This window comes from Carassius carassius, chromosome 42 (assembly GCF_963082965.1).
Source record: "Carassius carassius chromosome 42, fCarCar2.1, whole genome shotgun sequence".
Taxonomy (NCBI): domain Eukaryota; kingdom Metazoa; phylum Chordata; class Actinopteri; order Cypriniformes; family Cyprinidae; genus Carassius; species Carassius carassius.
This window is the reverse complement of record NC_081796.1, coordinates 1,160,306-1,232,394: the sequence shown is the minus strand read 5'-3', so window position 1 is coordinate 1,232,394 and position 72,089 is coordinate 1,160,306. Positions and strand designations below refer to the sequence as shown.

Here is a 72,089-nt window from a genome sequence, read left to right as displayed (position 1 = left end):
TATATATATATATATATTATAGCTATAGTGTATTTCAAGTTTTGTCTTCCGCCACATCCGCTCAGCTTTTCTGCATTGTCTTTTCATAGTCTGAACTGCTGTTGATCTTCTCCAAACTGATTTCTGTCTGTTTTCTTACTGACTATTATTGGAGCAAAATCATCTATAACAGTCTTTACTTTTTAGTTGAAGGAATCAAGGAGAATATCAACAGAGTCTACAGAAATGTTTGGTGTTAAAGATATAGCCTCCATAAATAGTACACTTGTGTTCTCGTTAATGCATCTTCTTCTGACAAAGACAGATCTAGATTCAGTGGTAGCAGAGATCAATATATCAAAGAAAATACAGAAGTGATCAGATAGTGCTACGTCCTTAATAACAATGGATGAAATGTTTAGACCCCTACTGATGATTCGATCTAGAGTGTGTCCACCTTTGTGTGTGGGTCCATGCACATGCTGAATCAGGTAAAACGTGTTTAGAATCATTATCATTTATTTTGTAGTTTTGTTTTCTGCATTATCTATGTGAATATTAAAATCCCCTGCAATAACAAAAGTCAACTCTGAGGAAATCATTGATAACATTTCTGTGACCTCTTCAACATAGGCTGGAGAGTGTTTTGGAGGCCTGTAAATAATAATAAACAGAATGCGTGGAGCACCTTTCAGCACAATCCTTAGATGTTCAAAAGACAAGTACTGACCAAATGACACTTTCTTGCATTGATAGACATCTTTAAATAGAGCAGCTACACCTCCACCTCTCCTAACAGTCCTGCAGACACTCATGTAAGTGAAGTTAGGAGGGGCTGCTTCATTTAGGATTGTTGCACTGCAGCTGTCTTCTAGCCATGTTTTGTTTAGAAACATAAAATCCAGATTGTTTGTGGTTATAATGTCATTGATTAGAAATGATTTATTTTTAAGTGAGCAAATGTTTAACTTGATGGCAGTACTTTGTGTCTTTACATCAATCTTAGTTTGATGCATAATAGGCCGCAGATTAGATGAGTTTTCCCTTCGGCTTGAGAAGGCCTTAGACTTTCTAGCACATGATAAAACTGAAATAAAGAAAGCTACAGGCACACTGGGTTCCCGCTTGTTCTGTAAACATTTGTGAATGTTGCTGCTATTATAGCGGGGACCCAACACATATCACTGAGAGCTGCTATCAGTTGTTTTTGGTTCACCAGCAGATGGAGGGTTTGGGCCCTGGCGTTGTGGCAGCGGTCGGAGGGATCTCACTGGAGCAGGGCCCACGGGCTTTGGTGGTTGGGGGGCCCTCCGTTTCTTTTTTTTTATATATCTGAGGGCTTGCAGCAAATGAGTGAGAGAGTTTAGTCCCAGCATACACCAATTCCTCCATTTTCTGTGAGAAGCACAGGAATGGAGATGCTGGAGAGAGAGGGATAATGTGTTCAGTGAGCGGGGCTGTGTTTCTAGCGTTTCCGGTGACTGTGATATGTGGTCCAGGCTTCCCTGGCTGTTTTCCAGTAAGTCGTCCTTGGGTGCTGAATCTTGTAGCTGTTTTGATACATCACAGTCTGTATGTGAGGATCTCTTTGGGCACGGCTCAGCTGGGATAGTGTCCGTCCGCAGTGCTTGTTTTGGCTGCATGGAGTAATCATTGTCCTTGTGGGATATGTCAACCACATGATGAGTCGGACCAGGTGTGTGTGTGCTGAATGGATTTACACACTCTGCTGAAGGATGACGGAGGGAAAAGTAGATATTGTCCTTAAGCACTCTAGCACCAAGTTTGGGTGGAGGCCATCCAGTCTAAAAAGTTGTCTATGGCCCCAGAAAAGATTGAAGTTGTCAATGAAATTCACACCTTTTATACTGCAAGACCTTTGTAGCCATGTGTTCAGCCCAAGCAACCGTGAAAACATATTTGTTCCCCTTGCTGGGAGTGGTCCTCCGATGAACGACTGAACTTTAAAACTTTGAAGTGTTTCAAATATTTCACTGAAGTCCTTTTTAAGGAGTTCTGACTGCTCTTTCCGAATATCATTCTTCCCCACATGGATGATGATTCGATTTGCAGTCTTGTGCTTCTTCAGAATGTTCTGAAGTTCCTTGTTCACATCAGAGACTGTTTGCTTGAGGAAGGCAGCATGTTGTTGTAGTTGCTGCTACAGATGTTTCGCATAATAGAGTCACCCACTATCAGTCATAGAGTCCTGGGCTCGCCTGCGCTCTGAGCTGAATGCTGCTGTCTGCTCGTCCTTGAGCGCCTGTTAGTAGCAATGTGAGCTGCTGGCTGATCCAATAGATGTTTAATCACATTTGGGGATTCTTCACCCACATTCATTAATGCTTCAAATCTGTTATCAAGATCTATAGGGGGTGGTAGAAAACCAGTTTTCACAAGCCTTGTCATATCCGAATATAGGGTAGAGGAAGCTATGGCAGCAATACGAGAAACTCGTGACAATCTGATATCTCGTGTTTCTTTGGGTCTCGCTCCCTGTTTGTGCCATCGATTAGTGTGGCGATTAGTTTCGGCTTGTTCCTCTACACTTGTTATAAACTGTTGAGATTCAGAAGATTCATGGGACTCACCGGCTATATGCTGAAGTGGGTCCATGACTACGGTCTGCTGAGTTTTCCATTTGTTTTGGAAGTCCAGCAAGTAACTTTGTTTCAAGAATCACAATCCTTTGTAGAAGTTTGCAGTAATTCATGCAACAAGTAGATCCAACAGGAGGCATTTTCTTTGTCTTCTGTTTGAATGTAGGCAGTTGTTATCCCGTCTCCGGAATGTAAGCTGCTGGCAGTGGGAGGCAAAGTCTTCTTTTTGTAGTATTATTCCAGTCCCAAAGTTTTTAGTTTTAGCGTTTGTGCCAAAAATCTGTTGTTTGAGGACTGTGCTGATCTGCTGAAGTAAAAAAGTACAGAAATAAGAAGCAAAACGTAAGCTAGAATGTCCAAACGGTAGCAAAGCCAGAAGCTATATCAAGTAGAGTAAGTAGAGTAGTGTCAAGTAGAGTAGACTGATGTATCTATTGAAGGTTTTTTTATGTTTTAAAATGGATATATATATATATATATATATATATATCATTTACTATGGCACTCGAAGTCCTTTTTATCAATAAGAAGAAGAACATATATTACATCACGTGTCAATTTGATTTGATTTTAAGTTAACCAATTTTTTTTTTTCATGTTCTTCATTAAAATGCCTCTGGAGACAATCATAATACCTGAGTTGGCAGGTGTAGAGAAAAAAAAAAGATGCAAAAAAACCCCACATTATTTTGTACGCTATAGTTGTTTGAATCTGTGAAATGCTGTTAGCAATGATTTTACAGCTCATAACTGGCACTTTAAGGAGTAAAGCTCATAAAATGTTATTTTGGTCTGATTTTTATTGTGCTGGCAGAGATGGTTCTCCCTAAATCCTCATGATGTTTTCATGATCTCTCTCTATACTCTTCACAAGCACAAATATCCCCCATTATATCAAAACCATTGTATATCTCTGCTCTCAGAATCACACCCTTTTATGACTCACAGTGCTTTACTTTCCCAGTGTTTCCAGGTTTGTGTCAGGAATGCAGAACAACAGTCTGTGCGTCTGGCTTCAAGCCATGCAAAACCTACTGCAAGGCCGTTACTGTCTCATGTAAAGTGTTTTAAACATTACGTTGTTCTTTTGATGTGTTTAGCATTGGATGCTTAGCCAACGGGGAAGTTTGTTTTAGTTGATCCACACTGACAGAACTGTTCTTTCTGTGTTTTCTAGTGTCCGTGTCTGTGCACAGACGAGAACGCTCTCATTGTAGGGAGTAAAGCCACAGTTCAGTAAAATGAAGGATTTTTATAAGGTGCCATTAAAGCACCTTATATCAACGTCAGCTCAAAATGATTGGTTTTAACAAGAACAAATAAATACACACATTTGTAAGCGGGTTTAAAGAAGGGTGTTTACTGCCAAATGTTTATTTATTATACACAATTGTGCTCATGTTATTCATTTGGTGAGTATCAGTGCTGCTGATGCAGAGATCACTGGTTCAAATGACCCAAGGATCTGGACCGGTACTGAGATTACAACTCTGCCCTATCGGTATTAAGTCCTTGAAGAAGGTCATTAACTGGCAGACCATCCCTTCAGTGTTTTGTGCTGCAGTACCTGCTCTTGTGGGCATAATGTGATTATGCATGTGTTTCTGCCGAAGGTGAAATGACCACTAGACTAGCAGTGCTAAAAGTACTGTGACTTTAATTTCCAGTGACACCAGAGCAGGTTATCAAGTACCTGTAGCTTAAATTTCCTGTTTATTTTATTATTTTTTATTTTATTTTATTTTATTTTTTTACATTTACAATCATGCATTTAGCAGATGCTTTAATCCAAAGTGATTTACAGCAGTAAAGCTATTATTGTTCTTTTCTCTTGGTTACTTGGAACATAATGCACAAATTGTATGCTAAAGAGCAACCTGTAAATGAGTAGATGACATATTTTCATTTTGTGCATGAACTTTCACAAAACATGATATTTGCATTATACAGTACAAACATTGTTGTATATCTGAGTTTTTCTGTAGCTTTACTGATAAAGCATAAAAAATCCCAAGACTCCTAGAGAACAGCGTGCCTTCGCTGTACTGTAAGTGCTTCAGATTTTGTAAGTGGCTTAAACTAAACCAATTAAATAAATAAATATACAGCAAGTCAAAATATTTTACTCATAGAGCTACCAATCTCTGTGTGAAAATACTATAATGATGCTGCAATCTTTCTGAAGTCATTTTTACTCTCAGATTAAACTTGTCATTTTAAAACCCCCTACAAAATAGTGAATTTCTCAAATATACATCCGTGACATTTATGCATTTCCTTCACTAGGAGGAAACATGATCAAAACCAGATGTTTTAGCTGGGGACCTTGAGTTGACCTTGGAATGACCTTTTTAAACCTCAAAACAGGTCATTTCACCTGTTTTGCTTCCGTTTCGCTATCGTTTGGACGTTCTTGCTAACTGCTCTGTGCTTTGCTCCCTATTTCTGTACTTTTCTCAGATTTTTCTAAGATTTTTACTTTAGCAGATCAGCACAGTGCTCAAACAACATATTTTTGGCACAAACACTAAAACTAAAAACTCTTTGGGACTGGAAGAATACCCCGAAAAAGAAGACTCTTTGCCTCCCACTGCCAGCAGCCTACATGCCGGGAATGAGAAAACATAGTGGTCTACATTCAAACAGACTAGAAAGAAAATGCCTCTTGTGGAATCTGCTTGCTTGCTTTCTACAAAAGATTGTGGTTCTTGAAACAAAGTTACTTGCTGGACTTCCAAAACAGGCAGAACGCTCATCAGACATCATGGACCCTCTCAGCATACAGCCGGGGAGCCTTATGAATCTAGTGAATCTCAACAGTTTATACCAAGTGTACAGGAAAAAGCCTAAACTGATTGTCACACTAATCGATGGCACAAAGAGGGAGCGAGACCCAAAGGCACACGAGACATCAGATTGTCACAAGTTTCTCAAATTGATGCCATAGCATCAATACTGGTATTCTACCACCCCCTATACATTTTGAGAACAGCAGACAGCGGCATTCAGCTCAGAGCACAGCCGAGCCCAGGACTTTGATAGTGGGTGACTGTTATCAGAAACATCAGTAGCAGGACTACAACAACATGCTGCCTTCCTCAAGCAACGGTCTTTGATGTGAACAAGGAACTTCTACAAATTCTAATGAAGCACATGACTGCAAATCGAATCATCATTCATGTGGGGAAGAATGATATTTGGAAAGAGCAGTCAGAGCTCCTTAAGAAGAACTTAAGTGAACTCTTCGAAACACTTGGAAGACTCATCAGTGGACCACTCACAGCAAGAGGAACTAATATATTTGCATAGGCTGAAAAACATGGCTGCAAACAACCTGCAGTTTAACCAGTTAACCAGAACCCCCCTTAATGGGAGTCACAGCTGAAAATTACCTTCCTAACTTAACATTGTAATAGTTCCTGACTTCAGTTTGCTACACACACAATTTTGGTGTCTATGGGAAGAAGACCCTTTGGGCTTTACAGAGTTGATAATGCTCCAAAAAAAAAAAAAGTTATAGACACTGAAGTGTCTTGATTATTATTTTTTTACTACACTGATTTTTTTTTTTCATATAAAAATACATGAAATCAGTCCTGGAGCAATCCAAAAAAAATGGGTTGAAAGTCTCATGAGTTTCTATTTCAAATCTAAAGAGGAGATACCATGAAAAATTTGATTCCTGCAACCATTTTTCTGAGACTATGTCTAGTACACATGCTGATGGCCTTCCTAATAGATGGTAATCATACAGATGCACCATATATTCAAAAATCACACTCTATCCACATAGACCACATTCACACTGATAGCGGTCTAATACGATTATTATGAGTCATAGAGATGGTAATCATGCAGATAAAGTCACATTGCCCACCAAACACACACAAATATATGAGAAATGTTGAAGAAGAAAAAAAAAAGAAAGATTTGTGCAAAAAGCTGATCGCTAACTTATGCCCCCATCATATGACAGGTGTGTCCCAGCACATCATGAGCCGTCACAAGAGAGCACCAGAATTCAAATAAACAATATTCCACTTATCTTTGAGCTTTTTTTTTTTTTTTTTTTTTTTTTGGGATGGTCTCATCCTGTTAGTGACGCCATGCTGTAAAACCATGCTGTTTTTTACTACCGTGACACAGTTTTTCTTAGCATAGTTTATTCCATAACAGATACAAACAATATTGTCCCAGAATAAATGAGACGTAACAAAAATGAATTACCATCCATATTACAACGTTATTGCTTCTTTGGACTAAAAGTGATTGTGTAAAAATGTTGTTCAGTAGACCCTTATCTTTCTAACTAAACCATGATTTACAGCTGTGGATGTGTTTATGAGTCATTATTACGATGAATCTGGTACGTACTGCATTTGGATTATGCATGTTTTGATGTGTACTGCTTACACAAGTTTAGCAAATACATTCCTTATATGCTTTCCACTGAAAAAAACAGGTGATCTGTCATTGATGGTTAAGGCTTAGACCTTCATAATGATATATAGTTTGTATTGATTAATTTTGTCCTGTTTGATTTAATCTATTCATAAACATTGAAACATGCAAACAAAGAGCGTTCAGTGCGCCGGTGTCGAGGTGCGGGTTAACAGGTTAAAAGGAGTCAATTTCATCGACAACTTCAATCTTTTCTAGGGCCATAGATAACTGTTTAAACTGGATGGCCTCCACCCAAACAAACTTGGTACAAGAGTACTAAAGAACAATATTTACTTCTCACTCTGTCATCCTTCAGTAGTGTGTGCCAAACTACTCAACTTGAATGGCACACATACACCTGGACAGAGTATGAGTGACGACAGGACTTCATATGCCAGTTGACAAGCTAGGACAACATATTTCAGCCACTGGAAACACCAGAGTCACAGCCCCGCTCATCAGACATATTATCCCTCTCTCCAGCATCTCCAGTTCTAAGCTTCTCACAGAAAATGGAAGAACTAATTTATGCTGGGACCAACTCTCCCACTCTTTTGCTGCAAGCCCCCAGATATCAACTAAAATACAGGGTGCCCCACAACCACCCAAGCCTGTGGGCCCAGCTCCTGTGGGAACTCTCTGACCGCTGAGACAACGGCAGGGCCCAAACCTTCCATCTAATGTAGGTGAACCAAAAACAACTGATAGAAGCTCACAGTGATATGTGTTGGGTCCCCAATATGATCACAGCAACATTTACAAATGTTTACAGAACAAGTAGGAACCCAGTGTGCCTGTAGTTCTCTATTTCTGTTTTATTATGTGAAAAAAAGTCTAAGGCCTTCTCAAACTGTACAGCTGACCCATTTAATCAGCAGCATAGTATGCAACATACTAAGATTACTGTTTAGACATAATGCAATGCCATCAAATTAGCATTTTTACATATTTGATCACTAAAGAGTTCTTCATTTCTAATCAATGACTTAATAACCACAAACAACCTGGAATTTATGTTTCTAAATGAAACATGGCTAGAAGACAGCTTCAGTGCAATGGTCCTCAATGAAACAGCACCTTTAATTGTATAAGTGTCTGTAGGACTGTTAGGAGAGGTGTAAGTGTGGCTGCTGTATTTAACGATGTCTATCAATGCAAGAATATCTAGGGATTGTGTTGAAAGTTGCTCCACGCATTACGTTAATCATTATTTACAGGCCTCCAAAATAATCTCCAGCCTTTGTTTATGATTTCACATAAATACTGTTTTGCTATTTCAGGGGATTTTAATATTCACATAGATAATGCAGAAAACAAAACAAAAAAATAAATTATAATGGTTTTATATGTCAAACTACCGTGCCTAGGATAAGTAAATAGTCTTTATTAATCCAACACATGGGTAAAGAAGACATGTACTGACTTGTAGACCCAACAAAACTAAACTGAAAGGACAAGGCTTATAAAGACAGGATGATTGGGACAACACAGGTGCTAGGAATGAAACAATTAACATGGGACATGGAGCACATGGAGGGAAAACACAACCTAATAAAGCAACAGCAGACAGAGACAATGGAGGGAGGAGCTTGGAGCAGGAGGAGTCCAGTTGGACCCAGGCCACAACCATAACGACGGCCCATGGTGGAGCTGATGGTGGAAGGAGCCATGGAGGAGGAATGGCTGCCGACTCCATGAGGCCAACCAACATCGGCGGAGCAGGTGGAGGAGGAGCCCGAGGGGGAGACGGAGAGCCTATGAGCCAGGGGGATACCCAGGTTTCAGGGGGCCAGGGTGGAGCTGAGGGCTCTGGCGACTAAGGCGTAGATCCAGAGATCCATGGAGCTGATGGATCGATGGTTGATGGTGGAGGCGAGGGATTTAGGTGCTAAGTTGGAGCCATTGGAACCACGGGCTTATGCTCCGTACCATGGGGAGATGGTGAGCTGGCCTCTGGGTCGGGAGTGGCACTGGCCATCAGTCCCTGGGAACAGGTGGGGAACGGAGATCCATTTTTCGCCAGTGTCCACTCAAGAAAGGTGGCGAAATTCACTCAGAGACCATCCTACGATGACGGCGCTCTGTACGCGGAGTTAAAATTGGCATCATCGAATGCATAGAGCGCATCGTCCAGGTAGTTGATGAGACGTGCCATGATCCAAAACAGTCTGGTGTGTGCCACGAGTGAATTCTCCCCCTGCTCCAGCAGCAAGAGGAGGTATTTGGGGTGAAGGAGGGTATTCCTAAACACAAAAGAAAGAAAAAGGACTGAGGAAAAACTGAAAAACAAACGGAGGGGAAACACGCAATTTACACTGTTTTAGGTCGGGTCTTCTGCCACATTACTGTGCCAAAAGGAACACGGAGCAGAGAATAAGCAAAAAAGTCTTTATTGATTAAACACATGAATAAATAAAACAAAGGAAACAGGAGGAAGACACGCTGTGACGAGTGGGGCGGGGCCGAGGGACATGGGAGCGAGGCCGGGGGAGTGATTGGAGATGAACTACACCTGTTCGTCCCACCGGTCTCGAGGCCCATGGAGGAGATGGAAGGATATAAAACTGAAGCGACGACAGTGAAGGACGAGAGAGGACCAGGCCTGGGCTTTTAGTTGTGTTTTGGTTTTTATTTTATGCGCACCAGTCGTCCGTGAGGGGCTTGTGCGCTGTTTTGTGTTTATTTTGTTATTAAAATGTTTTTGATTGTCCGCCGGTTCCCGCCTCCTTCTTCCGGATGAATATGAAGGTTGATATCGTTACAGTGGTGCCGAAGCCCGGGAGAAGGAGGGACGCGCTGCTGAAGATCCCTCGCCGCTGTGGTGAATCCGCTGTGCCATCGAGCTGGCGAGGAGTGTGCCGCCATGGACGCTCGAGGCGGTGGACTGGAGCGAGTTGCCGGGGACGGGCGAGCTCGCTACCGGCCGCCCACGATGTGGAGAGACGGCTGCCGTCCGTGAGGGAGCGGAGGAGTCGGCGCCGTTCGCCAGGTGGCCGGAGCCTGCTGCCTCCGCCGGAACGGGGAGGAGCAGGGAACGGGGGACTCCTGCCGGCTGCCCAAAACCGGAGGAGCCGTCGCCGTCCACCGGGCGGCGGAGGAGTGTCGTGCCGTCCGCCGAGGGCCGTCCAGTGCCACCGCCAGGCACCGCGGAGGAGATCACCCAGCTGGTGGAGGGCCGAGCAGCGGTGCGTCTGGGAACCGGAATTTTTTTTTTTTTTTTTTTTCCTCTCTCCCCTCTCTCGTCTCTGTCGCTCCTCCTTCCATCTCCTTTTCTCTCGCCTCGCCTGTCCTACCCCCAGGTTCCCGCAGGTCCCCGGGAGCGGCCCCCCCGGAGGGAGGGGGGGGGGGAGTAGAGCGCAGTCTCGGGAGTACCCCCCGGCCTGCGAGGGGCGATGGGGGTATGTGACGAGTGGGGCGGGGCAGAGGGACATGGGAGCGAGGCCGGGGGAGTGATTGGAGATGAACTACACCTGTTCGTCCCACCGGTCTCGAGGCCCACGGAGGAGATGGAAGGATATAAAACTGGAGCGACGACAGTGAAGGACGAGAGAGGACCAGGCCTGGGCTTTTAGTTGTGTTTTGGTTTTTATTTTATGCGCACCAGTCGTCCGTGAGGGGCTGGTGCGCTGATTTGTGTTTATTTTGTTATTAAAATGTTTTTGATTGTCCGCCGGTTCCCGCCTCCTTCTTCCGGATGAATATGAAGGTTGATATCGTTACACACGCATACTAACTTGTAGACCCTGAAAGGACAAGGCTTAAAAAGGCAGGATGATTGGGACAACACAGGTGCTAGGAATGAAACAATTAACATGGGACATGGAACAGATGGAGGGAAAACACAACCTAATGAGTCCAGGGATGTCATATTAAACACTTTTGACAGGATTTAGCATGTGCATGGACCCACACACAATCGTGGACAAATTCAAGATTTAATCATCAGTAGAGGTCTAACCATTCTATCCATTGCTATTAAGGATGTAGCACTATCTGATCACTTCTGTATTTTCTGTATTCTGTATGTGAAAGTCAGCAAGAAGACTGGCAGACAAAAATTAGAGAAAATCAACAGCAGTTCAGGGTATGAAAAGTCAATGCAGAAAAGCTGAGCGATGTGGCAGAAGACAAAACTTAAAATTCACTATAGTATCTATAAAGACAGCCTTCATGCTTTTAATGTGAAACTAGTCACAGCTAGACAAACTTTCTTCTCAAACCTTATAAACAGTAACTTAAACAACATACACTCTTTTTGTTACTGTTGAGAGACTTACAACCCCCCAAGTCAGAATCCCAGTGAAATGCTCTCAGACAGCAAATGCAATGAGTTTGTTTCCTTTTTTCTTAGAAGATCAATTATATCAGGAAAGCGATTAGCACATCCCCAAGTTCTGCTGAGGTAAGACAGATTTGACCGCAATAACAAAAATAAGATACTATGTCTGCTTTTGAAGAAATTGATAGAAAAATTTTGTAAGAAGTAGCACAGCACCTTAAATTGTCAACCTACTATCTTGAAATATTTCCCACATATTTTTTTAAAGGGTGCATAACCATTTAGAAGCAGATCTCTAAGACGTGGTGAACACCTCACTTCTTTCTGAGACTTTTCCAAACTCTCTGAACTGAACTGCAGTTGTTAAACATCTTCTAAAAAAAGAGCAATCTTGATAACACCATATTGAGCAACTATAGACCAATATCAAATCTTCCTTTTATAGGTAACATTATTCAAAAGGTAGTCTTTAATCAGCTGAACAACTACTTAAACTCAAATGGATACCTTGACAACGCTCATTAATATAATAAATGATATTCACTTAAATTCTGATTCTGGCAAAATATCTGTGCTGATACTACTAGATCTCAGTGCTGCGTTTGACACGGTCGATCATAATATACTATTAGAGAGACTAGAAAACTTGGTCTGGCTTTCCAGGATGGTACTCAAATGGTTCAGGTCATACTTAGAAGGGAGAAGCTATTATGTGAGTCTAGGAGAGCATAAGTCTAAGTGGATGTCCATGACATACGGAGTCCCACAAGGGTCAATTCTTGCACCACTCTTGTTTAGCCTGTATATGCTCCCAATAAGTCAAATAATGATAAAGAACCAAATTGCTTATCATAGATATGCTGATATTACCCAGCTTTACCTACCCTTATCTTCAAATGACTACAGCCCCATTGACTCCCTCTGCCAATGCATTGATGAAATTAATAGTTGGATGTGCCAGAACTTTCTTCAGTTAAACAAGGAAAAAACTCATTGCATTTGGAAAAGTCATTGCATTTGGAAACAAAGATGAAGTTCTCAAGGTAAATGCATGCCTTCAAGTCAGGAATCTTGGTGTGATTCTGGAGACAGACCTTAGTCTCAGTAGTCATGTCAAAGCAGTAACTAAATCAGCATACTATCATTTAAAAAACATTGCAAGAATTAGTTGTTTTGTTTCCAGTTAAGACTTGGAGAAACTTGTTCATGCCTTTATCTCCAGCAGGGTAGACTATCGTAATGGTCTCATCACCTCATTTTAGAGTACTTTTACTCTTTTATAAATCACTCAGTGGCCTAGGACCTAAATACATTGAAGATATGCTTACTGAATATAAACCTAAAAGACCACTCATTAGGACTGAGTCAGAAATACCAAGAGTTGACACAAAACAAGCAGAATCCATTTTAAGTTATTATGCTGCCTGTAGTTGGAATCAGCTTCCAGAAGAGATCAGATGTGCTAAAACATTAGTCACATTTAAATGCAAACTCAAAACTCACCTGTTTAGCTGTGCATTTATTAAATGAGCACTGTGAAATATCCTAAACTGATTTCACTATAGTGTATGTATAATAACTTTCTATTCTTAACTTTAAATTCATTTTTAATGTTTTAAATCAATTTTTAATCATTTTCAAAGTTTTTAAGTTCCTTGTCTTATTATTATGATTATTCTTTATTATTATTTTCTTTTCTTTTATGAAAAGCACTTTGAATTACCATTGTGTATGAAATGTGCTATATAAATGATCTTGCCTTGCCTATTATTTATTTCTTTCTTTCTTTCTTTTGTTTTTATTTCTTTATTTCTTTTTAAATGATATGAATAAATAGCACAACATTTAAATGAAATAAAATATTGGAATTTTTTTTTTTTTTCATTATTCATCCTGCTTTCATAAACTCTCAGGATTTATAGAAGATATATTTCAGGCAGGGCCTTTATAGTGTACTTTCTTCAAGCAATTAATCATCGGATACCAGTGTAATATAAAATCTGAATTTTTAGACTGGCTTTATGGCGGCATCCAACCAAGCCACAAATATAAGTCTAATTTAAACTTTATTTAATTTAATATTTTCAAGCAGTGAGAGATATACTGACTTGCTTCCCCGGTTTATTTTTATTTTCTATATTTTGTATTTGTTTTTGAGGTAAATGAATAAAAATGAAGACAGCGCTTTAAAGAAATTGAATTCTTTCATATGTCATAGTGTGGAAATGTCTTTGAGTGCTTTATACATCAGCATGTCGTATCTTTTCTCTCATACTCAATCAATCATCTGTTATCTGATCAAACTCTTATTTAGCACGATGCTCTTCAAGCGTCAGATCGTTTTAAGGACATCTGGAGATGATACAAAAGCGGCTTCTTTCAGCAATAAAAATAAATCGGCTATGGAAAATTGATGCACCACATACTGTAAATCACGATTCACGTCTCATAAAAAATCTGTCTCTAGACAGCCCGTGAAGATATTTTATTAAAATTTGGCTCATTTTATATTACAAACTTTAGCTTCGCTTATGCCGTGACAGCTTTATATTTTTCTTGTGTCATGTATTTGAAAGAATCAGATAAACATTTAATTAAGACTCCAACAAGATGGCAAAGAGGTGATCCTTATATACACTGATTCCTTGTGTTGCCGGTGATGATGCATTTGAAGAAGATCTTACCCCGGATGACAACTTTTTGATATACAGATCCCAGGAGTGGAAGGATTGATCTCTGTATGCTTGTAAAATGGGTTTATCACATGCAGAAATCAACACGTCTAACCATAAGCATCCAAAACAATATCCAGAGATCCAAGAAGCGGCTCCATCTTTGCTCATTGTTTTGAGTCTCTATTTTGTCAAACGTAATCTCTGTTCTGTCAGATTCAGCTGCTGCTCTTCAGATTTCCAAAATCCAGCTAATATCTCCAGAGGTTTGGGCCAAAACGACATCCCAAAGGATGGAAAGTCTATCCCGTTGAGCTCTCCAAACAGATGGCGACACAAAAGCACACATATAACACTGCTGTCCTTTGAGTTAATCACAACTGTAAATCCGTATACATATACAGTTTGTCCTCTTGGAGTAAAAAAGGAAACAGAAATAGAAATAAATCATGCGGCTTGTTTTAGTTTACAGTGACTTTTACACAGACTGTACAAGGCATCAAATATATTCATCTAAATCCCATTCAAAATACTTGTCTACATAAACCTTTGAATGAAATGAGTTTGTTTTTGAAGTATGACAACCAGTTAAAATGCAGCTGATTGATTTAGTTTAGGTGTTTTGTCTATTTACAGCACACACAAATGCGGATCTTCATCAGTGTTGTGTGCCTAATTTAAAGTGCCGTCTTAAAAACAAAGTTTAATGTAGATCAACCTACTTAAATCAACAAGCCTACGCTGTACATCACCACTGAAGGACTCTCGGATAGCAGCTGCACTGAAAGTCGCATGCCCATTAATCTACAGAGAATTTAGAGCCTCCAGCTGGTTTTATGATTACTGTTCCAATTATGAAGAGTAAAATTTGGAAGAATCTTGCTGAACAACCTTCTATTGCATGACCCGTCTCATTATTCAAAGAACTATCATGGTGTATTTTTTTGTTGTTGTTTGTTTCATGACCTCGTTTAAGGATATTCTGGCAGAACACTCTAATTTGACTCTCATTTTACCATAAAGTTTTTAACTGTTCAATTTTAACATTTTTAACAGCAATTTTAAACAAAAGTTGCCTCAGGTGTCATCAATTTCTAATGCAATTGGCTATCATGTGTCTTGTGACTAATTGCAACATGGCAAGCATTTTAAAACATCTATATAAAAGTATAATATATTTATATATATTCATATTCATATTTATAATATATTTAATAGTTATAATAATATTGTATTGATAATATAAATACAGCATAATTAATCACATAACAGAAAAAAGTGCAGAAAAAAAATCACTCCATGAACATATCCCTTAGGTGAAAGTATTTTAACAGCATTTCATGTTGGTTTTGTGTTTGTTGTTGAGAGATTCTATATTTTATGTTTTAATCCAAAATAATCCCAATACAAATGCCTTGAAAACCAAAACTGAGAAGCAAACACAACACACAACTCCACCATAAAGTGTAGTGTAAAAATTAGTTTTCAGAAAGCGAGCCCAGATTTGGTGTAAAACATGGGGCTCTTATGTAGTTTGTAAACAGTACTGCAACGTGCCCATCTCAGCAGTCTTTGGTTAAATTATATAAAAACACCTCAGGACATCAATACTAGAGCAGAATGTCAAGCAGAATGAATCCCATCAACCGCAGCTTCAGATTCCTTTCAAAACCTTGACATTCCTTAAAGAATGGTCTGTTCTTGTTGATAACACAGTTTCAGTTAAATGTCATATTTTCAACCACTACCATTGCTTTTAAAATACAGTGATAAGGGCATCATGGGGGAATATGTAATTTTGATGTTTTTTTTAAACTATATCTTGGTATTAATCTCAACATGTACAATCTGACCCTGATTAACCACAATAAGATCCGTCAGTTACTTCTTCATCTAGTTTGCAGTAGAGGATATTTTAGTGTTCAAGGGTCCTATTTTAATGATCTTATAGCAAAGTGTAAAGTGCACAGCGCAGTTGCACTCAGGGTGTGTCCAAATCCACTTTCGCTATTTTAATAACAGAAAAACGATTGGCGCGCCCAGGCGCAGGGTCTAAACGGGTTGTCCCTATTCTCGAGTAATGGGTGTTTTTTGAGATGAAATGGAGCTGGTCGTGTGCGAGCAAATAGCCTAATTCTGATACATGCTATGACTATCCATTATGACATATATGTATATATATATATATATTTTTTTTTAGCCTACATAAAAAAAATCTTATGCATTGCATTCCTTTCATTTTTTTATATTTGGCATGTTTGTGTGCTGCTGTACGTCCGTGTGTTTAATCAGGAGCATGCACGCTTCTTAAATAACAAAGAAAAAACATTGCGGCAGACTTTGGACCACGTTTGAGTTGGTCTATGGCGCAGTCTATTTTCAGCTTATTAAAATAGCATTGCGCAAGCAATGTGCATGAATACCAGTGGCGGATACAGAATGTCATTAATAGGTGGGCCTGAATATACGGAGGGGCCTCGGGTTTTTTAATCTTATACACCCGATTCCCGGGCTCCGTATTATAGAGCTTTCACACTGCGCGCGGATGCGGTCCGGCGATCCGTTTCATGTGCGGTGCAGTGCAGATATCGTTTCCGCACCGAGTCTATTTCTGATGTACTGCACGCACTGAATTAAAGTGACAGGCTGACAGTGCATGGTTTGTGGTCAAAATGAACACAGGTTGACATGAAAATATAATAATCTCATCATAAATGCGTTTAATTAAATAAAATGTAGTAATCTCACCATAAATGCATTTAATTTAATTATACTCTTTTACACAGTCATCTTTTTTTTTTACTTTAGTTGAAAAAACTATTTCTTTGTGACATGCAATATTTATTGTATTAAAACTTAAATACAAAAGAAAAGGCATGATAGTCGGCTGTTTTTGTCCATTTTAAATTTTAATTTGAAATGTTTGCGATTTTAATATAAGTACTACATGGTTAAATATTTTAACACTTGTTTGAGCAACTCTATATAAGTGGCGCTGAATAATACGTTGTTTAAATTGTGTTAAAACGTCTATTAAAGAGTGTATATAAAGAGTTCAGATGCAAAAGCCTCTAAGTGCCAGCTGAAATTTTCATCTAAAATTGCGATTTTTATCAAGCTCCTATGCTTAGGTTGAGTCATTTTACTTTAATGGCAATGCACAGGTCCTTTTCCAGGCTATTAAAGTGAAATAACTGAACATAAATGTAGGAGGCTGATAAAAATCCTAATTTTAGATGAACATTTCAGATGGCACTTAGAGGCTTTTGCATCTGAACTCTTCATATGTACAAAGAGAATCGCAATGCTGACAAACCTTTTATTTTTTTTATTTTTTTTTTTACTTTTTTAATAAAAGTTTCTGATAACTTGTGTTTGTGGTAGCCTACAGTCGTGGATCAGTCAAGCACTGCACACGGAGTATGTGTGTTTCACAGTGTAACAGTGTAACAGTGGCCTTACGCCACTTTTAAGTCAGTGTGCGCGCGGAGAACGTGTGGCCGGCCAGTGCAGAAAAAAAATTCACAAGTGAACGAGCTGTGTTGCGTGATAGCATCACTGGACTGACACGTGATATGCCGACAAAATATTTTTATTTTGTAGCTATTTTTCGTAGCTACTGCACTTAAATGTCCTCAGGAAACTATTAAAATTAAATGATTTATTAATTCGTTATTATTAAAATTAAGAAAATAAATTGTTTTTATTAATCTGATTGGGTCTTAATCCGCGCCTGATGAATACATCTCTTTTTTTAGATCAGCACGCCCATGGGCGCAAAAATGAGCACAAATGCGTTTGCTAATTAAAAAAGATGTGGCGCTGGATGGAAAAATGCAAACGGCGCCGGACTGAAACTAGCAAACACACTTGCGCTACGCCTTGCGCCGCATTGCGCCGGCTGTGTGATAGGGCCCATAGTGTGTTTAGTCACTTGTGATGTAAATTAACCTTTTGGATTAAGTGCTTTTTGCATTAGAATAAGCTAAATTATTTTAAAACACTTCTTAAAGGTATCCTGCAATGCCAATTTGATATAGGGAAAATGTTATCCTCTTTCATAATTCAAACTGCTTGTAATCTGCACTCAAAATAAAAGGAAAAATTCAATATATATTGTATTTTAGTCAGAAAGACATTCCATTTTCAATTGACAAAAAAGAAAAATTAAATAATAATAATAATAATAATAATAAAGACAGAAAACCAATTCACAACAACTATAGATTTTTTTTTTCAGTTTTAGTGGAAATCCATGATGCAGCATGATCTTGAAGATGGTAAACACAGTGCGGAAATGACAGCCGCTTCAAGAGGTGAAAAGCAATCATCTTCAGCACTTAAACGTGGATGAATTGTACTTGAGATGTTTAGGAGGACACAATCACAGCATTCAGTGGTGCTGAAGGTCATGTAACTCGTGAAGGTTGAAAGCTCAAGACATTTCTTTCAATCGATTCATCTGACCCTCCAAACCCTCAACAAAAAAAAACAAAAAAAAGGAAATAAGAGCCAAACAAATAATATCTTTTCAACTACACTGAAACGATGCTCTGAGATGGCATGATTGTGTGAGAGATTTGATTTCTGCCATTGACGGCTATGCTCAAATGCTACATGCTAATGTGAGGACACAGAGTTACCAACAAGACGGAGGAGTAAAAGAACATACAGTACATGTAATATGCCAAAAACAATGCAAACCACTGCAGTTTACCACATAGTCAAGCTGAGCTCAGTTAGCGATCCAGACACAATATGTACTAAGTCGTGGTGCTGTTATTTTCACTTCAAGGCTGCTTTTGATTATGAATATACGACAAGTGAATGGCTGTACAGAGTGGAGGGAATTTGAAAGCAGATACTCTATAATTACTGTATATCTGTTCATATATTCATATGTTACACAAATATAGACTCTTCGGAACTTCAGAGCATGTATTAAATCCACAGCTGGAGATAAAAGGTCAACAAAAAACAACCAAAATATATGGGGTGCAAGACCCCGTCTGTGTATGTTTGTTCTGTCCGGAGTTTTATTTGTAACGTGAAGCACGTGTCCATTATGGCAGTTTCCTTCTCCTAGGCTTTAGAAACGAAGGTGCTTCTGGTGATGATTGTTAGACTACATTGGGTGGAGTATTGAGAGACAACAGTGCTTTCCGCTCCGTCCAAATAGCAGGCAATTTTCTCTTGGCTCTGAAATAAGAGTGATTCTGGGGAAAAAAAAGAGTCGTTGTCTTGAAACTATAGCCACGCTCCCCTCATGAGGCCGGACGTGAGAAGCAGAATAGCGAGTCCATTACTCATGGATATCCTCGTACCTGTGGAGAGAGATGACAGGATATTGAACAGAAAGGCAAAACAGAAGCACTTCACTTCAAATATAATGAAACGCACCGGTCTAGCCTTGATTATACAAGACTGAGCTAATAGCATAAGAATACTTCAAACCCACAGGCTTTTGCTGCTCATTTATTGTACGACCCTTTACATTGCAAAAGGAAGTACTTCAAAAAAGAACAATAAATGCAGATTTTACAGCAAATATATTGTAAAAACAGGCATGATTACAAGCTGTTCCACAACATAAGTAAAATATGGAAATTATCATAACTAATTGCTGACTTTACATCTAACTGTTGTTATGTACACTTTGTATTTGCATCTAGGAAATCCAGAGGTGTCAAGTAACGAAGTAAAAATACTTCGTTACCTTACTTAAGTAGAAATTTGTGGTATATATAAATTACTTTAGAAAATATTTTTTAGCCGACTTTTTACTTCTACTTCTTACATTTTCACGCAAGTATCTGTACTTTCTACTCCTTACATTTTAAATATAGCTTCGTTACTGCTATTTCATTTCGGCTTGTTTTCATTCCGGCTTGCCATCATTCAAAAAAAAAAAAAATCTATCCAGATAAATCGTGCCATCCAAATGCAGCGCAGCAGCGCAAGCGGACTCGAAAAAAAGGCATCTGAAATAAGCCAACTCCCATGAGTATATCATGCACACTAGTGATGCGTGGGTCGGGCTTTCCAACCCATGGGTCCCGCTTTTATGAAATTATTTGTCCCGCCCCAGACCCCCTGCAGATTAAGTAAAATTTCCTTACCAGCCCCAACCCGACCTGCAGGTTATGAGGCGGCTTATTATAATTCAGCTATCAAACTGCCCAGCTATTTCACTTCAGCACCGCATTTCACACACACACACACACACACAGCGCGCGCAAATGAGGATTAGTGCATGTAGCCAGTGAAGTCTCTATCCACAAACAGACGTACATCGTCTGCAGATATAGGGTATTTCACTGCACTTTAACAAGTAATCTGAACCGCCTATATGTGTGCAGTATTTTAAACCAGCCCTCACTAACTGAGTTTATGGCACATTTATGTTACAATGCATATCGATGCATCAGTCTCGTCATGAGGCGCGCGGTCTGGAGTGCTGTATGACTGTTGCATCAGTTCAATTCAACTTTACTCCAAATATATGAACTTAACTGTTTTGAATAGCCTACTTTATATTAATATTGTTTGTTTATGTCCAATATTAGTGTTAAACGAATATGAAATCTACTATTGATTTTCTATGTTGACTGATTTTGCAGAACATTTAGACTGATGACTTCATATGACAGCTGCGTCCGACTATATATGAACTAGCTGTTTTAAATACAGTATTTTATATTTACATTAGTGTATCAGTATGTTGGAAAAAAAAAAAAATTCGATTATTGGTGATTCCATAGGCTCTCTCTCGCGCACCTGCATGGTTTAAAACACCAAATAGTTATGCTATGACAAGAACAAAGAGTCTCTCTCTTGCTCCACTCATGCACGATAATATCGCGTATCGTCGATCTGATCTGATTTGAAAAATTACTATCACCCAACACTTTCTTTGTTTTGTTTTTAATGACCCGCCCCGTAATGAGACAACCAGCGCATCACTAATGCACACAGTGTTGCCTTGCACGCTAGTGACAGAAACGAAGAGACAGCTAGCTGCGCTGCTGGAGTTACGTCGTTGGACGCCGGTGGAGCTATGTGGCGACATTTAAAAGGTGTAACAAAACCCGGTGAGCAGACAACACACGAGAGAAAACCTGACGATGAAACCAAAAAAGAAGAAGAGACAAAGAAAAACAAAAGACTTTTCAACGAAAAGTGGAAGTCAGGTCAAGAATGGCTGGATTCACAACAACAAAAATGTGGCTAGAAAAAATGCTGTGTGGCTAGTAACTTTGAAAAAAAAAAAGTTAATGTCAAGCCCTGTATATATATATATATATATACAGTCATGGCCAAAAGTTTTGAGAATAACAAAAATATTGGAAATTGGAAAAGTTGCTGCTTAAGTTTCTATAATAGCAATTTGGTGAGAATGGTGAGAATGTTGATGAGCACAAGGCTGGAGATCATTATGTCAGGCTGATTGGGTTAGAATGGCAGACTTGACATGTTAAAAGGAGGGTGATGAAATCGGGTGGACAAACAAAAACCCACTAATTCTGACAAACTCCAAGAAGTGATTATGAAAGAATGGGTTGCTGTCAGTCAGGATTTGGCCCAGAAGTTGATTGAGAGCATGCCCAGTCGAATTGCAGAGGTCCTGAAAAAAAAGAAGGGCCAACACTGCAAATACTGACTCTTTGCATAAATGTCATGAAATGGTCGATAAAAGCCTTTGAAACGTATGAAGTGCTTGTAATTATATTTCAGTACATCACAGAAACAACTGAAACAAAGATCTAAAAGCAGGTAAGCAGCAAACTTTTTGAAAACTAATATTTATGTATTTCTCAAAACTTTTGGCCACGACTGTATATATATATATATATATATATATATATATATATATATATATATATATATATGTTTGTCTGTGTGTGTGTGTGTGTGTGTGTGTGTGTGTACAGTGGGTACGGAAAGTATTCAGACCCACTTAAATTTTTCACTCAGTAATATTATTAATTATTTATTTTCTTAAGTGAAAAAGAGCTTCAAATGCAGCCAAAAATCTAACACCGCAAACTAAAAAAGGTATTTTAGTTTTACAATATAGCTGTATAAAAAACTGCAACAAATAAGTCTATGAATATAAAAAATTATATATGAATCAGATAATCTCTTTACAACAAAACAAGTAAAAAACATCTCGGTTACGTACGTAACTCTCGTTCCCCGATGGAGGGAACAGAGACGTTATGTCAAACGACATATGGGGGTCTCACTTGGGAGGCCAATCATCTCTGAGTTTAAGAGAAAACGCCAATGAAAATTGGCTAGTGGATTTAACATACCTGAGCCACTCCCCGTGCCAACGGGTATAAATAGTGCGACAGGTGCATCCATAGGTTTTACGCTGAGGAGCTGAGAACATGTTCCGGCAACAGCGACCGGTTCAAGGTTGTGGCATGGGGACATAACGTCTCCGTTCCCTCCATCAGGGAACGAGGGTTACGTATGTAACCGAGACGTTCCCTATCTGTTGGTCACTACGAGTTATGTTGAACGACATATGGGGTCCTATGGAAAACGCCACAACCTGAACACTGTCACAACCCTGTGGCGCTGCAATTGTCGACAAGCCCTAGCGTGCCACAAAAGCTACGCTTAAGGTCGTAACCTTCCCAAAGCCCCAGCGCAAATTCACTGACCTTGGTACCGAAGGGGCCAAAGGGTGAGTACATCGCTGCTGGAGAAGGCCACGCTGCTGTTCCGCCCACACAAAGTTAGTGGAAGGGATTTCAACCTTTGGAGAAAGATTGCTTCAAATCTTCCCTATTTGTTCTTACAGCTTGGCAAGACGATGGGGAAGCGAGCCTTAGGAAAAGGTCACTACGGAGACCACATCCTACCCATAGGGAGGTGACATGTGGAGATACTGATATGGACTGGCCTTGGGGGCAGTACTACATATGGAATGGGTCTCTGAGGCAGGTCCTACCTTAGAGTAGGGATGGAACAGCTGCCAGAAGAGACTGACAGAGCGGGTCTGTCAAGGGAAGACACGGGTTTGCCAAGAGGGCAAATGAAACGGTAAATTCTCATGAAGTGACGGTTTATGTGTTCGTGTCCTCATATAGTGACACACGGCAGAGACGACAAAACAGCAAGCTCCCGCGCATCTGAGCCCGTCAGCCACAAAGATGTAGAATTTGCAGGAGTAATATTTAAATAGTATTTTGCAGTTTAATATTCACAGACATTAGTATATATTCGGCTACAGTCTGGAGCCCTGCGCTTAGACTAACACGGAAGTGACTGAATGCAGCTGCAGGTACCGAATATACTCGAGAGTCGGTAACTTACTACCGATACTAAAGAGACGCTGGTATCATCACATATTTACATTTTCAGCACCGACTTGGTAGTGAAGTGCCAGTACTTGTGGCATCCCTAGTCGCCATTTTACTGTCTGGTTGGTCCAGTATGAAATACTGCTAAACAGTGGACATACTGCTAACCACTGATCTATAATATAGAAGCGGCTTCACTGTCTGTTGGCAGTTTAGAACGCGATGAGCGATCCAGTCATATATAGATCAGTGCTGCTAACGCGTTTTCATTTCTTGTTCGCTGCTCTAAATAGGGGTTGCTTGTGGCAACACAGCACAAATTCCTGTGTTTGCAATGCATTTTGAGCAGCGAAGAAGAACCGTGCAGCAGTTAGCCAAAGCTAGCGGTCATAACTAGGTCTTGTTTAACAAAATGGTATCGGATCGGTATATGGGTTCATGTACTCGCCGATGCCGATGCCAGAATTTGTTGTGGTATATTAGTCATCTGGTTGCCAATGTAATGTTTCTCATTTTTGATTAGTGTAACTTTATGTTCCTAAATAATGTAGGTTGTTCCTGTGGTTTAAGTGATAGAGCATTGTGTTAGCAGCGCAAGGTTGTGGGTTCGATTCCCAGTTAACACGTTAGGTAAAAATTGTTAGCCTGAATGGACTTTAAGTTGCTTTGGATAAAAGCGTCTGCTAAATGCTTTAATAATTATTATTATTATTATTAAAATATCATAGTACTAAAGCAACAAGGACGTTCATGCCCATGCTATAGATATATGTGCAATATTACTAATACTATTACTTTTTTAACATAAAGTGCAATCAGAACAACTCTACATTACCCAGGTACAACAAAATAGTCCTGTTATTAGTCTGTGTAAATAAAGAAGATGCTATCTGCCTATTCACAGAGGCCTTGTGCTAAAACCTCCCCATATAAATCAAGCTGAAACTGCCATTACACCATGAAAAGGGGTTAATGTGGAGCCTCCTGCAGCCAAATCTGCCTTTCTAAAGGCTTTTCAGAGTATTTTTAAAACAACCTATATGTGCCGACAGCTGTGTTACAGAGAAACACAAGTACAGCTCTGTGCTGGATGCCAGTTTAGAAACAGATAAAACATCAATTTAATTAAAATATTATTTATTTATTTATTTTGTGGTGCAGGTATGTATAGGAACACTTTGATAAATGATGGATGTCTTACACTTTTTCCACAAAAAGTCAGTTTCTGGGTCCTATTGTTAGCAGGTTTGATCATGTTCCATTTTCTCACTCAGTACTCTAAATACGCCTGAATTTTTTAAACCGCATTTCAAGTTGTTTTTCCTCATATTTGTTTGTCCTTTGAACAATGAAACTAGGTGCGATACAAGGCCTGAAAACTTCAAAGCAAATGCGATCTAATTCCGCTCTGAACTTATTGCACACCAGCCTCGAATACAGAAGAGAACAGGAGAAGCTCAAGGATGTATACTGGTCATAAAACCCTAAAACAAGGCAACAAAGAGGAAATGGGAAATTAAATATTCAGTAAATCATGGTGACATTTACAGGATTTTTCCGTCAGCCAGAGCGTGGCGATGGGAGGGGGTTCGGTGTCCGGGGAGCTTCGCTGGAGCTTTAAATCAGAGAGGAGAGGAGGATCCTCCCATGACCCTCTGCTCCTCTCTGCCAGATCTCATTTGGCCCGAGGTGATCAAGCCGAACGGGAACCTTCCTGAAACAAGCAATCACATCGGCCCCAAGCTTTCCTCCCTTCTTTTGCTTGCAGTAATTAATCATTCTTGCAGGCCCTTTTAACTCTGGGCCGAAATGCACTGTTGATTATGCATCACATCTATAGGTTCATTACCAGTCGCATCTGATTAGCTGTAAGGAAGAGAATGAGTCATGCCAGAATGTCAGGAGCTGTAATTACATCTCGCTGATGCTGTAGTAGTGACGGACCTCTAAGGCTAAAAGAGCGTAGAGTATTCGTGGCTTCTAGCATCTCTTACTTTTTTTTTTTTTTTTGATTTGTATGATCTTTGGTGGTTTTGGATATTCCAGAATGTACGAATTGGTTCCTATTCAAATCAAAATTGGCCACGGTGTGCAGGATGTTGAATTAGAATGACAGGATTGGATATTCAGCAAGGTTACTCAATCTCATTAGTCTACCATGATTTAGAATACAACGATGCAGAGTGTGTTAAATATAACCTGATTTTAAATATGTAAACCTAATACCTGATTTTAGTGCAGACTAGTAATACTTGAAATGCAAATATTCAAGATCTGGTGCAGATATTTTCCAGAGGCAATGTTTCCTTTCAAAAGACAAATTAATTTTGAGGTCAGTAGAGTACCTACAGACTATTAAATTATAATGATTTCATGCTCCATGCAAATTAAACATTTTACATATGTACAAATATGCTTTTTATATTTACATTTGCAATATTATGTTGCAACTAATTAAAAGAGCAATAATAACTGGTTGGTCCCTCACGGTAAAACTCTCAAAGACATTTTTATATAGCAATGAAAATGTAGAAGCATTATTGCAATAAAAGTATGTGCAGTAATGTGAAACTTTACAAAGTGGCTGCAATTTTGAATTCCAATTACATAAACACTGAAGTAATTAAATGTAGCTTATTACACTTGCAGTGATTGGCCATAAATATCTTGCTCACATATGAATTATTATGTACATATTTTAAGTGCAAATTAAAATACTAATAAAAGTCGCTCATTAGAAGGATGATGTTTATTTTATTTATTTTCCAGTAGAGCATGATATTTAATACAGTGGAAAGTTTGAAAATTCCCTCAACACTGTAATGTCTTTAATTCTATGGCATCACAGACAATTAATAATGAAATCTTGCAGATACACATGAGCCCATTTCTAATGACAATCCGCAAACATGTTGAAACACAATGACAGAAACAGAAATCGATCCCTGAAGTGCGCGTAAAGCATCTCATACCTGACCCTGTGCTGTGCTCCACTGTTTTGGAGTGTGACGTCTGCAAAGTAGAAGTGGACTGGGACTTCTGGTCTGAACTCATGCTGTTGCTGTCCTGGCCGAGAGCTGAGTTGCTCTTGCGGGGTTTCTTATCAGTCAGGTGCAGTGGAGAGCTCTTCTTAATGGCCCTGTTGCGCGGGCGGATGGTGGCGTTGACTTTCAGGTAGGCTTGAGCTTTGTAATCTTTCAGTTCTCCATAGTTTGCATCGGTGACGCGACATTCGTATAGACCCTCATCATTCTTGCTCACCCGAGAGATCTGCAGATTGTGGGAGATGTCATTGCCTTGGACCTTGGCTGTCTGTGAAGAGAATGGAAGACAGATCCTTACATGTACTTGCTGCTCTAGACCAACCGATAACATCTTTTTTTTGCCAGCGTCTTTGCTTTAGAGGCCTTTCATAACAGCAGAGGTGCCATCAAGTTATTTTAACCCTATAAAGCCTAACTGTATCATATATAATGTGCAAAAGCCTCTAAAAGATCAATATTTGCTGTTGCTTGCAATCTCCCCTACATGGAGATCCTGTTGTCTGATTGATAGTTTAGAGATTTATATGCAGTCAATGCTCTTTTATTGTAATTTTACAATACTGTATCTTCACGTGTCTTTCTGCTTTCAGCTCTGATTTTATATCAAGTAAACTGCATTAACCACCTTTAATAAAGAGATTATTCTCCCAAAAATCAAATACACGTCATTATTTACTTTATCGTTGCAAATATGGTTTCTACAGTATGTAGTAGTGCATTCTGAATATATAGCCATAGGTCATGTACTCACACTTATTTTAGTCCCTTCTTCATCAGGATCAGGATCTGGAATCAGCTCCATCTGCTCATGAACGACAATAACAGGAGAGTTTAGGGGTTCTCATGTTTAAAATCAAATCTGCACTTTTTACACTGTGTATGATAATGCTGTGATGACTAATGTTTTCACAATGAACTGAAATATGTACATTTGATACCTTAGAAAATAGATATTCATTATCACAGGGAACAACTGGCACAACATTGAGTGCAAAAAACATGAACAATAATTAATTTACTTTTATTCATAAAGTATTTCCATATCAGCTGAAACTCTGTTATCTGATATTTCTGTTGGGGGTGGTAATAATAATAATAAGAAGAAGAATAAGTGTAAAAGTAAGTGTAAGAGTAAGAGTAAGAGTAAGAGTAAAAATATTAGTCTATTAGTATAATTATTAGTATAAAAAAAGAATCAATGTTATTTTAATACTACTTCTAAGAAATATATTACTATTGTAACTGCAAGTATATTATTTTACTTCACACTGCAATAGTAAAAGCCTTAATTTGTTTACTTGCAAGAGTTCAAGCTTTTGTTTTGGTAAAAAACTGCAGGGAAGCCTTTTAAGTTTCTGTGACAACAGTTTTCCAAACACATCTCATTGTGAATCTTGTTAAATGCTGTGATCGTCTGACCATTGTTGACAAATTGTTGAAGATTATACAACTGTGGAAATACATCATATCTGGTGCATGCTGTGTTCATAAATACATTAAACTCACAACACATTCAGAGATATTTGGTGCATTTACTGTAAACCGAGACATTTAAAGTGACAGACTTTGCTCTGAAACACAATGCAGAGACCACACACACACACACACACACACACACACATACACTTCATTCAAACACACACAGTGTTGCTCTCTCTATCTTTCTTTGGTCATCGGCAGTAAGTTAACGCAATGCTGGAAAACACAACACTGATTTTGCCCAGATTTGAGCAACAATGTACAGTCTGGACAAGTCAGAGGTAGTTGCAGATTTGAGAAATCACTGAAAAGATTTCACAGAAAATCGTGCACTGTATGATGGGAACAGACTTCCATTTGTTTTGCTTCAGACAATAAATCCAGTCAGTCAGAGGACCAAACATGATTGATATTTTGAGCCGATTTTAGAACCTGAAGAGGCATTTATGTGTTTAATGAAGCTCAGAAGTGGCATAAATGCATTTACACAGAAATCACAGCTTTATACAATACTTTGACTCTAAGGGTTGAGGTGGGTCTGAGCAGACATTATGTAGTCTGACTTTTAAGCAGCAATGCATCTTCATACTGAATTCTGAGCAGGCATAGAGCAGGTGTAGTGTATGATCCTCAGATTTTCCTTTGTTGGCAAGTGTGTGATGCCTTGTGTTTTTAAAATAGGTTGAAGTTTTGACAGTTAAGTTGTACTTCCCAGCCTTCACTGTTGAAAACAAGAAAGTGAGAAAGAGCAGATGGTTCTGGTGCATCAATGATACGGACAATCAGAATTATTACCGGTAATCAATATTAATAAGTATATATATATATATATATATATATATATATATATATATATATATATATATATATACAGTACAGACCAAAAGTTTGGACACACCTTCTCATTCAAAGAGTTTTCTTTATTTTCATGACTATGAAAATTGTAGAGTCACACTGAAGGCATCAAGGGCTATTTGAGCAAGAAGGAGAGTGATGGGGTGCTGCGCCAGATGACCTGGCCTCCACAGTCACCGGACCTGAACCCAATCCAGATGGTTTAGGGGTGAGCTGGACCGCAGACAGAAGGCAAAAGGGCCAACAAGTGCTAAGCATCTCTCGGGGAACTCCTTCAAGACTGTTGGAAGACCATTTCAGGTGACTACCTCTTGAAGCTCATCAAGAGAATGCCAAGAGTGTGCAAAGCAGTAATCAAAGCAAAAGGTGGCTACTTTGAAGAACCTACAATATGACATTTTTTCAGTTGTTTCACACTTTTTTGTTATGTATATAATTCCATAAATAATTCCACACGTGTTAATTAATTCAGTTTTGATGCCTTCAGTGTGAATCTACAATTTTCATAGTCATGAAAATAAAGAAAACTCTTTGAATGAGAAGGTGTGTCCAAACTTTTGGTCTATACTGTATATTGTGACGAGTGGGGCGGGGCCGAGAGCCGTGGGAACGGAGCGAGGTGGGTCGAGCAGGTGTCGCTCAGGTGTCGCTCAATTCCAATCACTCCACCGGCCTCGCTCCGTTCCCACGGCTCTCGGCCCCGCCCCACTCGTCACATATATATATATATCTCTGTGTGTGTGTGTGATGCCTATGTTAAATTTGCTTTATGGAACCAAATCATTTGACAATGAGTCAGACTAACTGAAATAAGCCTGGCTTATTTGGTAAACTTGTTTTATGAAACTGGCCTCGAGGAATTAGAAGTGATCATATTTCTTTTTGAAATTGCATTGTGCTGGATCTAACTAATGACCTAACTAATCTGTTTGCATGTGCACACACAGCAAATTACAGCCAGAAATTACATAATACAATGTGAATTATTCCAGTTTTGCATTCAGTCTGTGCATTTTATTTATTTATTTATTTATTTATTTATTATTATTATTACTATTTTTATTATTTTTTATTTATTTATTTTATTTTTATGTTAGTCCAGCATGCCAGACAGACATCTGTGGCTCTTTACCACGTCTCATTCTGCATTTATAAAATGTCATACTAAAAATTGTTTCATTAATGACTCTTATTTTTGCATCAAGTGGGTGGTTTTTAATTAATCAGCCAATTATCCTGCTGGTTAGAATGCAAAAGGGTCAAATAATTGAGCATCAAAATGGCGAGCTGATTATCGGTTATCATTATCTTCTCAGACATTCCATTTTTATGCATCTCTAATTACACGGAGAGAAAAATAAATCAATGTGTTGCCGTGAACTTGAATTGTTGTTCTGTTACAAATTATGGCATAAGAAACTCTGAATGTTTGAGAAGAGCATTTAATTGTTTGTTTAGAGACGACATGCAGACGGTGAGAGGTGATCCGTCGCCAGAGCTAACCGAACAATGATTCATTAGAAGCAGCGCAGGAACAGCAGGCACCGTTTTCTGCTCTTTAAAGAGTTTGAAATATTCAAAAAGCAGCACATCAAAAAACAATCAACACAAAATCCATCAGGCTAAAGAGGAATGACGCTTCCGCCTGACAACATGCAGCTGAATGATGAACTTCATCTGTTCAAGGTCTGAGGCAATTGGTTTTAAATTAAGCAATAAGGAACACATTAGATTCATGGTAAACGTGTTCATCCTTAATGCCAATAATGTCATGTTTGCATGCGGCTCTCTGGAAGTATTATATGTTCAGGATTCATCCCAGCTTACCTTTGGAGAGAAAATGAAGACCCCTGATGAGCTGATGCCACACGGTTTGAACCTAGATTTAAAGCCACCTATGCTCTGTGCATTGATTTTAAGTAGGTATCACTTATTTAGAAGAGAAAAAGTGCCAAATGGCATTTTAAAGAAGTAGAAGTTGCTGACAGGGTTGAGCATAAGTGCAGAGGCTCATCATGCTGCCACATGATATCAACGACACTGCGTTGAATGCTGCAACTTTCACTGCAGTTTTACTGAAGGGCAAACAAGGACAGAGAAACACTTTCTGGAAATGACTGACGGATTGAACAGCAAAAGATACAAACTGTAGAAGTTCATGATGAGATTCATAGTAACCCCTATGAAAAAGTATTAAATGTAAAACTTCCACTTAAAAAAAAAATCACTTGCAGATAATATGCAGATAATATTACTGAAGGCCACTTAAGTGCAACTAAAGCAAAATTAAATCTAAACTAAAGCAAAAGTAGAAAAAAAGTACTGTTTTCGAAAGTTTATTAAAATGTACCTGTTTTTACAACAGATCAGGGTTACATATAAAACCATTTAACATATCTGTTACATTAGAATAAAATATTATCTGAAATAAAATATTATTAATGTTTTATTTCAACTAGTTGCCAAGGCAAAAAAGTTTAAGTTTTCAGAATATAAATAATAAAGATATAAATTGATCAAATATTGATAATTTACATTAATGCATTTAGCAGACATTTTTATCAAAAGCGACTTACAGTGCATTTAGTTTTTTTTTTTTTACCAGTATGTGTGTTCCCTGGGAATCGAACTATAATAGTTTCATAATGATACTAAAATTGCAGTGAAACAGGTAGAGCAGATGTTATACGGCTTTTGAAAGGGACCTCAGAGAGAGAGAAGGACTGACTACAGGAATTTCTGTATTGTGTCCAACTTGGCAAAGAACTGATAAGATTTCAGAGCAGGACAAACAGAAAATAAAAGTGGTTTACTCTTATCAAGCACATCAAACCCTCCAGCCTTAGGGCCAATTACTGCTCAAGTAAGTTTTTCTCAGAAGAACCTGGTGTGGTTCAGGATCTGAGTTTACGGAGTATGACATCTATTCTCTGTATTATCCATGAGTTTCATATAGTTTCAACCACTACTAAAGAAAAAGGAGATACACAGAGGGAAAATTCCATATAAAATCCTCTTTAAAATACTTATGTTATTGTTGTAACAGCTCTCAAAGTTAAATAAAGAAAATATCAATCAATATTTCAATATCAATATTTAATCAAACTTTCCAGTAACAATATCAAGAAAAGGTACTGTTTTTAGATATGTATTTAATGTATTGCCCCAATGGCATTTTGTTTTAAGCGTAAATTAAACTAAATTTAAGTTTATGCTTAAACAAATACCATTTTGATTCAATAGTATTCTCTTTTATAATGCATTTTATATTCTCAGGATATAAATCTTGTTACAGTATATTATACAAACTTCCTTCTGAAATAAATGCATCTAGTTTTAACCCTCTGAAGTCAATTAACCCGTATACGCGTTATGAGTCATTTTCTTCTGATAACCCCGAAAAGAACTTAAATTACACTTTCAGTTTTAATCGTACAGATAAGAGCAATACATCAATCGAATCTGTAAAGGGTCTACTTTTTTTGTATACAGACATAATAACAACAAAACTTTGTGCACTTATAAAATAAAGCTAACAAACAAGGTGTGCTGTCTGCAGCCTTTGTCAGGGCATGACAAAACATCTCCAGGCCCCAAAACTACCCTTAGACTCCAGAGGGTTAAGACCATTTAGATAGTTTTACTGGAAAACAAAAAATTTAATTATGTTTTCCAGAAGGGTTTTAATTAATCAAACTAATTGCAGGCATCCTCAATAGTATCAAGTTAGTGAAAGCAAGCTTTTAGAGCAGTAGAAGGACTCATGCATCCGGATAACTCACTCAGAGCTGATTGTTGGTTAATACAGGCCGTTGATCTCCATTACACTGAGATCTCATATCTCCACTATAACATTCCGGCCATTGACCGGGACCTCCAGTAGCCTCCCATTCAAACCAAATACAATTAAACTAAATGTGCTCTAATGAATTTCCAATTTCACTAGTGGTTCTAGGTGTTCAGCTTTGACTTCTAAGTAGTAGCTTGCACTGCAAATAGTGGTTTTTATGAACCCACTGATATTCTAATCCTGCTTCATATTATAAGGTATTATTAAAGCATTTAATGCAGCACCCTTTCCATAGCTGTCTGTCATCTTCCACTGATGCAGTTTCTGATGAACATGATGCAGGACGACTGACTGAATGGTGGAGTCTATTAGAATGCAGGTATATGAGCCTAAAATTCAAGATATGAGTAAAAAAATCACTCTCTTATATTTATATCATATGATAAATTTTAGTGATATCTCACCAGCAATATAAATGTGATACTGATATTTACAATAGCTCAATAAACAAATTATTGTTGTGTTAATGTTGTGCTTTGCTCAATTTTGCAAACAAAAATAGTTCCAATCAAATCCATAATACACTTTTTTTTTTTATCGAGTGAGTGAATGATTCAATGAGTCATTCAGAATCAGAATCAGAATCAGAATCAGAATGAGCTTTATTGCCAGGTATGTTTACACATACGAGGAATTTGTTTTCATGACAGAAGCTCCGCAGTACAACAGAATGACAGCGACAGAACATAAAACACATAATAAAATAATATAAAAATACAAAAAATACAAATAAGTAGATAAGGAATAACAATATACAAATTGACAATTGTAGGCAGGTATATTACAAAAATGCAGTTATTTATGTACATGTATATTATGTGCAAAATTTAAGTGTATACTAAGTATGTGAAGTGACATTCAGCCAAGTATGGTGACCCATACTCAGAATTTGTGCTCTGCATTTAACCCATCCGAAATGCACACACACAGAGCAGTGAACACACACACATACACTGTGAGCACACACGCGGAGCAGTGGGCAGCCATTTATGCTGCGGCGCCCGGGGAACAGTTGGGGGTTCGATGCCTTGCTCAAGGGCACCTAAGTCGTGGTATTGAAGGTGGAGAGAGAACTGTACATGCACTCCCCCCACCCACAATTCCTGCCGGCCCGGGACTCGAACTCACAACCTTTCGATTGGGAGTCCGACTCTCTAACCATTAGGCCACGACTTCCCCCACTTTTTTTTTTTTTTTTTAGACCAGATGGCAACAGTTCAAAGAGGGAGTGTGCCAGAGTGATTTTTAACAGCCCTTTTGCTCACTCTGGATAAGTACAGTTCTTGAATAGATGGGAGAGTTGAGCCGATGATTCGCTCAGCAGTCCGGACTACCCTCTGTAGTCTTCTGAGGTCAGATTTAGAAGCTGAGCTGAACCAGACAGTTACTGAAGTGCAGAGGATGGATTCGATGATGGTGGAGTAGAACTGTTTCAGCAGATCCTGTGGCAGGTTAAACTTCCTCAGCTGGCGAAGGAAGTACAACCTCTGCTGGGCCCTTTTCACAATGGAGTCAATGTGAATGTCCCACTTCAGGTCCTGAGAGATAGTGGTGCCCAGGAACCTGAATGACTCCACTGCAGTCACATGATGGTCACATGATGGTGAGTGGGGGGAGAGCAGGGGGGTTTCTCCTGAAGTCCACAGTCATCTCCACTGTTTTGAGCGTGTTAAGCGCCAGGTTGTTGAGAGTGCACCAGACAGCCAGCTCTTTAACCTCCTGTCTGTAAGCAGACTCGTCACCGTCCTGAATGAGGCCGATGAGTGTGGTGTCATCTGCAAACTTCAGGAGCTTGACAGAGGGGTCCTTAGATGTGCAATCATTAGTGTACAGGGAGAAGAGCAGTGGGGAGAGAACGCAGCCCTGGGGAGCTCCGGTGCTGATTGTACGGGTGCTGGATGTGTATTTTCCCAGCCTCACTAGCTGCTGCCTGTCTGTCAGGAAGCTGTTGATCCACTGACAGACGGAGGTCGGCACGGAGAGCTGAGTTAGTTTGGGCAGGAGGAGGTTTGGCATGATCGTGTTAAAAGCCGAGCTGAAGTCCACAAACAGGATCTTCACATAGGTTCCCGGTCTGTCTAGGTGTTGCAGAACATAATGCAGTCCGATGTTTACTGCATCGTCCACAGACCTGTTTGCTCTGTAGGCAAACTGAAGAGGATCTAGCAAGGGTCCAGTGATGTCCTTCAGGTGGGCCAGCACCAGTTTTTCAAATGACTTCATGACTACGGATGTTAAAGCCACAGGCCTGTAGTCATTTAGTCCTGTAATTTTGGGTTTCTTTGGGATGGGGATGATGGTGGAGCGTTTGAAGCATGAAGGGACTTCGCACAGCTCCAGCGATCTGTTGAAGATCTTTGTGAAGATGGGGGCCAGCTGGTCAGCACAGGATTTCAGACAGGCTGGTGTAACACAATCTGGGCCTGGTGCTTTTTTCCTTTTCTGCTTCCAGAAGACCTGGCGCACCGCATCCTCGCTGATCTGTATTGCAGGAGTGGGGGAGAGGGGGGATGCAGGAGGTGTGAATGGTGAGAGTGCTTGATTGGAGAGGTGTTCAGGATGGGTTGCAGGAGCTGTTAATGGTGTGAACGGTTGTTTGGAGAGGCATTCAGGGTTGGTTGCAGGAGTTGTTATTGGTGTAAACGGTTGTGTGGAGAGGTGTTCAGGGCAGGTGATGGGTGTTCTTTCAAACCTGCAGTAAAACTCGTTCAGATTGTCTGCCAGTCGTTGATTTTCCACAGTGCTGGGGGGTGGTGTCTTGTAATTGGTGATCTTCTTTAGACTTTTCCACACTGATGCTGAGTTGTTCGAAGTGACTTTGCCACTCTGATCTCCTTTTCCAGTGTGTATTTAGCCTGTTTATACAAGACATTGTCCCCCTTCCTGTGAGCATCTTCTTTGGCCTGACGGAGCTGTCTGAGATTTGCAGTGAACCACGGTTTGTCATTGTTGTAATTTAGTTGAGTCTTGGTAGGAATACACATATCCTCACAGAAACTGATATATGATGTTACGGTCTCTGTGAGTTCATCCAGATCGGTGGCAGCAGCTTCAAAAACACTCCAATCAGTGAGGTCAAAACAAGATTGTAAATCCTGCTCTGCTTCATTAGTCCATATTTTTACAGTCCATAATACAGGTTTAGCTGATTTTAGTTTCTGCCTGTAGGTCGGTATAAGATGAACCAGAAGGTGATCAGAACGTCCCAAAGCTGCTCGTGGAACAGAGTGATATGCATCCTTTATTGAGGTGTAACAGTGATCCAATATATTACTGTCTCTGGTGGGACAGGTAACATGCTGTCTGTATTTTGGCAGTTCACGGGAGAGATTGGCTTTATTAAAGTCCCCGAGAATGATAAAAAACAGAGTCCGGGTGTTGTTGTTCTGTCTCTGTGATCTGCTCAGCGAGTTTCTGTAAAGCCAGACTTACTTGCGCTTGCGGAGGGATGTAAACACTAACCAAAATGAACGAGTGAAACACCCGCGGCGAATAGAACGGCTTGCAGTTGACAAACTGCATTTCTAGATCAGGACAGCACATCTTCTTTAACACAGTTACATCTGTACACCACCGTTCATTGATGTAAAAGCATGTCCTGCCACCGCGCGATTTCCCCGTTGATTCTGCGTCGCGATCCGCTCTAAACAGCTGAAAGCCCGGCAGATGGAGCGCGCTGTCCGGTATGGCGTCATTCAGCCAGGTTTCCGTGAAACAAAGAGCAGCAGAGTGTGTGAAATCCTTATTTGTCTGAGAAAGCAGAAGGAGTTCGTCCGTTTTCTTGGGTCGAGAGCGTAGATTTGCCAGATGGATGCTAGGCAACGACGTTCGAAATCCGCGCTTCCTGAGTCTGACGAGCGCGCCAGCTCGCTTTCCTCGCCTGCGCGTCCTGAAGCGTTTGATCAGCGCCGCTGCTCCTCCGATAACAATATTCAGTAAAGCGTCTGAATAATTGAAATCCGGAAAAACATCTTGTGGTGCGTTCTGCTGAATGTTCACCAGTTCATCCCTGGTGAAACTGATTGCAGGAATATAACTAAAGACAGGACAAACTAACAAAAAGACAAAAACATATGCAGAGCACGTCACGGAGGCAGCCATCCTGTACCGGCGCCAAGCCAAGTCAATTTCATGAAGACAGTGGGTCTGTTCCAATACCCAGTTTTAGTACTTGACCACTTGTCTACTCACAATACATATTTCCCGTGTTATTTCCCGAAGTGTGTGTAAAACTTTTCATTACCTTATGCAACACACTTAAATTGTTGTAAAAAATTCAAGTGTTTACAGAGCTTAATGATGGTGTTCACTACTTTGCATTTTAAACTAAACATCTAAATGTCTTTTCAGTAGTCCCTATGTCACGATCACACACTAAAGTGCTCATGATCTCCACCAGAGGGCACTTCATCGCTGACTTTTACCATTCATCCAGAACTCAATTTCCCACAATCCTTTGCCTAGACTTATCAGCACTCATCACCAGTCCACAGATGCATCACATTAGAAAGACTATAAAGGATTCACCCACAAACACATCACTGTTGATTGTTAGTCTGTAGTGTAACTGTGTTCTCCTGTTTTACCATGTTCCTTGTTACTTGCCTTGCCTTGTTTTTGAGCCTGGACTGTTTCGTTGTTATTAATTGTTTGCTGCCTGCCCTGACTATTGCCTGCATATTGGATTACTCTTTTGTCTGTTCCCTGAGATTGTACTGTTTTGCCGGTGTTTGGCCCTGCCTGTCTGACTACACTTCTAATAAAGCCTTGCATATGGATCCTCTACTCTGTCATCACGGCTCCCATGTTACACCCAATGACAAGCCACAATTTAATAATTGTGCTGTTTCTAATTATGTGATAAAAAAAAATGGGGCAAATGTACACTACCCATACACATTAAAACACAAAAAAACACTTTGTTTTACTAACAAATTATATGTGATATATAATTATTATTTTTATTTAAATTACACTGTAAAGGTTACCCTGAACTTGCGTGTGTAACGGGTTGACAGAGACGTGAGACAAGCTGATCCATGTGCAAGGCTTTAATGAATGACATGGTCAAAACAGGTAAGAATCAAACAATGGCAAACAGAGATATAGAAGGCGAGACTGAAAAGTAATCCATAAAAGGCATGGGTCAAACGACAGCAAACATAATCCAGAGGGCGAGGCAAACATGTAAACTAACAGGCTATAATCCAGGCAAGGTTTGAACAGAGTCTAAACGGCAAGATGAGAGGATATCGAGAATACACAGGCAAGGATCAAAACACAAGTAAACAGGCAAAACAGGGCAGGAAACGAGACAACATTGGCTAAACAATAATCGCCAGTGAATGGTGTGAGACTGAGTTATATACTGACAGGGTAACAAGGCAGGAGAATCTAATCAAGTGTTATAGAACTTATTCAGATGGGCAAAGGAACAAGGAAACACAGAAACAATAGGGAACGAGAACATTTCAAAATAAGAGTCCACAAAAACAAGGCAGTAGAACATAAACTACTGTAGGATCCTGACAGCGTGGGATCTTGACAAAAATATCTCACAATTTAATTCCAAAGCATGATGCATGATGGGATATACTCCAGAGAGGTATTTCGAGATATAGCTTTAGTGTGCATTAATGGCACTGCACTTTGGCATTTAAAACCCTGGGACCAGTTTGTGCCCTTACTTCCTGTTGCATTCACATGCTCTCAAGTGGCCAAGACCACAAGTGTGGGTATTTGGACAAGCCCTGTCAATTGCTTTTTTTTTAAATAAATCAGCCTTTGAATGAATTTCAATGAAAACTTTCTCTCTTCTAGTCTATGAAAACATCTACTAAATAGGTATTGTCAAGCTTAAATAAAACACCATAATCTTCTGAATCTGTAGCTGAAAAAGCAGGAATTTAAGAAAAAAAAAAAAACCTAAAAAAAATAATAATAATAATAAATAAAATAAACAGCTTTTTATATTATATAAAAATATTATATATATATATATATATATATATATATATACATATATAATTCTTTTTTTTTTTTTTTGCTGTCACATCGGCTATCATGTTAATGCATGACATTAACAAAGTATTACAAGTTCACAAGTTTAATAATGTGAAAAAAAAATAAAAACCCTTGGAAATGCTCCACCGCCTGCCGCACTAATACCTCTGCTAGTTTTGACTCGTCATTTGTGATTCTTACGCTCTTCATTACAGCACACTGTCGTTCTTCACGCCCGCTGGAATTGACTTCTTGTAAAATGTGCCCCTGCAATTATTTTGCATAATGCACGAGGCTCTGAGGTCCCCGACACTGAATTAATGTCAGGGAAGAAGGATAGCATCATCTATATTAAGATATAAACATATCTCACTTGAATGACCACAGCTGTCAAGCATATTTCACTGCAGAGATAGAGATGAAGCCCTCAAATCTCTGCGGCTGAACCTTGAGGATATCATTATTATGAATCTGTATCTCCCTCTTAATGAGGATATTGAACAGTATGTTTTTGTTCTCAGGGCAAACAATATGATTAGATACACACTTCTGAAACTCTCTCTATCTCTCTCTCTCTCACACACACACACACACACACACACACACACACACCATATCCATTCAGCACTCGGTTTCATCAACTTAAAGCTGGCCGGACTTCAACAAGTTTATATTATATTGCCCTAGTATACTGTTTGTATGTGGCATAAAGCAGTGATGCATTATAATGGCCTTGCTTTACGGCCATCCGAGCGGATGAAATATGGCTGAGGCAGCACATGGAGTGTATGGAATATGTTCAACTCTTCGCTTAATGACATCTGGGCTCTGTGCAATGAAATAAATGTGTGTGCATCTGCAGATTTCCAAACACTACAGCAGATAATGCACAGGAACACAGGGGGCTTCGCTTCTGAGACCGCGCTGGTAGTGATTAATCCAGTTACTGTATTTCACACACTTAGGCAGTTTTCCCAATAAAAGCATCCAGATTTACATGTGACGGCAGTCATTAGAGGTCTTTATTGATTTCACTGAGGTTTGAGAGCATTCAATTAATGTTGCCAATATTTTCATGATGTTTTCATGTCTTTGGAAAAGGCCTGGTAATGTAATGCAAAGCAATTTAATATTTAATAAATGAAAAAATGTCTAAAATGCACTGCAATAGAGCATCACAGACCCGCCCACAAAAATTCAATACAATTTCTGCATTGACAGTTGGGGTATAAGCCATAAAAACGTAACCATACATGGTAGACTTAAAACCAGCTACGGTTGTACTAAGCGATAGTATATGCTCATATAAACGCCAAAGGTTCATGAGGCACTAACCTTGTTTTGAGATAAATACCTTTTATTTGCGATGTCTTGGATAAGTACTTCATTACCCGCAATCCTGAACGCAATCCTGAACGCGATCAATCTTGTAAGGGCCAGCATGAGGGACAAGACCTACAAAGTTTTGGTGAGTTTTGCAGGGAGGTTACGTTAGTTAGATGGAAGAATGCAGTTTTTGAAACATGGGAAATATAATTTTCAAAAGACAAGTTGCTGTCTAATATAAGACAGATTTTTAACTGTAGAAGAAGTAACAGTACATCCGTCTAGCTGCAGATTGTAATCTACAAGATTCTGTGTAGTGTTTTTTGGTCCAATAATTAATATCTCTGTCTTATCCGAATTTAATTGGAGAAAATTATTGGTCATCCAATCTTTTACATTTTTAACACACTCTGTTAGCTTAGATAATTTAGAGGTTTCATCTAGTCTCGTTGAGATATATAGCTGAGTATCATCAGCATAACAGTGGAAGCTAATTCCATATTTTCTAATAATATTACCAAGGGGCAACATGTATATTGAAAATAGAAGGGGACCTAGGACGGATCCTTGTGGCACTCCATATTTTACTGATGATAAATGAGATGACTCCCCATTTAAGTAAACAAAATGGTACCGATCGGACAGGTAGGATCTAAACCATCTTAGAGCCTGCCCCTTGAATACCTGTATAGTTTTGTAATCGATCTATGAGTATGTCATGATCTATGGTGTCGAACGCAGCACTAAGATCAAGTAAAACTAGAAATGAGATGCAGCCTTGATCTGACGCAAGAAGCAGGTCATTTGTAATTATAACAAGTGCAGTTTCTGTGCTAAGGTGGATCCTGAAACCTGACTAAAATTCTTCATACAGATCTTTTTTTTTGCAGGAAGGAGCTCAATTGAGCAGATATAACTTTTTCAAAAATTTTAGACATAAATGGAAGATTTAAAATAGGCCTATAATTTGCCAGTTCACTAGGATCTAGTTTTGGTTTCTTAATAAGAGGCTTAATAACCGCCAGCTTGAATGGTTTTGGGACGTGACCTAAAGATAACGACGAGTTAATGATATTGAGAAGCGGTTCTTCGGCTACAGGTAACAACTCTTTCAGTAATTTAGTGGGTACAGGATCTAATAAACATGTTGTTGGTTTAGATACAGTGATAAGTTTATTTAGCTCTTCCTGTCCTATATTTGTAAAGCACTGCAGTTTATCTTTGGGTGCGATGGATGAAACTGAAGTGTTAGACGCTGTAGAATCTACATTCGCTATTGTATTTCTAATGTTATCTATTTTCTCAGTGAAGAAATTCATAAAGTCATTACTATTTAATGTTACTATTTAAAGTATTTCGAATGAGTTAAACCTGTATCCTGTTTTCTGGGTAATATTGAGAATATCACTATATATTGTTGCAACACCTCTGCCACGACCAGTCTGACGGTGCTCATGCTTATAACAGTAGTTTGCTGGAGTCGACTCATTTATACCAAAATAATCATTTGGTTTTTGCCAGTTTCAGTCAAGCAGAGTACCAAGTGGAGTCACCAGCACGTTTTATCAGAACACTGCAAAGCGATCTAGAGATAGTATTTTCATCTGCTCAGTAGAAGAGTTCATTAGTGGAGCGACGCATCCATAACTGTACATACAAGAGACATAATTTACTTCTAGCATCTGCTGAACACACTGAACCCATTTTGAACCGGTTTTCCACTGGTACACAATCAATTTTGTGTGAGTACCAACTCTACACCACTTTACTGTTTCAATTGGTTCTCTGCATTGACAAATTGTTGAAACATGTCAAATGTGGTATAGCAACATACTTGTTATGCTGAGAAAGCTTGTTAATGCCCAGAGGGATCATATCATTTACTGTTGGGCACAGACACACTGTTGTGTGAGTCATGAATTATTCAGGCCTGTGAAGAGGCGAGAGGCCTGTGAAACAACATGTGAATATATGTATATGAAGGAAATTATTGTATATGACAACGGCTCTAGGTGTGACTTCAGACAGATGTTGCGGATGATTGATTTTGCTCTTGTAATGTAGTTAAGTGTTCTTGCCACTTGTTGACAAACCTTGAGTAAACAATGCATCAGGCTATTGTTAAAGCAGTTTGTGTTGTAAATACATTGGTTTGTTTTTAATTAATATTTGTGTTATTATTGCCCCCTAAGAAAACAAACACAATCCCATGGCAATCTGGAACTTTTACATTTTGGTGATTTAGTGGCTAATTTTTATTTCATATCATTTCATTTCATTCACGTTTGTGTACATTTTGCTTATTTTAATTTACTTCAAAAATTATACTTTTAAATCATACTAATATGAAATTGGCTCCTCATAAGATTGTTTAAAAAAAAAAAAAAATCTGTAGAAACATGGATAATATAATGGCCGAAAATTACCAGTGTCTTCTATTGTTTATGGACCTTTCCATCAACCATCAAACAAAACACAATGCAAATTCATAAAAAAAATCAATGAGGAAATTTTATTGTTGTTTGTTTCTTTTTGAAAATTTGCTGAACGACCCATTTGTTGCTAAAAAAAATGGAATTCAAATTTCAAGGGAACTTCGAACTGTGTCCTCTAGAGGGCGCTATGGGGAACACCTCATTGTGACCCGTGTCTGAAGCATACATTGAAAAAACACCAACGAGTTGGCCGGCCGACAGCCTCTGACATCACTACTGGCGTGACTATAAACAGGCACCGGGAGAACATGTCATTCTCTTCTTCGTCTTCACTGACTGTTCTGTTTGAAGCGTGCATCTGAAATGCTTCAAGCTGACAGACTGATCTGCTAAGATATCTGGATAGAGGCTAGGGTCTTTCTTCTGATCAAGTAGCCGAGCTGCACCGCACCACGGATCTCTCTCCTTGCTACCAAGCAGGCCGCCTCCACGCTCCGACTCGCGCTCCTCCCCCACTTAGGCAGGGGTAAGAGGAATTGTGGGTCACGAGGAGGTAAGCAGAACCTAAGGGATGTGATCCAGACGCTAAGGGATGTGGCACAGCACTGCAGGGAATTTCATGTATGTCCGGCCAGGTCACCCTGAGGGGTCTCCTGGCCACTTAGTTGTGCTGTCGCCTCCAGCGGAAAGTGAAGGTGGAAGTTACATAAGTCTTCTTGTATATGCTGTCTCAGGTGTTGCTCCCCTTGCCAGAGGTTTGTAAAATTTGAGCTTGCCTCTCCCATGCGGTTCAGTGCCTCTTCGATGCTTAGGAACCTTTAGGTACACCCGCTAAGCTCTGTGTACTTTCTGAAAACCACATGGTGGTTAGTGTGCACGTGAACACTTTGTGCACTTTCTAATATTCACGTACTGTAAGTGGTAAGTTTGCATGCAAGACTCTGAACATCTTGACTTCTGAAATCCTGTACGGTAAGGGTTACGCTCTCCACCTCGTTCCCTTTCTTGAGATGATCAGACCTTGGTTCCTTGAGCTCTATTCAGCCAGTGTGTATTTGTTTATACACGTCAAGCATTGCTTCCCTCAACATGAGGGGCTATTTGGCTGATTCTCGTGGTAGTTTTCCAAGTTCTTTTCCAAGAAGGGTGCTACTCTGAATTCAGAGTTCTCCTCTCTCATATGAGAATGAGTTCTCTGTTTTTCCCCAGAGCACTCCAGCATTATTTCCACAAATCGAGTTGATGACTCTCAATCATACTGTTTTGAGATGCACCATTACATCTATGAGCTGCTTTTAGCACTCCTCAGCATGGACATGTCACAGATATAGTCTGCTATTTACCACAATCAGGCTGATTCAGGCTTTCAGTGAAAATTAATGCAAAGAAATTGTCCAGTGGTTGTGAGAATTTGCTATGATGCCTTCAAATACTGTATGTGCTAGCTCAGAATTTCAAATTAAGATAGGCAGTCAAGTTTTTTGGGGGAAAAAACTGACATTTTAGATTTATTTCTAACTTATGAACACACACATGAAGCATTAGAATGCGTGTCTGATGCTTTTTGTATTTTTGCATTTCCACACCGGCACTGAGAAAGATAGGAATATTGTCACTCAAGCCTTTTGAACCATAAACGGCTTAAATGAGAAGTATTTGCTCAAGCTTTATATCAATCAATCAATCGAATCAATCTGTCAATCAATTAACTAGTCAATCAATCAATAACAGAAAGACGGACAATGCTCTCTCTCTCTCTCTCTGATAACACTGTATTCAGCAAAAACTTCTACAATAATATGTATGTTTGTGTTTCTGGGAAAATGGTGCGTGGTTTTATATATATATATATATATTTTTTTTTTTTTTACTTTTTTATTTTTTTACAGTTTTTTACTGAATTCTTGGGTTTGTAAGATTAATCGGTTCTAAAATGTCTGTTTAAATGTTAATTAAATTAGGCCTAAACTCCACATAAACATTAAGTAAATATGTATTTATTTATTTGTTAGTTAGTTAGTTAGTTAGTTAGTTAGTTAGTTAGTTAGTTAGTTAGTTCGTTTTTAAGGAGGTCAGTGGTAACCAAAACAGTTTGGTTTTAGTAAAAGAAAAAAAAAAAGTCATACAGGTTTGAATTTAGGAGTATATGATGATATAATTTGAATTTTGGGGTGTACTATCACTAATTTATTACCATCGAAAAATGTATTCATTATAATAATTGTTTAAATGAAATGATGCAAATGATAATACGAAATTTAAACTATAAATGTCTTAATGTATACGTAATTAATTAATTTATTCATTCATTCAGATGGCTGATTCAAATAAAGCAAATTGAATTGTTGGTTCACCCTTTTCATTCAAAACGCAGATTCATTCAGATATTGTGTTCAAGCATTTGAATAATGCATCTCATAATTTGTGACTGCAGTTCTATCTGATCAAATGTGCATTCTTATTTTCTTATTTTGTGGTAACTAGGATTTACGCAAGCTCCGGTCTGGATCCAGAACACCTGAGAAGAGATGATGCTGACCCTCAGATGACCCCAGATGATGCTAACCCTGAAACAACAAACAGAACTAACAAATATAAGTCTGAGAGCATCATATAATAATTGTTGTTAATAGTGTTTATCTTCTGGTTGACTACGTCTTGTATTAATCTTTCCAAAAATTTCTGTCATATGCACATAAACCGACAGTTTCTGCTGTGGCTTTAATTGGTAATATTTGAGTAAACTCATGCAGGACCATTTTTGCCCCAATATCTTGAATTTTCAGGGCATATAACTGCATTCTATAGACTCCATCACACAGCGAGTTGTTGCCCTGCATCATGTTTGTCACTATTCAACTGTAATGAAATTTAAAATGACCTGCATAAATTGTAACATGTTCATTTTTCATAACAAATTAAGATGAAGGGTGAAATCGGCTGCCCTTTATATAATATTTTATAACTGTAGATTATTGGCCCTTTATGAATTTGCACTCATAGTGTGAGATGATCTTCCGTACAGGATCTTATGTCAGTCAGGATGATCTGAAGCTGCTGCTGCTTCACTCTTTCTCTCTCAGCTCTACACACTAGAGGCACTACCGGGGTGTTTTCAATTCATTTGAACTCAAACACTGAAGTTCACGATTTTCAACATTTTTCTTCAGTAATCATTTTCTTAGAACATATTCCATGCAAAAGAAATAAAAAGAAAGAAAGAAAGCTTTTCATAAAAATAGGCATATTAATATAATATAAGCACATTGGTCATGCTTTATTTCTGCACTCCTTGATTTTAAACTCTCACAACACCTTGTTGAGATCTCAGCATCATTTGCTTTTTTTATCATAGCAGTGTTTTAACCCAGCCCGAGGTCATTTAGTATCTGCAGATGTGGTTAACAGTGCTGACAGCTGTGTTATTGATGGTTTAAGCTTTTAACCAGATGTCCAATTTCCCCCGAGAATGACAGACTGAAAGCCATTCTTTCACTAATAAAAAATGCCGCTGATTCCTGCATCCCTAAGCACGACTGGCTTTGTTCCTCCACTTTCAACTTCCTCTGTCTTCTCCAGTTGAGCTGATAAAGATCCACCTCGCTTTGAGATGAGCATAACTTCACACTCTGAAAGGTTCACCTGGCCCAGTGAAACAACAGTCAGGTGTTTGCTGCCAAAAATGAGATTTCCACAAGAAAACAAGCAGGACGTGTCATGTCAGCACAGTCTCATAAGGAAACGTCACTCTCGCGACTTTTATCCTGTGCTCCCAAACCCTCAGTCTCGCTCTGAATACAGTGCAAGTGACATTCTTTCGCATTCAGCTCATTTGGAGGATTCCATTTTCTTCTTTAAATTGCCAAAGCTTCATAAAAAAAACATTGTTTTTTTTTTTACGGATTGTCCAAAATTATTGATTATTATTATTATTCAATTATTCAAAGAGTTTTCTTTATTTTCATGACTATGAAAATTGTAGATTCACACTGAAGGCATCAAAACTGAATTAATTAACACGTGTGGAATTATATATGGAATTATATACATAACAAAAAAGTGTGAAACAACTGAAAATATGTCATATTGTAGGTTCTTCAAAGTAGCCACCTTTTGCTTTGATTACTGCTTTGCACACTCTTGGCATTCTCTTGATGAGCTTCAAGAGGTAGTCACCTGAAATGGTCTTCCAACAGTCTTGAAGGAGTTCCCCGAAAGATGCTTAGCACTTGTTGGCCCTTTTGCCTTCTGTCTGCGGTCCAGCTCACCCCTAAACCATCTGGATTGGGTTCAGGTCCGGTGACTGTGGAGGCCAGGTCATCTGGCGCAGCACCCCATCACTCTCCTTCTTGCTCAAATAGCCCTTGATGCCTTCATTGTGAATCTACAATTTTCATAGTCATGAAAATAAAGAAAACTCTTTGAATGAGAAGCTGTGTCCAAACTTTTGGTCTGTACTGTATATATATATAAAATTTTATTACTGAAAAATTTTGTAATTTTTCAGTGTTTTCATTATTTTTAAGTTAAATTAAACAAAAATAAGAAATGTTTATATTAAGTTTTTTCTTCAGATTTTATTTTAATTTTATATCAGGTATTTTATTTTATCTTAAGTAATAACTTTTTTTTTAAGAAGTAGTTTAAGTTTACTATAATATTATATAAAACACTGATTCATACTTGCTATGCCAACGTACTTATACAATGAATAAATAAATAAAAATACACTTGTGATGTAACTTTTCATAGGGACAACTGATATTGAAATGGTTTGTCATTTTTGTTTGGGATATAGTATAATTACTATAAAGTTGGGCACTTTTATATTCCAGGTTGTTTTTAAACTGATTTCCGTGTTTTACTTATTTTATTGTTTTACCCTTCACCCAGACCCAGACTTTCAATCTGAAACTATAAATATTCCTTATAAAAAATAATACTTATAATAGTATAAATACCACAGTGTAATCTCAGTATGAAGTTAGTGCACAGTTACCAAGGAGACGACACTGAAGTTCTTGAGACTGAGATATGATATGAGGAAAACAAGAACAACCAAGGTTAATTTCACTTTTGAGCAATATATATATATATATATATATATATATATATATATATATATATATATAATGCCTTAACTCTTCGTGGTATAGATTCAACAAGGTGTTGGAAACATTCCTCAGAGATTTCGGTCCATATTGACATGATAGCATCACGCATCAGATTTGTCAGCTGCATATCATGATGTGAATTTCCCATTATACCACATCCCAAAGCTGCTCTATTGGATTGAGATCTGGTGACTGTGGAGGCCATTTGAGTAAAGTGAACTCATTGTCATGTTCAAGAAACCAATCTGAGATTATTTGAGCTTTTTGTGACATGGTGCATTATCCTGCTGGAAGTAGCCATCAGAAGATGGTACCCTGTAGTCATAAAGGGATGGACATGGTCAGCAACAATACTCAGGTAGGCTGTGGCGTTTATATGAGGCTCAATTGATACTAAGGGGCCCAGAGTGTGCCAAGAAAATACCCCCCACACCATTACACCAGCACCAGCCTGAACCGTTGAGACAAGGCAGGTTGGATCCATGCTTTCATGTTCTTAATGCCAAATTTTGACCCTACCATCTGAATGTTTCAGCACAAATTGAGACTCATTAGACCAGGCAACATTTTTCCAATCTTCTATTATCAAACTTTGTATGAGCCTGTGTGAATTTAAGCATTGTTTCCTGTTCATACTGTAGCTGACAGGAGCAGCACCCGGTGTGTCTTCTGCTGCTGTAGTTCATCTGTTTCAGGGTTCAGTGTGTTGTGTGTTCAGAGATGGTCTTCTGCATACCTTTGTTGTAACAAATGGTTATTTCAATTTATTTATTATTTCAATTATTTGAGTAACTATTTCCTTTCTATCATCTCTAACCAGTCTGCCCATTCTCCTCTGACCTCTGACATCAACAAGCACAACTTGTTGTTTCGTCCACACAACTGCTGCTCACTGGATATTTTCTCTTTTTCAGACCACTCTCTGTAAACCCTAGAGATGGTTGTGTGTGAAAATCCCAGTAGAGCAGCCGTTTTTGAAATACTCAGACCAGCCTGTCTGGCACCAACAACCATTCCATGTTCAAAGTCACTTAAATCCCCTTTTTTCCCCATTCTGATGCTCCGTCTGAACTTCAGCAAGTCGTCTTCACCACATCTAGATGTGTGTATATATAAATAAATATATATATATATAAATATATATATATATATATATATATATATATATATATATATATATATATATATATATATATATATATATATATATATACAGTGCACAGCATAAATGAGTACACCCCCTCTGAATAAATATAAAATATGTGTTTTCTTAATGATCACTAACATAATTAATGGAAAGATGACATAATTGAAACATATTAAACATATACTTAATAAAAACAACAAAATATCTGTTAATATTTTCTGTAAGATAAGTAAATTTGCCAATTTAATTTAAATGAAGAATTGCATAAATGAGTACACCCTAGATTTAATTCAGAAAATGTATAACATTATAATACTTAGTATGTCCTATAGAACTTAAAATATACTGATCTGACCCTTTTTGGCACTGAGTGTACAAGTTCATGACAAATTTTCACATCTGTCCTGTTTAACTCCTGGACGACCTCCTTAAATGATCTGGTCTTTAATGGGGAATTTTGCTCAGCTCGTCTCTACAGAATCCCCCACAGCTGCTCAAGAGCGTTAAGATTGGGTGAAATACATGTCCATTAAAGGATTTTCTATCTTGGTAGAATTAATATATTCATTGTCATGCTGAAAAGATCCCCAATAATGCAGGGAATGAATTTGTATTACATCACACAGTAGTGTGTGAATTCATGCCAGCATTGATAAAGCACAACTCCCTCACACCTTCAGCACTCTTTCATCCCTATATAAAAGCTTTACTACCACTCAACACCACTGTGGATACCAAACACTTCTCACTTTACTCCTCCTCTAGCAACAACAGAATATATTGGATGCTTTTGGATCCAAAATGATTGAGGTGGTCTTTTGACACCAGAGTATGGATTCCCAGAAGTCTCTATTTTGTAAATATGGGCTTTGAAATAGGTTAAATTTGTTTATATTGTTTTGGCACTTGCATGTTATTTTCTAGCAAAAAATCACTCATACCTAAACAAAAACTTCAAGTGAAGACCTGAATATTTTAGGAGCCTTGCCATTGTTTTTGAATGTTGGTGCTACTTCTGCTGTATTTTCAAACTTAAAACAATAATTTGTTATTCCTCTTGTACCATTGTCCTCTTTTATGCAAATTAATAAGTCACCTGGCAGTTCTCTCCTCTGCTCGCACTGGACACATACAATTTAGCTTCTCCTGGTCTGGCTCCCGAAAGGGAGGAGGGCAGAAGGCCTGCAGTACGATAGGTTGTGGTGTAACAGAGGGAACTTTAGGAACATAACCCGCTCAATGGTATAAGAATGCTTTGGCCATACCAGGGGCAAAGTCTAAGTAGTTAGAGGCCACTGAGAGGGCCTGACGGTCTCCAACTCTCTTTAGAGACGTAATCGCCAGTAACAGGGCAGTCTTAAGGGTCAGATGTCTATCTGAAATATCTTGAATTGGCTCGAATGGAGCTTTGCAGAGAGCCTCTAATACCACAACCAAATTCCATGGGGGAATACGGGACCGTACTGGAGGTTTCAGCCTCAGTGCACCGCGGAGGAAACGTGTAACTAGGGGGTGCCTACCCACTGACTAACCAGCGAAAGGGACGTGGTAAGCAGCTATGGCCGCCACGTACACCTTTAGGGTGGAGTGAGTTAACCCTGCAGAGAACCTAGCTTGTAGAAACTCCAGAACTGTACCAACCGGGCAGTTAACAGGGTCAAGCTGGCAGTTTCTGCACCATGAGGTGAAGAGTTTCCACCTCAGGGCGTACAGTTTCCTCGTAGAGGGAGCTCTGGATTGGAGGAGGGTCTCAACAACCTCAGTTGAGAGACCGGAAGCTATGAATTGTGCCCCCTCAGGGGCCACACCCACAACTTCCACAGCTCCGGGCGAGGGTGGATTATTTTGCCCCGTGCCTGAGAGAGTAGATCTGTCCTGATCGGAATCTCCCATGGAGAGCCCTTGAGGAGAGAGATCAGATCTGCGAACCATACTCGGCCCGGCCAGAACGGGGCTACTAGTAACAGACGGACCCCGTCTCGGCGTACTCTCGCCAGAACTCCCGGGAGCAGAGCAATAGGGGGAAAGGTGTACAGACGAAGCCTCGGCCAAGCCTGTGTCATGGCATCTAGGCCCAGTGGAGCTGGGTGAACTAGAGAGAACCAGAGGGGACATTGCGATGTCTCTCGAGTCGCGAAGAGGTCCACCTGAGCTTTGCCAAATATCTGCCATTTCAGCTTCACCACCTCGGGGTGAAGCATCCATTCCCCGGGCCTCGGCCCCTGTCTCGACAGCATGTCTGCTCCCACATTCAATCTCCCAGGAATATACACTGCTCTTAACGAGAGGAGTTTGCCCTGGGACCACAGGAGGATCTGGTCTACCAGCTTGTATAAGGGGCGTGAACACAGACCTCCCTGGTGATTGATATAAGAGACCACCGATGTGTTGTTGGTGCACACTAACACATGACAGCCTCTCAGGTCTGGGAGGAAATATCTCAATGCTCGATATACTGCTAGCATTTCTAGACAATTGATGTGCCATGTCAGATGGCGGCCGCTCCACAGACCACGGGCAGGGTGGCCACTCATGATCGCACCCCAACCGGTGAGGGACGCGTCTGTCGCTAGCGTTACACGGCAACCAAGAGCTCCCAGCACCGGGCCCTGATTTAAGAACCAAGGTTTCTTCCATATTTCTAAGGCAAGAAGGCATCGCCGCATGACCTTGATAGTTCGGAATGGATTTCCCCCTCGGGGGAAACCCCTTGGTCTTGAGCCACCAATGTAGGGGCCTCATGTGCAGGAGGCCAAAAGGTATCACGTTGGACGCAGCTGCCATGAGCCCTAACAGTCTCTGAAACTGCTTGACAGTGAGTGACTGGCCTTCTCTCTTGACTGAGGAAAAGATTGACTCGATCCGAGCAGGAGACATACGTGCCTGCATCGTGGTCGAATCCCATACTATGCCTAGATAGGTGGTTCTCTGAACTGGAGAAAGTACACTCTTCTTGGCATTCAGTCTCAAACCCAGCTCCCCCATATGGGAAGGGCCGGATTAACCATAAGGGCTACTGGGCAATTGCCCAGGGGCCCAAGACCTCTAAAGGGCCCAGGGCAGCAAGGGCACGAGCAAAATAATGTATCTGGTAATCTCCCGCTTTATATTAAACAAACTGTCAACACAGGCTTTTGCGCTGCACAGAGAGACGCTGCGCTGCCTATGACTTTGAACGTGAGTTGAGAGCGGTTGAGAGTCAGTCTCATGCGCAATGACCAATGAAGAGAGGGCCTCAAGTTAAGACCCTCTCCTCATTGGTCAGTCCGCATGAGGTTGGTCAAATGTTACGCCGAGCGGGTTACGTCAGGCGTTGCTACAACAGATAAAAATCTGACATGGAGAAGCTAAGTGGGAGCGCGAAGCGGAAATTAAAAAAGGAAAAGGACATCAGAAAAGCAGAAAATTTTAAGTATATACCTAAAATAGGTCATTTCTTCACTCCTGTTAATGTTGCCGAGAGTTCTGTTAAGTCAGCTTCCGTCAACGACGAGGACAACTCAGCTAGCCAGGACTTTTCTTCAAGATGCCAAATGAAAGCAAACATGCACTCCCTAATTATTTAGGATTAAAATTGTGTGTTTTGCCAGGTTTTTAAGTATTTATTTTTATCTTTCTATTTTAGCTATTGGACATGAACTTGTTAGTGGCCTTGATTTTGAAGATGTTATACTGTACACCAGTTTGCACAGTAAAAGTCCAGAAAAAAGCCATTGTAAGATGTGTTTGCCAAATGAAGGCATTTCAAATTCAAACATGCACTTCCTCATTATTTAGGACTAAAATTGTGTGTTTTGGCAGATTATGTAGCATTTATTTCTGTCTTGTCTTCTTCAGAGAAATTGACAGATTTCTAAATGTTTATGTAGCACTAAAATGTTTAACTGGTTAATTGTGCTGTGATATGTTGTTGTTCTATTTTAAAACAAGTTAAAATGAGCTTAGGATAAAAATGTTTATGTGCAGATAATAGTGATACTGCATTTTATTTATTTATTTTTTTTCTTGAGGTGTCAGCTTTATTAAAATGCTGTATATTGTTGTGGAGGGATAACTGGCAGATTTCAAATTGTTTGTGTTGGACTAATAACTTGATTGCCTTGTTGAATTCTGAGGAGACAGGGTCACCCTGTCAGGGTGATTTCTGCTTAAAATGAGCTGAGGACCAAAATGTTTCTTGATGTGTTGTCTGTGGTCTTCTGTTATAGCTCTATCAATTCAATACATTTATATTGGGAATAAATGTTGTTAAATAAACAATGGTTTGAAAGTGGATGCTTATTTATTCATTTTTCTGAAAATGGAGGATATTTCCCTCCCTCTCAATGTAGTGGGTCAATTTTACCAGATTATACAGATGCTGATGTATTTTGTTTTCATAGCATTATATGTGAGTGAATGTCTTTGATAGGGGACATAGTAGTGCATTTGTAGTTCTATGAGCATTTAAATATTTGTAAATCAAAATACACCTGATGACAGTTAGAACTTGAAGTATTGAGTATATTTACTGTATATTACAGTAATATATTCTGTATGACCATATTATGGTGATCCCGGGGTCGTGATGATGGGGCCCTTGAATATTGTTGCCCAGGGTACAACAAAGTGTTAATCTGGCCCTGCATATGGGCGATATGGGCATATGGGCATATTAATTGACGTAAATCTAAGATCGGACACAACCCTCCATCCTTCTTTGGAACTATGGAATACCGGCTGTAAAACCCGGATTCCCTGTCTAGAGGAGGGACCACCTTGATGGCCTCCTTCCTTAATAGCGTATTCACTTCTTGTTCCATCACCAGAGCCTGCTGGGGGCCGACGACTGTCGGTGTAACCCCATTGAACCTCGGCGGTGGACGGCCGAACTGAATACAATAGCCTCTTTCTACTGTGTGCAGGACCCATTGAGATACATTTGGCAGTAGTTTCCACGCTGCTAAATAATGTACTAAGGGAATCAGTCTCTCGAGACTGATCTCTGGTGTAAGAGGCCCCCGAAGGGGTGGCGCGTTTTCCAGCTCCGCTACGCTCGCGGTTGGACATAACTGGGAGTGACAGTCGCGGGAGACCGCTGCGCCCTGAAACACTGGCAGGGTTGGCAGACCAGCCTCCAGAGGGCACTGGGGTGAGACGGGCACCGTGTAATGAGGTGGACACCGCTCTACCCCTATAGGGGCTACCCTCATGGTCACTGCGCCTGTGGCGTCAGGACCTCTTTGTCGAGGACTTCCTAGCTTCGATAATTGCACGAAGATCTGATTTTGGAGGAAATTCTGGAACGCCGCCTGTTTGCGTTCCTCCTGGAACCTGTCGACGATGATATTGACTGTGTCGCCGAACAGGCCCGAGGATTGAAGAAGAGCTCCAGGAGGCAGACCCTGTCACGCTCTCTTATCTGAGACAGGGTCAGCCATAAATGCCTCTAAATGTCCGTCTAAGCTCTGCAATGTCGTCGGACTTGATCCCCTCTCCCTCGTCTACTTCTCTCAGCAAGACGGCCTGATATGCTTGGAGGACTGCCATAGTGTGAAGGCACGCCCCCGCCTGACCTGCTGCCACATAGACCTTGCCCATTAACGTAGATGTTGTCTTTAACGGTTTTGTGGGCAAGGCCGGTGCCTTCAGAGATGACGCCGAACCAGGCGACAGATAGCTCGCAAGCGTCTACTCAACCCGGGGCATCGCTCTGTACCCCCGCTCATCAAGCCCCGCGACATTGGCGTAATACTGAGAGTCGGGCCGAAGAGACGGGTCGAATAGGGGTATTTCCACGACCTCGCTATTTCTTCATGGTGGTCGGGAAAAAAGGGAAGGCTCCGGGCTTCATATGTCTGGTCTTAGCTTTGCTCTTAGGCATTATGTTGCTTTATTGAGACAGACAACACTAAATAAGACTTACAAGACAGACTTTTGAACATGCACATACAGAGCGCTTGCTGAAAGACGCGAAGCTGAAGCCAGCTGCGTGGCACGTGCTTTTATAGCTTCCTGGTCGCTACGTCACCCTGCCTGTGACGTCACGCTCTTCCGTTGGACTGATTGCACACAATATTCAGAGTTGTTCTTGCCAAAGGCGTTCCCCAAAAGCGCTCGACGCAGCTCGAGTTCCTGAAGAGGAACTTATTTATTCAGCTGTATTATTGTATAAATATAAATTTTGACAATTTGACACTCATGACTGGTTTTGTGGGCCAGTGTCACACACACACACACACACACACATATAAAGGATTTTATTAAGCCTTAATTTATAATCAAGCTGTGTGTATTTAATTGTATGTATTTAGGGTACATAAAATGCATGCTGTGAAATTAGCTTCAGAGTTTTATTCCAAATGAAAAATGTCATTTCCACCACAGAATAATTACAGTATTAAACACAATACATGACTGAAGAAAAGAAAAGATTTCTGGATATCAAATAGCTTGGCATATCGGATGGTTATCACCATTACCAATGCATCCGAAATACACCAACAACCGAACACACAATTAAACATGGCTTTCTAGTGTATTTTTATTATTGGAGGAGATCAGGACTCGCCTGACCCACACCTTCCGTCTCATTTCATTGATTGCAACACTTGACTTCCACTGGCCTTTGGAAAAGTCATTAGCCCAGGGGTTCACATACATTTTCCAGCCTGATTTGTGAATGTTTAAATAATGTTTTCAGCATTGACCAAAAGTTTAGTTCAGCTATTAAATTAAAAAGTTTGTCTTTGACCGTTAACATGTCAAAGTTGAACAGAATTCATGTAAATACAAGTTTCCAAAATGATTTTCTGCAGAATAAGTGTGATTCTTCCAGATGAAGCTTTGAGCATGTGAAACAGGCTGGTCCTTGATCTATCAGATGTGCTGCCGCTAACGAAAGACTAAGCCATTGTCATTTATATACATGAAATAGCTGCTCACACAGTTTTATTTTATATTGCATCTCATATGTCCTTGAGTCAGAATGTATAGTTTTTCATCTACACACTGATATCTGTGGCACTGTCCAGAATTAGAGTTTCTCAGAATTAGAGAAACAAATTTCAGGCTGGCTGTTTTGATTCTCTAATGCTTTATTCACATCCAGCACATATTTCTTTAGATGGTGCAGGACTCTTGAGGCTTTTGATATTTCATTGTCAGTAATTTTATTGTTTGTATAGACAATAAGTGGATGGGTTAGTTAGTGAGAAATGCCATAGCTCTTACTTACTCCCATAATGCATTGCATTGTAAACATCATCTTATCGATAAGATAATTAAACAAGTGCTAAAATCAGATTATTAATTATATTCCATAAAATATTGACAGTATAACATATAAACAGCCAGTTTGCTAGTAATATATTATAGATTATATAATAAGCAACTAGTTAATAGTGAAGGTGTTAATTAAATTGAAAGTGTTAATTAAAATGCATTATAATACATTTAAACATCTTAAAAATAAGCTTCCAAATACAAACACAACTGCACATGTAGACCCAATAAACTACTCTTGTGAAAAATAAGTACACTTTACTAGAATAAGCAATGCCAGTTACATTGTTTGACAATTTATTTATTCATTATTCAAAATGTACTTTAAAGTATTTGACAAAGTGCACTTTTTAAAAGTGTACTTAAAAATGCATAGTCATGGGAGTGTTACATGCCATTTTTACATGCAATTTGTGATGCACCTAGAATAAATATGTTTGACTTAATTATTTTTTATAGATTTTTTTTTTCTTGGAATCAAAACTTGGAATCGATAATAACCTTAATCAAAATTCAAACGATAACCCAACCTTCCTCTTCCTCATAAGTATATTTGATTTAAAGGCTTGAAAATTGGAAAGGAAACCTGATGACGCTTCGGACAAAATCAATTAAAAGGACTGATCAGATTATTCTGAAGAAACTCATCTCCTTTACGGTTCTTCACAGACGTTCATGAGCCTCATTTCCTTTGGGTCACAATTGGCTTTTTAATTTCTCCTGATTCACCTGAGAGCCTGAGCTTCTCATCTCTCAGTGGCTCTTGAGGAGACTCTCGTGAGTGGGAATGGAAATTACGGCAGAGGAGAGCTCTGTCTTGAATAGGCTGGGGATTTGTAGGATTTGTAGCATTGTAGGAGTGATATTAGGGGTAAGTCAGCCCCATATGTTGAATAAATCATTCACTGATGTTTAATTAAAGTCCTGAGAGATAAATTAGCCTGACTTAGTTTAATAAAGTTTTGATGAATACCTGTGGAGAAATTCACACCTCATGAAGTACCCATTTTAATATAAATCAATGTGAGGATGAAGAGGTAGAATTACATCTGATATGCCAAGACAAAGCACTTCATCACCACGTAAGACGTAGGCGGCATTGAAAATGTCCTCCAGACTCAAAGTAAATAAGACAGACTGAGAGAAATAATTTCAGCATGTCTGGCCACAAAAAAAAAAAAAAAAAAGACAACACAATAAAGATAAAAAGGCTTGCAAGGCAACAAATGTTTGCATTTCAGTTGATTAAACCTTGTAGTCATACTCAACATCAGCCTTGATGGGAGATTTTTTAGAATCAATATATTAAAAAACAAAAATATAACAAACAACGAGGTTTGAATGGATTTTGTGTCTTCTGTATGTTTTTCGATCTGAATTAATTAAATACTTGGGGTTTGAGGTTTAGAACAAACTCTAAAGTGAACATTTGAGGAAAATCAATACAGCACGTCCTCGAAAGAGCTGTAAAAAGAAATGAAAGCAAGCTTTCTATACACAGAAGTTCAGTTGCCATTCAATACTTCCAATACGCTGCCTTCATGTAATCCTGCACTGAAATCAAACGCTGGCCATCCTGGGATTTCAGTCAGAACCCATTAGCGATTTCCTGCTGAAGTGCGATTCTGGGAATCTGGGAATCAAATTCCAGTTCCAAAACAAATGAGATAAGAACACCAAGAAAACAGACCTGTTCTGCTCCATGTATTGAAAGAACTAAACAAATCTTTTCAACAACCATCTCTAAATGTGTTGTAATTTCAACAGAAATAATGCATCTTCAGATTTATGTACATGATTGTAATTTACTTGTGAAATGACTTTTTACACCTTGTGTATGCATTGTTTAAATAATTTAACAGACTGGAGTAAATTATTCCACATGTCACTTATATTTTGAAAAAGAAAGAAAGAAAGAAAGAAAGAAAGAAAGAAAGAAAGAAAGAAAGAAAGAAAGAATGCTTATGTAAGTTATTGTTTTTATGGCATTGTGCACTTTTTGTTTTTTTAACTCATCATGATTCATGAAAAAGCCAAACGTTAAGCCATGATGTGCTCTTTTTTTGTGTTATGGTGGTTATGTGTTTTTATTTTTTTTATTTATTTTTTTGTTTTGTTTTTTTTGCTGAAAAGCAGATTTAGTAGTGGGTATATATGCAGGTGCTTCTCAACGAATTAGAATGTTGTGAAAAAGTTCATTTATTTCAGTAATTCAACTTAAATTGTGGAACTCGTGTATTAAATAAATTCAGTGCACACAGACTGAAGTAGTTTAAGTCTTTGGTACTTTTCACTGTGATGATTTAGGCTCACATTTAACAAAAACCCACCAAATCACAATCTCAACAAATTATAATACTTCATAAAACCAATAAAATCAAAAAAAAAATAGTGAATTGTTGGCTTTCTGGAAAGTATGTTAATTTACTGTACATGTACTCAATACTTGAAAGGGGCTCATTTTGCTTTAACTACTGCCTCAATTCAGCGTGGAATGGAGGTGATCAGTTTGTGGCACTGCTGAGGTGGTCTGGAAGCCCAGGTTTCTTTGACAGTGGCCTTCAGCTCATCTGTATTGTTTGGTCTCTTGTTTCTCATCTTCCTCTTGAAAATATCCCATAGATTCTCTCTGGGGTTCAGGTCTGGTGAGTTTGCCTGCCAGTAAAGCACACCAACACCATTTAACCAACTTTTGTTGTTTTTGGCAATGTGGGTAGGTGCCAAATCCTGCTGGAAAATGAAATCAGCTTCTTCAAAAAACTGGTCAGCAGAAGGAAGCATGAAGTGCTCCGAAATGTCTTGGTAAATGAGTGCAGTGACTTTGGTTTTCAAAAAACACAATGGACCAACACCAGCAGATGACATTTCACCCCAAATCATCACAGACTGTGGAAACTTAACACTGGACTTCAAGCGACTTGGGCTATAAGCTTCTCCACCCTTCCTCCAGACTCTAGGACTTTGGTTTCCAAATGAAATACAAAACTTGCTCTAATCTGAAAAGAGGACTTTGGACCACTGGGCAACAGTCCAGTTCTTCTTCTCCTTAGCCCAGGTAAGACACCTCAGGAGTGGCTTAACAAGAGGAATATGTCAACTGTATCCAAATTCCTTGACTCGTCTGTGTGTGGTGGCTCTTGATGCCTTGACTCCAGCCTCAGTCCATTCCTTGTGAAGTTCACTCAAATTCTTGAATCTGTTTCACTTGACAATCCTCATAAGGCTGTGGTTTTCTCAGTTGGTTGTGCATCTTTTTTTTTCTCCACACCTTTTCCTTCCACTCAACTTTCTGTTAACATGCTTGGATACAGCACTCTGTGAACAGCCAGCTACTTTGGCAATAAATGTTTGTGGCTCCTTGTGAAGGGTGTCAATGATTGTCTTCTGGACAACTCTCAGATCAGCAGTGTACTCTACCATTGTGTAGCATAATGAACCAAACTGAGTTGCACATGGTTATGAAATGCAAAAATATAGGGACCAAAGTGCTAAACATTTCAGCATTATGTATACATGTTTATATATATATATATATATATATATATATATATATATATACATATATATATATATATATATATATATATATATATATAAAGTACATACCAAAAGTTTGTTTTTGAAAGAAGTTTCTTCTGCTCATCAAGCCTGCATTTATTTGATCAAAAATACAGAAAAACAGTAATATTGTGAAATATTATTACAATTTAAAATGATAGTTTTCTATTTGAATATACTTTAAAAAAATATTTATTCCTGTGATTCAAAGCTGAATTTTCAGCATCATTCCTCCAGCCTTCAGTGTCACATGTAACATCAGTCTATCACATGATCATTTAGAAATCATTCTAATATTCTGATTTATTATGAGTGTTGAAACAGTTCTGCTGTCTAATATATTTGATCAATAAAAGGTTAAAAAGAACTGCATTTATTCAAAATAAAAATAAAAATTCTAATAATATATATTCTAATAATATATTTTCTTTATATTTTATCACTTTTTATCAATTTAACACATCTTTGCTGAATAAACGTATTGATTTTATTAAAAAAAAAGAAAGAAAAAAAATTACTGACCCCAAATTACTGACCAGTAGTGTATATTGTTATTACAAAATATTTATATTTTAAAAACACTTTTTTTACTTTTTATTCATCAAAGTATCCTAAAAAAGTATCACATGTTCTGAAAAAATATTAAGCAGCAGAACTGTTTCCAACTTTGATAATGAATCATCATATTAGAATGATTTCTAAAGGATCATGTGATAATGATTCTAAAATTTCTGCTTTGCATCAAAGAAATAAATGATAATTTAATAAATTTAAAAACAATTATTTTAAATTGTAATAATATATCACAATATTCCATTTTTTTCTGTATTTTTGATCAAATAAATGCAGGCTTGATGAGCAGAAGAAACTTCTTTTAAAAAAATAGTAATGTTTCCAAACTTTTGGTCTGTACTGTATATATATATATATATATACCACATTCTTAGCTGGATGTTTTTTCTCTCTCTTTAAACAGTGATTTTACAAAGCAACATTTCATCAAGTTATGACGTTACACCAGAGTCACGCGGGAATGCACATGCGCTTGTTTCAAAACCAGTTCTAGAGATAGATGAGACAGATCAAATCCGAGTCATTCACAAATTGGACCCCACAGTGCCTGGTGTCTTCAAAAGGAACTACTTTTGTTTTGATCCCCTAAATTGAGTTGGACTGTGCTGCTGGCATCTCTTGTGCACATTACACGGCTGCTGATTGGCCCTCTCCGAGCATGATCCTCTGTCCAGTCACTCCTCTTCCTGGTGACAGCCTCTTTTTATCACACGGTTATGGCAGTTGTGGAAAGAATCCATTATGCTGGGATCTCCAAATCCTCAACGGCCCAGAGTCAAGATTAAAATAGTGACTGCCCACACATATTTATTCTCATCATCCCACTGAAGCTTCGCTCTACATCGTAAGGCAGGCCACTAAGAGTTGGGTTTTTGTTTGTTCCCCAGTGGGCCGATGAATATCTCATCTTTGCCAGATTATTTCAGTTTTTGTTGGCAGTTGAGCTAACTGAATGCATTCAGCGGTGCCAGATTATTCCTCAGAGGGGCTTTCCATGATTTTGTGCCTTTGCCATCAGAGTCTTTTTTCTGTTATCACAGCTTGTCAATGACAATGAGGTTCATATGTCACTGTGAATTAAGAACACTGTGACACCATTGTAGTGAGCAAAATGTGGGTCATTATTATTTGAGTTCAGAAGCCAGGTCATTTATAAATCTAGTTAAAATGGCTTTGTGACCTGCATTCAGCCATCTTTGCAATTCTTTGAAAATCAGTTATATAGTGAAATATTATTGCTGTTTTCTATGTAAATATCTGTTAAAATGTAATTGATATCTGTGTCCAAAGCTGAATTTTCAGCATCATTACTCCAGTCTTCAGTGTCACGTGATCTTCAGAAATCATTCTAATATGCTGATTTGCTGCTCAAGAAACATTTCTGATTATTATCAATGTTGAAAACAGTTGTGCTGCACAATAGTTTTTGTGAAAACTGTGATAAGTTTTATTTTTCAAGATTTACAAAAAATCGAATGTTCAAAAGAACAGAATTTATTTGAAATTATTTGTAACATTATACATATCTTTACTGGCACACTTTAGCTTGATTTAATGCATACTTGATTAATATAAATATACATTTCTTTACAAAAGTCTTACTGACCCCAAACTTTGAATGTTAGAAACATAAGAATCAGAAAAATTTCTGATTATTGTTAGTGTTGAAACAAGTGATACTTTTTTCTCAGGATGAACAGAAAAAACACATTTTATTTCATCCTTATTGTCCCAAAATCTTTGAACGGTTGTGCAAATATTTTTCAAATCAAATTAAATCTCTTTATTGTCACACATCGTGTACACAAGTGTAGCAGTGGTGAAATTCATTGGTACAAGACCCCATATACAGTGTTTTACTTTGAAGTTCAGTGCAGTATCTGCTGGTTTGGGTCCTGATGCTGCAGGACTGTCTGCCTGATGGTAGCAGGCTGGCAGGAGTATCTGGTGATCTTCCGTGGTTTCATCACACATCTTTAGGTTTAGATGTCCTGGAGGAAGGGAAGCTCACCTTCGACGATGTGCTGGGCCATCTGAACTATTCTCTGCAGGGCTCTCTGGTTGAGAGCGGTGCAGTTCCCGTACCAGACGGTGATGCAGCCAGTCAGGATACTCTCCATAGTGCAGCTGTAGAACTGTCTGAGGGCTTTTGAGGTCAGACCTAATTTCTTCAGTTGTCTAAGGAAGAAGAGACGCTGGTGGACGTTCCTCACTACTGACTGTGTGTGAGTAGTCCAGGGAAGGTCCTCAGTGATGTGAACGCAGAGGAACTTGAAGCTGCAGACCCACTCCACTGGAGTCCCGTCAATGGTGATGGGGGACTGATTACTGGTCCATCTCCTGAAATCCACCACCAGTTTCTTGGTCTTCTTAATGTTCAGAGAAAGGTTGTTGTTGTGGCCCCAGTTAGTCAGGGTGCGCACCTCTTCTCTATAGGCTGATTCATCATCGTTGGTGATCAGGCCTACCACCGCTGTTGCATGTACAAGGAGTACAGATGAGGACTGAGAATGCAGCCCTGTGGGGCTCCAGTGTTGAGGGTCAGTGCCAACTCTAACTACCTTCCATCTGCCTGTCAAGAATTCCAGGATCCAGCTGCATACAGAACTGTTCAGACCCAGAGATTGGAGTTTCACTACAAGCTTAGAGGGCACTATGGTATTAAAATCTGAGCTGTAGTCAACAAACAACATTCTCACATATGTGTTCCTCTTGTCAAAATGGGGAAGGGAAGGGCGATGGCAATTGCTGTGGAGTGGTTATTGCAGTAGGCAAACTGCAGTGGGTCGAGTGATGCTGGTAATACAGTTCACAAGTGATCTCTGATAAGGAGAGTGGACGATCCTCACCAGTCTCTGCCGCGGGAGCGCTCTGTGTGGGGGAGGAGCCGCTGACTTTGAAGCAGGTGTAGAAAGCAATGAGGAAGCGGTATTTGTAGCAGGGTGTTTGCAATCCTTGTAGTATGCGATGTTGTGGAGTTCTTGCCACATGTCTCTGAAGTGGTGTACTGAGCTTCAATTTTATCTTTGTATTGCTGTTTTGCGGTCTTGATGGTTTTGCAGAGGGCATAGCTGGCTTGCTTATAATCATCCATATTACTGGAATTAAAGGCAAAGGCTCGAGCATTGAGAGCCTCATGAACATCTGCGTTAATCCAGAGTTTTTGATTCGTGTAGGTTCTGAATGTTTTGGTCGATACCATGGGCCTGTACCATGAAGCTAGATTAGCTGGCTAACCAGGTAATTTTCAGGTTAGTTTGCACCCAATCCTGGGTTTTAGGTACCATGTAAGTGGCTTGGATTTTAGGGCATTCATTGCCATAGTAACTTACACTCCACGGCTAAACTGCTCCGGGGCAGGTTATGTTCTGGGTTAGAGATCTCAAACTAAAGGTGGACCAATCAGATGTGAGGGAAGTGACACATGTCTGACACAAAGTCACTCCAGTTTATCTTGCTCCAAATTAAAAGTCACTAATGCTAAAAAAAAAATAATAAAAAAATTGTATAAAATAAAAATAGAAGTCTGGCTTTAATGATAATTACTGAGTCATTTTATGATTTATATAAGTATTGTGATTCATATTATTATTATTATTATTATTATTATTATTATTATTATTATTATTATTATTATTATTATTATTTAGCTTTTACACACAAGCAATTTTAGTTTAATCGTTATTAGAATTTTTTATTTTAAATAAAGATTCATGTATACAGATCATGTAATACAAATAAGCTGTAGTATCAAAAGTTTGCACTATTTAAAAAATAAAAAATCTGACCTTACATGTCCGAGGCTCTATCAGTATATATTTTCAAATGTATAAACTAAGTTAACAAGTTTCACTTGTCACTGCACTGATAGAGCACGATTATTTATTTAATTTGTCCTCCTTCATTTTACATGACGTTCAAATTCGTTATTCATTAATCTCTTAACCTTTAGCAAAACCTTTAAACTTTACTTTTGAATCTCACTGGGTCTCTCGCTAGAAGTAAATCAAACTTGCTTTGTTGCAAGGCTCGTGATTTGTTGTTTGCCAGTGATGTCACACATTTATGTGCACGGGCTCCACAAACTCAGGATCAAAGCCTGAGTTGACAAAGAAAGCTGATGAACAGCATCGTGGTACCAACAAAGCTGGATTGGAGAGGTTTGGTTTTGTCAACTCAAAACAAATCCTGTAACTCTGAATTTGTTCAGCTACCATCATGATACAGGCCCAGGTCTTCTATGCATTTCCTTATGAAGCAGGTGATGGTGTCTGTGTAAACATTGATGTCATCATCGGTTGCAGCCTGGAACATATCCCAGTTGAAGTAATCTAAACAGTCCTGTAACATAGAAACTCATTGGTCTGACCAAAGTTGAATCGTCCTGAGGGCGGGTGTTTTCCGTTTCAACTTCTGCCTGTAAGCAGGCAAGAGCAGAACAGAAGGGTGATCTGATTTGCCAAGAGGTGGGCCAGGGAGGGACTTGTAAGCATCCTGGAAGGGGGAGTAACAGTGGACCAGAATCCGATCTCTACGTGTGTTGCATGATATGTGCTGGAAGAATTTTTGTGCAATCCTAAAATCGTCTTTGTGGAAATCCCCAGTTATAATAAATGAAGCCTCAGAGTGCATGGTCTCCTGTTTTCATAAATGCCCATACAGTTCCTTGAGTCCTCCATCTTTGTCAGCCTCAGGGGGGATGTAAACAGCTGTAATGATGACTGCTGTGAATTCCCTCAGTAACCAAACGGCTGGCAAAGAAGTGTGAGGTATTCCAGGTCAGGAGAACAAGAGAGACTGTATAGAATGTACATTCTTCTGATCTCAGCACAAGTTGTTGATCTTGAAGCATACACTTCCTCCTTTGGTTTTCCCTGAGAGATCCAGTATTATATCCACCCGATGCATGGAGAATCCTGTGGGTTCGATGGCAAAGTCTGGTACCTCTCGAGACATCCACGTTTCTGTGAGGCAAATAATGGAGAAGTACCTGATCTCATGCTGGAAATTAATCCATGATCTCAGTTCACAGAGTTTATTGTACAGGGACTGGATGTTAGCCAGTAGTATATACTTGAGTATACTAGCCTACTTCATTTGACGTGGATGCCAGCTCTCTTTCCTCTCCTCCCATAAGTTGGTGGCTGTTGAATCTGAGTAGTTATACCGATGAACATTCTCTCTGTAAGGGGGTGAAAATCCATTTAAATTTAAAGGCAACACTACAGTATAAAGCTGTGCTGAAATTAGCACTCTTGCGAAAAACCCCCGTCTCAACTCAGAGTCTATTAGCAGACATTTTCAGCGATCATGACATCCATTCAAGTGCTAAAGCCCAACGGGACTGAGAAACTCTGAGCAACTACTGCTAATGAAAAATTGTAGTCGAAACCATATATACATACTACTGCCTTAAACTCCCTGCTGGCATGTACTGTAGTCTGTACATTATGTTAGTGAGATTTCTTATGAGTGCTAAACCAGTACGGCTGTGCAGCAGACTCACAATGACATTTTCACATAAAGTTTGAGACCTGTCAACACATTTATGACTTCTGAGATTTCAATGCAATTTAATAGCATTAATTGCATTCCTCAGTTGTAAGAGTCACAAATCTGATAAGCTTTTTATTAAAGTCCACCATGTGTTGGCAGTCCCAGTTTGTGCTGTAAATGAACTCTGTCTAATAACTGTCATGCAGTTCTTACAATTAAGCCAATATCAATGTCATTATTGACACTCAGTAATAAGCGTTTAGTGTAAATGTTATGTTTCTTAGTGCACTATCCGGTCTGGACTCTGTTCTAGGCTACAGGTCAGAAATCAGGGAAAACGTACAGGGTTGTTTCATACTCAGTAGCATCCACAGATGGAGAGCTTAATCAGAGAAGTATTACATTGATTATGATTATGAATTTGTCTAGCCTAACAATAGGTCGAGCTGATGGATGTGGATATCGAAGCAGCGTGCTTTCATTGACCTTCAAAGATTATTGTCTTAAAAAGTCTGGTGGAGGGACTTAGAGAGCTGGGTGGTAATTGGGCAAAAGAGAGGGGCAGACTGGATGATATGGATTTTTACATTAGTTTGTACTGGTAGGGAGTGTGCTGTAAAGATCGGCCAGGCTTTTGTATTGGGAAAAGAAGAAGTTTGTGTGAAATCTTAAGTGTTAAAACGTAGTCTACTTGTACGGTGGCAGAATCAGTGGTAGCTGTCAATTAAGCTTTAAATGACTGAAAATGCCTTCAATCGTGTCACAAGCAGCTGCGCTTGTCAGGATTTAAGGAGAAACTGGATGTCTGTTCAACGGAATTCATATCAACTTGGATCAATATGGACACTAGAACTCCTTTATAGGCAGCATCCTAACCTTCTGATTGAGTGAATTGAGATAATCAATACACACTGTAAAACTGTATATATATATATATATATATATATATATATATATATATATATATATATATATATATATATATACATTTTCAAAGTAAAACAAAGATTATTTGAGTATGTAAAAAAAAAAAAATCAGATATAAAAAAAACCCTGCATAATTGCAACTTTTTCAACAGTTATAATGATCATTAATCCAGCCTTCGGTGTCAAATGATCATTCAGAAATAATTCTGATATGCAAATTTGCTGCTCAAGAAACATTTCTAATTTTCATCAGTGTTGAACACAGTTGTGCTGCACAATATTTTTGTGGAAACTGTGATAAATTTTATTTTTCGGGATTCACAGATTAATAGAAAGTTCAAAAGAACAGCATTTATTTGAAATAGAAATCTTTTGTAATATTACAAATGTCTTTACTGTCACTTTTGATCAATTTAATGCATCCTTGATGAATTAAATTTAAATTAAATTAATAATAATAAAAAAAAACACTGACCCCATACTTTTATATGGTATAGTGAATGAAAGTGGCATAACTTTCATAACTGAACATCGTTATGCAATAATACTCCGCATATTCTCTTTGAACTATTTTATTTCTAGACTACATTTGGCAAGTGTGTAAAATCTGAGATGAAGCACAGGAATAGCCCTACAGGATCTGCATGCATATGATATATAATGTGAACTATATAATGTATACTGCTGTATAATTCTGGCCTGTGAGTCATGAGGAAGAAGCATGTTCCTTTAATGTTCTGCTTCTGCTGTGCTTGACTGGGCTTGATCCTGTCTTGCAGCCAACCTACATGCATATTATGATTACACTGATGGATCTAGTCTCTTAAAGCTGAAAGGACGCTATTGTCTCAGATGTCAAATGTAATTTATCCCTTAAAAAAAAAAATAAGTCAAAGAAAGATCAATAAAGGTAGGGCAATGCATGCTATTAAGCATTTTGTTCAATTCAGTTTAGCAGAGATTGTTTTGTGTTTATACACAGCCGAAATTAATTATTTCGCACAATTCTGATCCTTCTTATTACCATCATTTCATTTAAAAAATGTAAAGGTTAATAACCGAGGCCAAACTAAAATCATAAACTCTATATCACACAGCTAGTCTTGACATTTCAATTGTTTTAGACTCACAGTGCCTCTTCTATTTATTAACACCCTCCCCACCCCACCCCAACCATAATTGCATGATTTGAGGTATTGCCATGACTAGTCATCATAGCACAAAAGCACGGTGATGATAAGAATATGTTGTTGGATGATTCACATTTGACAGTCTCTAATTTTCTTTACATTCGCATTCATCCTTCAGCAGCGCCATGGTGTGTAGCGTTGGGCTGAAAATGTCAGTCTCTACCCAATTCTTGATCTCTTTCTGAATAACGTTTTGACTAACAAACTTCTCTGACAAATGAGAGCAAGTCGAGGCAAAGTTCACAAAAGAACACGGCGGGCTGGAATAAATCCAGCTAATTCACTGGAGAGCATCAGCGATTGAACTTCAGCCCATAAGGCTCCCATAAGTATGGAAATAAAGTAGATCTTTGCATTCAGAATTGCATCATCATTTGCATTTATGTGGGCCATAGCTCTTTTGATAAATGACCTCTTGTCTTGCTACGGGACATCAGAAATGCGCATCCCCTACCTTAGACAGCGATTCATCCTATTCAAGCGAACACGTAAAGAGACTCTCAACGACCAGGATGCAGTCAGTTACAGCAAAGTGCTCTGGCCTAACTAGAGGTAGGTCCTTATTACAGAGCAGAATCTGTACTATGCCTCATTCATGACTATTAATAGCAACTGGAAGCTCTCTGCATTTCACTGTCAGCGATAGCAGTATCGATGGTTGCAGATTCAGGATCATATCCATTATAGATGATACAGTGACGCATTGACGGCGATGCTGCAGTCCTTCACTGTGCTGCGATATCACTTCTAATGGCTGCTCTTCAGAGGTGACTGCTTCAATATTGTACATCAGAAGCCATTGGCTCGTGTCACCCTTCTTGTTATTGCTAGATGTCTTTTTGTAGGACAGTTCTTCGATCCTCATTTTTGTCAGATTTTACCTCGCTGGGGACCCAGCTGCATGCCATTTGATGCACAATGCTCAGAGAAGAATGAGATTCAATCAGCGATGCCACGTTCAGAGTTTTGGCTTCTCCCATTCCAAACTGGTAGATCCCATGGATCAAAGCCTTGGCAGTATGTGTATGATAAGAGACGACAAAAGCTTAGTAATGGCAGTGTTAAATCTGAGCGGGGGGGGGTTCTTATCCCATGCATTTATCAAACAAAAAATAACTTATTTTATGTTAGTGATGACAAATTGCCAATTGCAAAGACAGAGAATAGATCTCAAATTACACTGTAACCATACTAATGACAGCTTTTCATTTTCTAAAGACATCTCTCAACCTGCCAGAAACGACTAGGTGATGGCATGTACATAAAAACAATGCACTCATTTGTTGGTGTTGTTATTAAACTCTGACTCCCATCTCCAAACAAAGACACACACACTTGTTAACATTCAGCCAGGGGTGTCTCTAACACACACGTTGCACCCTTGATGTAAGGCCTCACTTCTACGTTTTGTCCTTCAAAAGACCAAATGAACGTGTCACAGCAATTTCTGTTGCGAATCTCAAAGCCTTAGGAGTCTTCCATCTGGTATGAATCATAAAGCATGAATCAGGCAAGACAACATCCTTGAGCAGAACAGCTGATTCGTCTGACATGTATTGTGTGCTGTGCAAGTGTGTGTTTTGACTTTGAGGGTTAGGAGGTCTAATTATGTGACATGAGTGGTAATACAAGAATATTTTGCACACACTGTCTTTCAGAAGGACACATGAGTGAAACTAACTGCTGAGGTGGCTTTGCAGCAGAAGGGAAATAGTAGCGATGCAAACACAACAAGTAAGCAGCTCTTCAGCGGCAGTGAGCAAAACCGTTCATCCAGTCAATTAAAAGTGCAAAGAGTGGGTGGATAAAATGGATGCTTATCCATTAGGTTCGTGAAACAATGGGAAATTCATGCAAAGTGCCAAGGATGTTTAATGCTGCTTAGGAGGCTTCTCCTGTAGGCTGGGTAGTTAAGGAATGACGTTATGAAGATTAACCCTTCCTCAACCTGGGCATAAAATGTTATTACCTCAGTATCGTCCTCATCCTCCTCACTTGTAATCAGTTCCTCCGGAGCTCGAGTAAACCACCACTGGATCTCTAAGTAAACTGATGCCATCCCACTTTGAAAGGCGCATGCCATTTCAATGTTCTGCCCTTCCTTTGCAGTGATGTTAGTAGGGAAATCGGTAAACATTCCTGAAAGAGAATAGTAATAGTAATAAAATATTTAAATGTGTCTCTTCTATTTTTCATAAAATATGTTAAATAAATAATTTAAATAAAAATGAATAATATATGTAAAATAACGACAACGATAATATTAATAATAATAATAATAAATCAGTAAAATAAAATGAGCATTAAAACGTTTCTTTGTTTTATATGTGGTCTACCTTTCTATCTGTCTTCTACCAATCTAGCATTTTCCTCCCTCTTTTTATTTTTGCAAGAGTCAAATGTTCAGGTTAGATAAAAAATAATCAATACTTCAGACTGAAATTGACGTGTTCGTGGAGCAGTGCCTGTATTTTGTGAAACTGAATGAAATTAAGGACTTGCGTCCGCTGCGTTTATAAGGGCTTTAATGAGCGCTGTCCGTGGTTCTGAAAAAAACAAAACAACAACCGCAGTCCGGTTAACGAAACCCAATTCCGAGCATCCGCCACTTGAAATGCAAGTCGCGAGTGCTGTTCCTTCAGAATTACTCTTTACTACCTATAATGCTGGCAAAGACACATAGCACGAGTTCATATGGAGAGGAAGTACAAATACGAGATGATACGCAGACGTTTAACGAGTTTTCAGAAATCAACAGTTGATGTTTCTGTTACTCCTCTCGTCACGGACAACAGGCTGGCGTATTTATAACTTTTGACACTTATTATTTAAAGAGTAATTATTTTAAAGAGTAATGCATGCGGCAGTGGTTTTTAACAGTAAAATAGCCACAGAGAGCATCTTCGGAGTTAATTACGGTGTACTACATCGCGGTCTGATGTGATGCATTGACAAGTCTGTAAATGTATTATCAGCCGTAAATGTTCTTACCATCAAGAGAAAATCCAACTTGAATGGACAAACAGGAAAAGAGCACAAATCCAATACTGTCATGTAAGGTCCCCATCATTCCAAAGACAGCTGAGATGTCACATGAGCTGGAAAAGAAATGTCCTCCAGAAATGTTCAGCGCATTAAGCGAAAGCCACGTGAAGAAAATGCGGCGCGGGAAACATGCTGCAACTCTGGAGAACACAGGTGCTCACGGCTCTCCACTGTCTCTGCGAGGTGTTGATGGAGTAATGATGCGTTGGCTCTCTCTCTCTCTCTCTCTCTCTCTCTATGCTCGTGAACGTCAATGTGCGGCTCTCACGCGCTCCCTATTGCTCGCTCAAAAAGCGTGGCGAGAGACGCAGCACTCAGAATATAACAAACCAATCACCCTCAGAGCTGTTCTCAAGAATGCATGATTGTTATGCTTAAAACTAAGGGTTTTCGCTTACTTAATGTCTGCAACTTATGGTTTACAATTGTTAAATCCTGGCAAATATACAAATTAATCAATATATTGGACGCTATTGATTTTAATGGGTCTTTTCAACAAGTATTCTCTCTCTCTCTCTCTCTCTCTCTCTCTCCCTCTCTTTCTATATATATATATATATATATATATATATATATACACACACACACGCACACACACACACACACACACACTAGTCAACATTTGAAATGGATCAAATCCTTTCAATAAAGTTTTTCTAAAAACCAAAATATGTTATTTTCTTAGGACAACTTTGAGGAACATTTTTTTGATCCACTTCAAATGCTAACTACTGTATAGATGTATAGTTAGATAGATAGTGTTTTATTTATTTATTTATTTATTTATTTATTTATTTATTTATTTATTGGAAATAAACTTGTCAAATGCTTTGGCACTTGCTAGGTTAAAATAAAATAAAATCATGGACATGTATATATATATAAAAAAGTATATATATATATATATATATTTTTTTTTTTTTTTTTTTTTTTTACGATGAAGCCAAGTAGTTTTGAAAGAGATGAGTTTTCAGCTGTCGCTTGAAAATTGTCAGGGATTCAGCATTCCAGCACACACACACACACACACACACACACACACACACATACACACACACACACACACATGCCTTTCATGCCAAAAAGTAACATAAAAAGAGACTTTACTTAAAGGGTCAATTCACCTTCAGTTGCTGGTCCCCATTGACTTCACTAGTATGGAGAAAAAAAATGCAAGTCAATGGGAAAAAGCATCTGAAGATCTGAAGGTCAACTATCCATTTTAACAAGTAAGCAATAAAAATATTTAATATCCTATCATTAAACCCAGAAAGCCATAATATAACTACTATTGTAAAACTCATCATATTTCTTAAACTCTTCAGTGACACTGGTGATTCGTTCCATGCAATTGCTAGTACTAGTATATACAAATTTCTAAAAAAAAAATAAAAAAAAATAATAATAAATAAATACATTTTCATGAGCAAATACAATTCCTGCTTGCTAGATATTGTGTCAACAAACGTACAGATGAAACTAAACTTCTGCACTCTC

The 72,089-nt window shown here is 38.9% G+C and overlaps 1 protein-coding gene across 1 annotated transcript; it reads right to left on the bottom strand.

Annotated features, from left to right (window-relative positions):
* Nucleotides 1–18,610: 18,610 nt before the first annotated feature.
* Nucleotides 18,611–70,796, bottom strand: LOC132123867 (V-set and transmembrane domain-containing protein 2A-like). Its single transcript, XM_059534562.1, has 5 exons — nucleotides 70,539–70,796; nucleotides 69,517–69,686; nucleotides 27,083–27,133; nucleotides 26,260–26,599; nucleotides 18,611–19,297 (listed from the first exon to the last, which is right to left on the bottom strand). Exons 1-5 carry the CDS (start codon nucleotides 70,615–70,617, stop codon nucleotides 19,221–19,223), a joined length of 717 nt encoding a protein of 238 aa, XP_059390545.1. The 5' UTR covers nucleotides 70,618–70,796; the 3' UTR covers nucleotides 18,611–19,220.
* Between the last annotated feature and the right edge of the window lie 1,293 nt (nucleotides 70,797–72,089).

Bases quoted from the DNA above. Each gene is read 5' to 3' on its own strand.
- LOC132123867 (XM_059534562.1), bottom strand. From the start codon at position 70,617: ATGATGGGGACCTTACATGACAGTATTGGATTTGTGCTCTTTTCCTGT. The intron at 69,687-70,538 runs GTAAGAACATTT...ATTCTCTTTCAG, and splicing joins AGTTGGATTTTCTCTTGATG to GAATGTTTACCGATTTCCCT. The intron at 27,134-69,516 runs GTAATAACATTT...GTTCATGAGCAG, and splicing joins AGGATGAGGACGATACTGAG to ATGGAGCTGATTCCAGATCC.